At 40.2% G+C, this 72,089-nt stretch overlaps 1 long non-coding RNA gene and 1 pseudogene across 1 annotated transcript; one reads left to right on the forward strand and one right to left on the reverse strand.

The window, feature by feature from the left end:
- The first annotated feature begins 6,838 nt into the window (after positions 1-6,838).
- On the forward strand, positions 6,839-8,037 carry LOC131256374 (uncharacterized). Its single transcript, XR_009176779.1, has 4 exons — positions 6,839-6,912; positions 7,026-7,097; positions 7,180-7,251; positions 7,960-8,037. It is a non-coding gene; the product is annotated as an uncharacterized LOC131256374 (long non-coding RNA).
- Positions 8,038-9,687: 1,650 nt separating this feature from the next.
- LOC131255035 (DNA-directed RNA polymerase V subunit 1-like) lies at positions 9,688-16,622 on the reverse strand (annotated as a pseudogene).
- Positions 16,623-72,089: the final 55,467 nt, after the last annotated feature.

Below are 72,089 nucleotides of genomic sequence, written 5' to 3' on the forward strand. Positions count from 1 at the left end.
ATAGTTTTAGGTTATATGTTTAGGTTTAGGTTTAGGTGAAGGTTATTGGTTTAGGCTAGGTTAAGTTATAGGTTTTTGGTTAAGGTTTAGGTTATAGTTATAGGTTTTGGGATTTGAGGATAGGTTTAGGTTAGGTTATAGGTTATAGCTTTAGGGAATTGAGAATAGGTCAAGGTTTAGGTTTAGGAAATCGGATTTGAGAATAGGTTTGGGTTATAGGTTATAGGTTAAGGTTTTGGGTCATAGGTTTTGGTTTAGGTTAAGGTTATAGGTATAGGTTAAGGTTTAGGTTTAAGTTATAAGATATAGGTTTAGGGAATTGAGAATAAGTTAAGGTTTAGATTTAGGTTTTGGTTTTAGGTTTAGGTTTTAGGTTTTAAGTTAAGGTTTACATTTAGGTTAAGGTTGAGGTTTAGGTTATAGGTTAAGGTTTTAGGTCATAGGTTTTGGTTTAGTTTAAGGGTATGGTCCCTGCAAATACACATATAAACACGGCCATCCGACGCAAATGCCAGGCCCTTCCAATGCTGTCCATAAAAAATGGATAGCTTCATCATGATCATAATAGCGGTTCCCTCTTTCCAGGGAACCCGCTCTTCCGAATAGCTCCGACGCACATCCGGGTCTACTCCATTAATTTTGATCAAATATATAAACACGGCCTGTCCAAATGGCCAGGCCCCTCCAATGCTGTCCATAGGAAATGAACAGTTTCATCATGGTCATAGCAGCGGTTCCCACCTTCTAGGGAACCCGCTCATCCGGATAGCTCCAACGCACATCCGGGTCTGCTCCATTAATTTTGAGCAAATACATAAACACGGCCTGTCCAAATGGCCAGGCCACTCCAATAGTTTAGGCTTTCTTTACCTTCCATTGGATGCTTTCAAGGTGCAGATGGCCATTGAAACACACATACATCTTGGGAATTGCTTCTCAAAACCGCAGACTGGTTTTGTTTTGAAACTCGTTCATCTCACCTAAAAACCTGTCACATAATGAATCACTGTAACCACAATGATAACTATTGTCTATGCACTATAATGAACAAATTATTATTATTATTATAGATATCTCGTAATTACAACATGGATGTTGGAGTCACTTATGAATGGGTAGAATGGCATATAAAGATTATAATCGACCTTAGAAATATAAATGCCATTATAGATAATTGTAATTACAACATGGATGTTGTGTGTGTCTATTTCATATGCACCTCAACATATATGTCTGTGTGCATGTGCAGGTGTGTGTGTCCATATATATATATATATATATATATATATATATATATATATATATATATATATATATTGTATTAGAGAAGGGAAGGGATTATTTAAATCATTAACAAAAGAAATATATGAATATTAAAAGATGTTGACTTCTTCATAAAATGCTCAGGCCTATAAAGAAATGGAACCAATGTCACCCATGAACATCTACTATATAGAATTTCTTAAGGGCCATAGAAGTTTTGGATCAAGCTTATTTTAATGTTTCCCCTTTGCCCATGCCCGTATGATCTTATGAATAGGTTGCATGACAACTAACCATCTGCTAAAGGTTCATATAAAACCTCTATTTTAAGGAATGGCTAGAGGTTGGTGCTCTGTGGACCCCAACATGAAGTATATGTCCCATCCATGCTTTCCATACATTTTTTCAGATAATTTTATACTATGAACCCAAAACTGAGGTAGATCAAATTCTCAAGTTGGTCACACAGTGTTGATTGAAATCTCACCATTAAAAACTTCTTGCATTGATATTTTTACTTTTCTATAACCAGACCTTTTTTTCTGGTTATAGAAAAGTAAGTAGACCTTTCTTCTGACTATAGAAAGTTGACCTCTCTTAAGCCTTTGACTTATAAATGGTGAGGAAAGTCTGGGGGTTTCTTCTTTAAGTTACTCAACGTTCATGGTCATTACAAAGTAGATTGTGGATCTTTTAAATGGTGGATTGTAGGGTCCTTCCAATTGAGTCGGTGAGTTGTATGGAGGTTGCTCCCTTTAGCTTGTATGTGGGGAATATGGAAAGAAGAAAGTAGGTGAGCTTTCTTGTAATATCTTGTCATTGATATTTGTAGTGAAGGAAAGAATTGAACACTTCATCATAAGTTAAGACTGGTACTGAAGCTTTTAAGGCACCAATGCCTCAATATGGGGTGGTGGTTGGAACTTGGTCAGTTTTTAATTATGTCAAGCATTGGGAGAAGATTGACCTTTTGGTGCCTAGGCTTGTGAAAATTGAATATGGAAGTTCAAGGGGGAATCTTGGTGGCTTGGTAGTTGGCGGTGTCATTAGAGAAGAAGCTTGTTGGGTTGGTGCAGCTTCTTTCAATCTACTAAGCTACTCACGCAATCTTGCCTATGGGTAATTGTGCAAGCATCAATTGGAATATCTAGGTCGCCAAGCTTGATCCCTTTTTTTAGTTGAACGCAAACCATTGACGTATTTCATTTACTGACAATTAATTCTTAGTCAACATATTCAAAGGGTAGGATTGCTCCATCAAGGCAAATTTTGGGGTATAGTCCATACACGAGCATGCGCAACAACCCAACAGCCTAGATGGCTGAACTGTGGGTAATGGGTTCACCATTACAAACCAAAAACCCATATTGTGCATATCCTTGTACAGGGATCATACAATTAGTGAAAATCCACACCCTACAACACTTAAAGAGTAGATCCTAACATGTTGATTGAGCCGGCAGTGAACACCCCAGACTGGCAAAGACCAGGGTTCAAGTCACACTGATGTACCAGTTGCAGTCCTGCCCAAAATGACTATGTAATCCACCAAGAAAAAGCGTAGAGATTTGAAAATGAGCTTGATCAGGAATTCAGGTCTTGAAATCAAATAAAACAAGCTGCCTCAATGAAAATTAACACATTGAGCACAAAATGCATGGAGAAATGCAAGCCATTCCACCACACATGCCACCATAGAACACGTCTCAAAGACCCCATCAATTCATCAGGTGGAGTCAACTGTAAACATACCCTTGCCCAAAAGATCAGGTGGGCCACATACGTATGAGAAAAATGACAACGACCCGCCAAATGAGTGGAAATCTCGATTTTGTGGTCACGGAGCCGCAAACCCCCCGGTGGCACCCCAACCCCACTAGATGAGTGGCCCATATCAGGCAACAAGTGTGCCAAGATGGCACACGTGACAAGATCGCATCGGCATTTACGAAATGAAATTTCTATATTTTGACATGATTCAACTACCGCAAGAGAAAAACGAACTACATGGATTAAAATTCAAGAAATCAAGGGGAGAGAGAGAGAGAGAGAGAGAGAGAGAGAGATAGAGAGATAGAGATTTTCGAAGAGAAGCTTACGAGGTTTTGAAGGAGCCGGAAGCGGCTGCGGAGCTGGTAGTGGCTGCGGCATTTTCACAGCTTCCACCATCTGGAAATCTCTGTGAAAGAGAGAGAGAGAGAGACCGTATAGCCTAGGGTTTGGTTTGGAAGAAGGCCAGGAGTCGCATTGACTCAGGCAGCGCTAATATTGGATGGAAATTGGATTGCGTACTAAGTTACTCAGTACGCTCTTATCGTACAGAGTAAACTCGGTTGGGCTCACCGAGAATGCATGTGGTTTATCCATGCCGTCTATTCGTTTTTTCAGATCATTTTAGGGGTTCAACCCAAAATTGATACATATACAAAGCTCAAGTGGATCATACCACAGGAAAAAGTGAAAGTATTGATTTCCACCATTGAAAACTTTCTAAGGCCCCCAGTGATGTTTATTTGACATCCAACCTATTCATGATATCAGACAGACATGGATGAAGGGAAAAAACAAACATTAGCTTAATCTAAAACTTCGGTTGCCCCCAAGAATTTTCAACTGTAGATGTTCAATTCACACTGTTTTCGATGGTGTGATCCAATTGAGATTTTTATATACTCTATTTTTGGTAGAAAGCCCTAAAATAATGTGTTAAAATAGATGGATGGAGTGGATACAATGCATAAATGACAGTGGGGCGCACAGAGTTTACTCAGTAAGCTTGACGTACTGAGTTACTCAGTACGCAACCCGCTTCTTATTGGATGGAGGGCGATAAACCTAATCCTCGGGCCGAGGACAATACTATCACGTAAAACATTTGATCCTCTACCGGAGGAGGCAGGTTTAGGGCTGTCAATGGGCCGAGTTAGGGCTGGGTCGAGCTCTGTCCAAGCTTAAGCCCGGCCTGTAATTTTGAACCTAAGCCATGCTCGTGATAAGCCAAAATATTCTAGACCGAGTACAGCCCAGGACATATACACAAAGCTCAACCCAAGTCCGAGCAGGGTAAGTTACAAAAGCCTATCTTGTTATACAAAGCAGATGCAAATAATGGTGAAAACGTTGATGTACTTGTCTGCATGCTTCTACTGCTGCTACTGCACTCACTCCCTCCCTTCAGTCTTCCCTATTCAACCGTGGACGACAAATCACATACCCCATATGGAGCTGCTGTTGTTGCTTCTACAATATTAGAAACCCCATGTGTGGGGACTGTCATGGGATGGTTGATGTTGCAGGGAGAGGGAGATCGAGAGAGGGAGGGAGAGTGAGAGGGAGATCGAGAGAGAGGGTTGAGATCGGGAGAGGGAGATCGAGGGAGAGGGTTGAGATTGAAGGAGAGGGAGATTGAGAGAGGGAGAGGGAGATCGGGAGAGGGAGATCGAAAGAGAGGGAGATCGAGAGAGGGAGGGAGAGTGAGAGGGAGATCGAGAGAGAGGGTTGAGATCGGGAGAGGGAGATCGAGGGAGAGGGTTGAGATTGAAGGAGAGGGAGATTGAGAGAGGGAGAGGGAGATCGGGAGAGGGAGATCGAAAGAGAGGGAGATGGAGCTCGCGTTTGGGCATTTTGGGCATTTTGGAGGGATTAGGGCGTTTTGGCGACGGAAATAATCCAGTAGTCTGCAGGATATTTATATAAATGTGACTCTCAAGCCATGTGCGTGTATATGAGGCGCGCACCCATGGCGCTGGTACCACCGTAACTAACCTTGCAACTGTTTTGGGCCCCATGCCATGGATTGACTTGATTTTTAAGCCGCAGGCCCACCATGGAATGGTGCATCTGACTGATGGGGTACATGTTCGACACCCATCACGGTGGGGCCCACACAGCTTGACCGTATGGAACCTTTTCAAATAATATATATATATATATATATATATATATATATATATATATATGTATGCAGTGATCCCGACCTTATTTGAAACCATATAAAATACTACTAAAAAATAAGAAATGTCCAAATACATTTGTCAAGAAAATTTCCTTATGATTTAAACAAGGATTAGTGTAACCTTATAGAAACACAAACACAACTTTATCATGCTCTCTTATGCTCCTACAAACATCTATTGCACAAACTCGTCGATACAAATGAAATACAAATCATCATTTAAGCCATATCCCAACTAATTGGGGTGAGCTCGACCATGTAAATAATCTTATCTATCTCAAACCCGACTTAAAAGCTTAGATCCAATGATTCGATAAGTGCACAAAGCCAATTGGATTTAGGTCCAGGTCTTCAAAAATAAGATCCGGACCTAAAAGGACTTGGACCTGACAAGATCAGGTCTTCTCTCTGGTTTTGCATAGTAGAGATTTGGCATAAAATCTATTGGTGAAAAGCTTTTTATCTCTTAACATGCTCATCTATATATAAAAAAATTTTAAAATATTTTATAATAAAACATCATGGTGATCCCCGGGAAGATTGCAATGGTTAATGTATTTGTTCTCACTGTTTCCCCATAGTATGGCCCACTTAGACAATGGATCTATCTCATTTTTTAAATCTCATTCTATCATGGTTCAGAGAAAATGATGGACGAAGTAGATTTTACACTGTTATCGTAGTTAGCGCACAACAATTCATATCATATTGTGTTTTCTCTTCATTCATATCTTTTTGATATTATAAACATGAGGGATGTCAAATAAACATTATTATGCGCCCAAGGAAGGTATCAACGGTGGAAATCATTATTCCACACTATTTTGTGTCGCATGGTCCACTTGAGTTTTATATTTATCGAAAATTTGGGATTAACCCACACTGTTCCTCGATTTTTCAAGATCGTTTTAGAGAACTATTTAAAAAATGATTCATATCCAAATATTAATTAAATGAACAACACCACATAAAAGGGAACAAATTGGCCACTCCCCCTTACACCATCCACTGGCTTGTGGTTAGTACTCTGTGGGCCCCACCATGATGTATGTATTTAATCCATGCTGCATCTATTTTTATAGATCATTTTATGATATAAGAGAAAAAATGAAGTATATCTAAATCTCAAGTGGACCACATTACAAGAAAAAGTGTTGGATGAATGTTGACCATTAAAAACGTTATGGGACCATAAAAGTTTTAGATCAAGCTGATATTTATTGTTTCCCTTCATCGGGGTCTTTATGACCTAATCAACATATTAGATTTCAAATAAACAATACAGTGGGCCTTAGGAGGATTTTAATAGTGGATATCCAATCATTATTGATTTCCTGTGGTGTGGTCCACCTGAGACTTATATACCTATCAATTTTTTTATGAAGCCCTAAAATGATCTCTAAAAATAGATGAACAGAATGGATGACACACATACATCATGGTGGGGCCCACAGAGCACCCTCCACCAGTAGCCAATCCGTCTCCCAAATTTGGGCGCGCGCTCAAAACAGAGCCGCGCCCAAAGAGAGGTATTTCACTCTCTCTCTCTCTCTCTCTCTCGCTTTTATTTTGCCTCGTAGCAAATATCGGGGTCTTAGATCGTAATTTCTGCTCTTGTCCAATAGCGATCTTTCTCGCAACTATCTCAATGGATCGATCCCTGCAGCATGGGCTTCCCTTCCTCTCACCGATTTGTAAGTCCTCTTCCATAATTGCATCTGGAATCTTCTATAACTAATCTACAAAACCCTCTCTTCCTCTCTCACTCTCTGAGGGACATACCCGAAAAATTGTTTGAACATTGTAGGTCGCTTTTGGGAAATCACATTTCTAGAACAATTCCAAAGGAGCTAGGAAACATCATGACACTCAAGTCACTGTATGTGATTCACAACTTTCATTTGATTAGGCAGATGAATTGCGTTTAGCTACTATTATTCATGCAATTCGTGAGTTTGCAGAGTCATTGAAGTTAACGAGGTCGAAGGACCTCTTCCTCCAGAGCTTGGTAATTTGCGCAGCTTGGAGAGATTGTAAGATTCTCTGTTTTGCCACTGCAATTTTTATTTTTTTATTTTTCAAATAGTGACCTAATTCTCATTTCATAGTTATCTTTCAGGGAATTCATATCTTTACTCATCTTGATTGATATTTTCCATTAGCATCTTTTCTTTCTACTTTTGGTAATTCAGAAGTACAAATTTGTACTGTTGTATCACCAATGTTGAAAGAAGGTTGCCATTATCAATCAGGGCAGGTGCAAATAGTGTCACCCTTATCTTTATTACATTTGAGCAGCTGCTAAGATTTGTGACCTGAATTGAGAATCTCTAAAATTTAAATGTTATTTATTTATTTATTAGTTCTGGTTGCCTCCTATGTCCTAATTAAACAGAAAATGTGATTAATGTGTAAATATATGCTGGCCATTGTTAGGTTACATTGGTGAACAGAATGGCTGAGGGTCAACCAATTGCGAAGTGTTTATGCTATTCAACACTATCAGTTGACGGTCAATATGTGGTGTTGAGAGGACTCCACGACCATTTTAAGGAGTGGAATGCCCCGCTGGGTCCACACCGCGTAGCAGGTGTGGGCCTCACTTATCACCACCATCTGATCATGATCAGTTGGTAGTGATTGGCATACAGCCTATGGTGATAATAAACAATAGGTGTTTTTTTAAAAAAAAAAAAAAAAAAACTTTTTTCCTAACATAATCCAATATATTACTGGTGCAGCCTTGCTTGTTCGAATAACTTGACAGGAGAAATACCTATTACCTTCGGCAACTTGAGAAACTTGACGGACTTGTATATCAATTCTTCACTAGTCACTGGGGTTGTCTTTTCCATTTAGAAATTATAACTTATTAAACTCCATTCATATTATTTCTGTAAGATCCCTGATTTCATCGGGAACTGGACACGACTCAAGAGGCCGTAAGAACTTTATTTGATATGTTTTCAATGTAAATTGCTTCTTGCTTCTATATGAGAACATCTATATGAACCATGATTCTAAACCACTGCAGGCATATGCAAGGCACATCTATGACGGGACCTATTCCTTCCAACATCTCTTTCTTGGTGAATCTAACTGAACTGTGAGGGCACATTCCATGTTCTTTTCTTGCTGCTTTATTACTTAGAATTTTCTTGGATTCATACCCAGCCTTGGAAGTGGTATGAAATGAATTACTTTATTGAATCCAATATATTTTGATTTTCAGGAGGATATCTGATTTGAATGGATCGAGCATGCCTTTCCCTGCATTGGGGGATATGACCAAAATGCAGAAATTGTGAGTTGAATGGATATACCCCTGATGGCATAAATATATCATTGTTCGTTACTTCTTTTGTTTCTAGTCTATATCCATTATATTATGAACTTACGTTTTGTGTTTGCTCTAATATAATAAGATGTCAATTTTAGATTTCTTCTCTTCCTCTCTATGCTTGAAAGAATGGGATTTTGGTTCAAATGCATAAGATGGACATTGAAATCATTGGTCTTCTTTGATTTTTTTTCTTTACCATTTCTTCTGTAAAGTGCTTCTAAGTTGTTTTAACTGATGCAGGTAAGAAGTTCTGGAATGTGTTTCATCTGCAGCCTATGCGTGATCAGAAGGTACAATTCCAAAAAAATATCATCTAATTTCACATTATTTCCATTGCTTTATGATTATACAATTCCAAAAAATGAGAACCAGAGGTTAACAGTACACAGACTGTTGAAATTGATGTTTTACCAATAGATCACTACTATGATGCCTTAGGAGGGCCTGAATTGGATACTCTCAGGGTACATGGACTTTTGTTTTTTTGTTTTTTTGCTACTGTTGTTGTGCTCCATTTACTTCGTTCAGCTGACAGGATATCGTCTCTATAATTATAAATGTTGTTTCAAAGCAAGCGTGGAGTGCTACTAATTTGGAGAGATCCGACATAAATAAAGTCTTCTATTGATACGAGAGCATAATCAAGTTCTCAAATCTGCACTTGATTGAAAAAGATCTTAATGGCATTAGTGCTAACATGGAATGCATATGCAAAGTTAGTTATTTATGTGCAAAAAAAAAAGAAAAAAAAAGAAAAGAGAATGTGGTCCCGACCCAATTGAGGAAGTTATGCCCAAAGTGTAGTTAGCATAGTGTCCCAGTGGGAATCAGAAGTTTAACTGGTAATGGTATCATCTCTCCTTGATAAGGGCAATAGTAATGGATAGATGATTGAAAGGAGAAATGAAGTCAACCATATAGGGTACGTTCAATTTATTTGGGTGCATTTTCAGTTAAACTGATACCTTTTTATTATTATTATTTTTCATTTTCTTCAGATACTGAATCTGCTAAGGCATTTAGAAGACAACTGAAAGAGACAATCTACTCAGTGCTGTTTGATATGAATGTTCCTGCTGTTTGTAGAAGAAGTGCAAGCATGGCAGTGAGACCACTTCTCATCACATTATTGTTGAAGTGTGCAACATTCGCAGGAAGACAAATAAATCTTCTTAAAAAAGGTGAAAGAGCGTGCTTCTTTCTCCCAAAGCAATTTATAACCTCTTGACAAGAGTGCATGATCTCATCCATGCTCCGCTCGAGTACTTCAAGCGCATCTTATCAAGGTGAATGTGGCCAACAAGGCCTGTATCCGCTTCTGAACTTTCAGGTATTTGTCGATGCCTTTAAAGCGACTTTTTTCAAACGATTCTGAACTAAATATGCTGCATTCTCCTTGCAATGCATTTTCCCATAGAAGCACTCATTCAAATATAGAATAACTCTCCGATCTATAATATCATTCTTGAAGTTAACTTTGCACAAAAGTATTTCCTTCATCGACTCCCATGAAGAGTTGTTGCTCTGAGAAGAATCAAGAACTGCTTTATATGCAGGATTTGATACTGCAGTAGCAGCTAATACACCAACTGGTTCACCAGCAAGAGACCTGCCAGGACTATTTTTGTCCACTGTCCATACTCAAATTGAATTATAGAATTGTTGCAGAGGTTTCTCACTGTCCCATCATAACAGATAACGACATCTCTAAGTGTGGCCATTAGATTTTTAAACAAAGTTCTGGAAGAACGGATCAACACTTCCCTGGATGATATGGAATGGACCAACTCTTCATAGGGGGTTAGACCTTGAAAAAAGGAGCTCTTAACTAACCCAAATGCCTTAGAAGGATAGTCAACACCATTAATAGAATACTTATTTTGGAAGTGGAAACTCATATCACCATTAACAGAATACTTATTTTGGAAGTGGAAACTCATATCCTCAACCAAACGCCTTGAATAAAACTTCCCTTGGTCATAAAGTTGAAGCCCCAAAAAGCCAAGTTGTTAAACAACCTTACTGATATATTAATCATTTTTAGAATCTATCAAATTACCCAAAGCAGATAACTTTAGAATACGAGTCACGATTGGCAGTTTTATAGTTTTCAGGTAGCTTTCCACTAACAACTCTACAAGTTCATTGTAATTTGATCTCAAGTGAAGCAGCAAAGGTGATATGTCCTGAATTTTCTTCTTTATATCTTCAGTAACAGTCTTGGGAATGTCAAAATCATTCAGGCCAACATTATATCCTTCTAAAAAGAGAATGTCCTTCAGCAATGGCTGCAACATATTAAAGAACTTAACAGCCTCTTCTGTTCCCTTCTTGTCAAGAACAGAAGTAACAATCTCTGTGAATGATGACTGCAGTAAATCTCTATTGAAATCAATCCTCACCATTTCACTTTTACTAATCAAATGCCTCTCCCCAAAGTAGTAAAAAAATGCAGGTAAAGCACTCTGTACCATTTGCAAAACAGTCCACAGAGGACCTGTATGGTGAGCCTTAAGCAAAGCAGGTTCCAGTAAACTGGTGAAACACACAGCCAACTGTTGCGCAGTCGCTTTGTTCAAGAAAAAAGTCCTAAACATGAGTTTAAGTGACAATAAAGAATCATGCACCAGTTGTAAATTCAGACTACCACTATGAGAACTACAGATTTGCTTTTCAAGACTAAACAGCTCCAAAACTTCTGCCTTTGCTGCTAGAGACTGGATAAAATATATGAACACAATCCCCATCAAAATCTGCACCTAGGGGGAGCACAAATAAGGGGATTGATCTTAACAGTATGGTCGTCATGCACATAGACAGAAAATGCTTGTAATGAATGTTTATGAGTACTAGGTGGCCTATTAATGAAAACAATGTCTCCGTCCATAATCTGCCTATTTATGATTTGACCAACTTTCAAATCTGATTTAGTTTACTTTGATTCTCTTTTTTTCCAATTTGGTTTTGAAAAATTTGAATGTTGGAGAAGTGCTACCGTGATTTGTCTGGATGTATTTAAGTGACTATTTTGTGTGTTCTCTACACCATAATGAGTCTTTAGAAAGTTGTGAGGTGCATTGGACAAAGAATGCTGAAGGAGATCTAATAGTCCAATGCTCCTGAGCTTTCACAAAGACCATTTTTCAGTGAAGCTATCATCTAGAAATGCAATAATCATTTCAGTGAAGCTGAAATGACCAATTTGAAACTATCATAGTATTTGTATTGTGTGATCATTACTCCAAGTTCAACTAGAAAGGAATGTAATTGCAATTTGTACTCCATTATGAATAACACTAACCGTCAATACAGTTCAATCGTTGCCACCTAATTGAACTGAGCAATTGCAATCCAACTCAGGTGTGTTTCAAAATGCAGCGTAAAAGATGCATTTAGATCAATGGATTATTTCTAGCCTGGTGAACCTGTGATTAGCTCTGTTTTGAGCTTGTAGATTATCTTTGCATTAAGTCGATGAAACTCAATCAGGCCTTGAAAGATTTAAATTTTATTCTGTATTGTGACTTGAATAAAAGATATGATGTCATTGAGAAAACCCAAAAGCCACAACTCAGTTTTTCATTTTTTCTTTTTGCAGTGGCTATAAGTACATGCCTTATCAACTTTTGGCTTGCCATGTCACGATGGAGGTGAGTTTCTTGGCTGTTAACTGGTAGCTCTTTGTTGGAAAGTATTCTTCTTCATCATGGTTATCAAACAATTCTGTTACAACAAAAGTGGCTGATGTGCCAGTCCATGTTGGCATTGAGTTGTAGTTTGACCACCAAGTGTGTCAGTTTTTGGGTATCACTCTGTGATTAGAGTTCATAGAGAACCCACATACATGTTATGGAGTCACAAATCATATGCCTGTTTTCAGTGACTAGTAGAAATGATGTCACATGATTTTCAGTTCAATTGGCAGGTGTATTACAGTGTAGGGAAGTGTGAAGCTAGAAAGAAGCATGATCTTCCATCTCTGGATGACCCTGCAATCTTTGAGCATATCTTCTTTAGTGAATACATGTATGATCCTTCCAAATGTTGGGTGGTGTAGATAAAAGAGAAAGATGGCGATAATGTTAAGATGCAAGGACAAGGAAACAAGTGTGCATGGCTATGGAACTTGACTAGAAAGTAGGTGGTAAGGAAGTTGTCGAAATAGGAAGAAGACGACGATTTTTTGTATATTTGTTTATTATGTTAAACTTATATGTATTTATGCGTGAATAAGTGTGATGCGGATAAGATTGTTTGTGTTTGGATGAATGTACTTTTATGTTTGGATGGATTTTCTTGTTTGGGTTTAGATGGATGTGAATGTGAATATGATGAAATATATTATATAACAGGTGTATATCAGGATGAATATGATGAAATATATTGTTAACAGGTGTATATCAGGAATTTTGTGCGGAATTTTGAGCTAGAATAATTTTTTAAAAAGAGACTTTTAGCAACGAAAATTTTTGTAGCTAAAAGTTTTGTAATTTACTTTTAGCTGCGAAAATTTTCGCTGCTAAAAGTCTTGTACAATTTTTTAGCGACGAAAATTTTCGTCGCTAAAAGTAGAATAATTTTTTAGTACCGAAAATTTTCGCTGCTAAAAGTCTTGTACAGTTTTTTTAGCGACGAAAATTGTCGTTGATAAAAGTGGAACGATTTTTTAGGAGTCTTGCACAGTTTTTTCGCGACGAAAATTTTCGTCGCTAAAAATAGAACGATTTTTTTAGTAGCGAAAAGTTTCGCTGCTAAAAGTCTTGTACAGTTTTTTTAGCGACGAAACTTTTCGTCGCTAAAAGTTTTCTAATTTATTTTTAGCGACTACAATTTTCGTCGCTAAAAGTTTTGTAATTTTTTTTGGCAGCGAAAATTTTTGTAGCTAAAAGTTTTGTAATTTATTTTTGGCAACGAAAATTTTCGTTGCTAAAAGTCTTGTACAGTTTTTTTAGCGACGAAAAGTTTCGTCGCTAAAAAGCTTGCATTTAGCGACGATTCAAAATTTTCGCTGAGAAAACGCTTCGACATCGGTCTTATAGCGACGAATTTAGCGACGAAATCTTTCGTCGCTAAAACGTTTTAGCTACGAAAATTTGACTTATAGCAACGAAAATTTTCGTCGCTAAAAGTGAAATTTCTTGTAGTGGCCTTGCCCACGCTAAAAAAGGCTCCCGTCCATGTCACATTCTCGAGATTGAAATAACACATAACTTCTTCCACACTCTAAAACCATACAACTACTGATCCAAGGGCAAAGGCATTTTCATCTGAAACATTTTATAAAAGTTGTCAGAAGGCCACCCTTTAACATTTGGAAGGTAGTATTTCTTTAGGGAATTTGACTATACATCAAAGCTAGTACGGACAATTTTTCCCAATTTAAAAAGGTCCCATGCACTTTTTTATTTCAGCTATCGACTCTCATTTCCCCGTTTCTAACCATGTCCATGAATCATGGTCAACAAAGAGTAATGCTATAAGCTACATTGGCCGATTACCTTATGTCACACGGCAATGACTTTAAGACAGGTGGGTCCTGTCCTCTAGAATAACCAGGCTAATTAGCCGCCTTATTATTATTATTATTATTATAGCCAACACCATCTAGATGCCGTATCTCACGGCTCCGGCCCACAAGATAATTTTATGGGCTAGTGGTGTACTGGAAAAGGAATATTTCATAGACTTGCCTGACGATCACCACATTCTATCAGCGCCTTTGCCATTTGAATGTCGGATGGGCCTGTTTCAATTAGTCAAGGCATCTGCATGATCATGATTGACTGATGAGGCGCCCATTGACAGTTCGTAAACTCCACATGTATGATCATGTAGAGGCATATGTGGTGCACAACAGAGTGGGGCCCACTTCCTCTTTATCCATGATTATACTGTGGAAGTATATATAGCTTAGAAATTTTACATGGATGGGATGAACTTGGCCCTATTTCCAAATACTGATCATGATCAACTAATTGCATGAACAGGTCTCATTGGTAGTGATCACCAATGAAGAGAGGTGGCATCAAGTGGCCCACTTTCCATCTCTATGTTCAGGGGTGTACACGAACCGAGGTAGCTTGGTTAGCTCGCTCGACTTGACTCAAAAAAGCTCGATTCAACTCGGTTCGAAGCTGATTTTGAGCCGAGTCGAGCTGATTTTTTGAGCTCGAAAATGAGTTCGAGCAAGCCCCAGCTCAACTCGACTCGGATCAAATCCAGCTCGAATCGAACTAGTTCAGTGACTCGGTTGCTTTGCCATCGACGTTGCTCACCAACTGCTTGATAAAATGCTTCAACAAAATGTGGCTGGTGGCAAGGAAGGTTTGGTTGGTGGCAAGGTGGCAAGGAAGGTATGTACATGAAACAAATACCTTTTTTTTGTTTTTTTTTTTTTGTTTTTATGTTACTTAAAAGGTGTTTAAGAAAATACCTGTGAAACCATTGCCCCTGTTTGTAAAACAGGGATTTTGAAGTTGCAGTTCAGGTGTTCGTGGAAATACCTCAACAGCGAACTCGGCTCAAACTCGGCCCGAGTTGGCCTGAGCTGCTAACCAAACCAAGCTGAGCTGGCCAATCAGGCTCAAGGACCGAGCCAAGCCAAGTTCGAGTTGAGGTCAGCCACTGTTCGAGCCGAGTTGAGCTAAGGCCAGCTCAACTCGGTTCGACTGAATGTACACCCCTATCTATGTTACAAACACCATTAATCTATTTATTTATTTATTTTTATTTTATTTTAAAAGCAGCACTTCCCAGTCACAGCCCATTTGCATGACTTTGATGATGGGTATTAGATGTGGATCCAAAGCGCTCTAATTTCTCAATAAGTCATTGATAATTAAGTTATTTTCAATAAAATTGAAATTTTGAATATTGTTGCTTTACATATAAGACATTCATGATGAGCAAGCAACAACCATTGCCGGGTCAAGCAAGCAATAACTATCATTAGGTGAGGCATGTGACTCCATTTAGTCAATGCAAAAGGGTCCCATGCACTTGTTTTTTTCTTGCTAATAGATTTCCCTAGTTTCTCGGCTCCTCAGTTCATGAATTATAGTTAACAAACAGTACCTGCTGCGAGCTATAGCAAAGTTTCATGATTATCTTATACCATGCGGCAACAAATGGTAAGATAGTTGAGTCCTAATCCATGGTCTCCCCTGTTGAACCGGACCCAGGGATGATGAGTACTTGGAAGAGTTTGATTATACTGTGATATTGAGCTCTGGAACAAGGACGTTATATATATATATATATATGACAGTAATGCATTTCTCTTTTGAGCTGTTAAGTGGTGTTAGACACAAGATAAGGTGTTTTTTGTAGTGCCCACCTGAAAGAGTACAGTTTTTTTGTTTTTGTTATACCTGTGATCCCAATTTCCATATATATGTGTGTGTGTGTGTGTGTGGAAGAAGGTGGGCACTTGCCACTAGCATTGTATTGATGAGGATGAATCTACACCTTTCAGGCGGGGCCACGATGGACAAAAAAGAGATCGGGCCCTGACTATCATATACCCAAAGTAGAAAAAACAAACAAAAGAGAGGTTGGCAGCGCGTCGGTTGGGCATCAACAGCAAAGGGGGCAGCAGGTGAGGAAGAGCAGCAGGAGCTACCCGTGCAAGAGGAAGCAGGCTAGGGAGCTTGTAGGAAGGGAGGCAGACGAGGGCCAAACGGGGAGAGGAACGAGGTTGCGAGGTTACCCCATGCCTTTCCTAGCCTTGCGGTGTCTGATCTGGCCCAGCCCTACTCTGTCAAGAACCATATGCCCTATGATGTGATGAGGTAGGTCTGAGGGGGAGAGAAACCTCTTGTTTGGGGCGCTGCTGCTAGCCAGATTAGCAAGGGCATCAGTGATAGAGTTCCCTTTGGAGAAAACATGGGATAATCGAAGGTTGAGGGCCCATGAAAGTTGATGGATAGATTGCAAGTGGTACCAAAGTTTCCAGCCACTAAAAGTAGGGCTGGATGCCGCGTCGAAGAGAGCCTGGGAGTCCGTCTCAACAATAATTGATGATAGGCCCATGTCTTTGCAAATGAGGAGTCCATCAACCATAGCCCGAGCTTCCGCAACCAAATTGGAAACCACCCTGTACTAGTTGTGGAAAGCGAAAAGCGTGTTCCCGAAGTTATCCCAGCATATGCCACACCCACCACTGGCACCTGGGTTTCCCTTAGCAGAACCATCGACGTTCAACTTGACCCACTTATTTGGAGGTCTTGTCCATTTGACAAAAATGGCCTTGACAGGATGTGAGGGGTCAAAAGGAGTAGTGCCAAATCCCCAAAGAACTAGATCATGCCACAACGATTGATCCATGTCAGGGAGGAGGGAACCAATCTCGATAAGCCAGGTGGAAATTCTCTGGATGGTGACTGCTATCCTAAAGTTTCGGTTCTTAAATCTAGTCCCATTTCTACCAATCCAGATTTTCCATATTAAAATGGGAGGGATCAAGCCCCTAAGGAGAAGGTGAAGGGAAGAAGAGGAGGCGGCTAGCATCCATTGCTGGATTCTGGCTTAAATAGATTGATCTTGGCTGAGGGGCATCTGAAAAAGACGAGCGAAGTGGCTCTAAACTGAGAAGGCGATTTTTTCGTGGCAGAAAAGATGATCTAGATCTTCGACTTGAGGATCTGGATGAAGGGAGGCCTGATGATAGGCTACAGTAGGGGACGTGTGAGTAAGGAGATTGGGCGAGGGGGTGGGAATAGTCCCAAGAGATGGCCTGCTGCAGCTGGCAGTGTAGGTGAATTGAGAGGTAGCGTCAGGGTCTGTTAGTAGGGGGATTGGCTAGGAGAGTAGATCCCTAAACGGTGGCTGAGGAAAGAGCCAGGTCCAGCTAGCAGAGAAGGATGAAGGTAAGCTTGGCGATGGCCTGACGCAGGAAACTGATTAGGTGGCTCATTAGTCAAAGCATTAGGGAGGGAGTCCAGCAGCAGGTTGGCTGAGAGAGGGACTATCTCGGCTTGTAGAGGAGGCTGAGAAGGAGGTTGATATTGGATTGTCGTAGGAGGCTGAATATTAGACTGATATTGGACTGTCGTAGGAGGCTGAATAGCTGACAAAAGAGGCTGAATGTTGGAAGGAGAGGCCTGTAAAAGGATGGCTCAGAGGTGTAGATTGACAGAGGGAGAGTCATGCTACTCACAGCAAACACATTTGGATGCTAGGAAGATCCCAATGCATTGAATGGCGGCGTCAACCGGCATAGGGAAGTGCATAACTTTCCAGCAGAAGACTGCAATCTTAGGAGGAATGAATCTATTCCAGGCCTAGGAAGCCCATTGCTGCTTGGTTCTTGATCCACAAAGATTGGTCCAGGCATATTTGGTAGAAAATTTGCCATCTGGGGACAAATTCTAGCTGAGTTTGTTAGTTCTCTTGGATTTGAAAATATCGTTGTCATAGATGGTTTGAATGGCAAGAGGGGACAGGAGGGTTGCTGCTTGGGATATGTTCTAGTCACTAGACGAATTCCAAAAATCCGAGACAAGCAAATCTCTGATTAAGAGATGAGGGAGCGAAGACGCTATGCCAATAAGAAGGTCATTGCCCATCCGGTTTTGAAGCTAAAATTTAACGTTCCCTTTGTCGATCAGCCATTTGGAGTTGAGGATGCAAAAGTGCAGATTTTTCCACGGATCTTTCCATAAACTAGAGCCACTGATCCTAGAAGGACTGGAGAAGAGCAGGAAGGATCGTAGGTATTTTGCCGAGATAAGGCTGGCCCACAAAGAGCTTCCCTCAAGAAGACACGAAGCCATCTTACAACGAAAGGCTTGCATAGCGTCGTTTAACGAGCGAATCCCGAGACCTTCCTCAGCAGTCGGGTACCATATCGAGTTCCAGCTGATCCAATGTGGTGATTGCTATCTTCGGAAGATCCCCAAAAAAGGGTTCTAAGAGATTTCTCAATGTGCAAGCAAGCCTTCTTCGAGATGTTGACTACTGAAAGAGTGTGCATTGGGAAGTTAGTAAGAACATGTTGAATCAGGACCAATTTGGTAGCCTCGTTGAGAAGCTTCGCCTTCCATCCGACCATCTTTTGATCGATCTTGTGAATGAGTGGCAGCATATGAATGAACTGGATTCTCCCTTTGAGCATTGACACGCCAAGGTATGTGATAGGGAGGGAGGATAGCTAGAAGCTTGAAATCTTCGCTATTCGCCTGACTCTAGTAGTGGAAGCATTCTTAGGAAGAATGAAGTTGCTTTTAGCCAAGTTGACTTTCTGCCCGAAACATTATCGTAGGATCGGATGAAGTGAAGCAGAGATCGATTTGAGGAGAGCCTGCCATTTAAGAAAATAATGGTATCGTCAGCAAAAAGTGAAATGGCCAAGCTATATGTCTTAGAGGATGGGTGAATAGGACTATGCCAAATTAAAAGTAAATACTGTCAAATTTGTGGTGACAAAATCTCTGTTATGTTTTATATAACCTGCTTAAGTGAAGCTCTCTCAAGGATCAACATACATGTACAAGCTAAGCTCACATCAAGCAACGCTCTCAAGTACAAGACTCAAGATCTTGAATGAAAGAACTGATCACAAGACAAGACTCTTGAATGCAAGAACTGCTCACAAGACTCAAGCTGAAAAGAAAAAGAAAGTACAAGGCAAGACTCAAGCTGAACTCAAGACTCAAGCTGAAACTCCAGCCACTTTCATGATTGAGCTACTTCAAGGTTTAGTCTACATCAAGACTTCAAGGCTCATTCTTCATGGTCTCTTGTTTCAATGTCCATACTTCATGATTGAGGTTTGTTTGACCATAGGATGACCTTAGAAGTAGGTCATTTCGGATACATAAGTCGAATGTTATTTTACATGTGATTGGTCTGTTCTTCGACCATTCTGCCCTCTTCGACTAGTCCTAGACTTGCTTCAACCAGTCTAAGATCCTCGATCAGTTGTAAGTTTGTTACAAATTCCGGATAAAATCATAGCCTTCGACTAGTCACGAATAAATCGACCAAATTCCGTAGGACCAAGTGTTTCGCATCTTGGCGATTTGAATCTACGACTCAAGTCCAAAGATATTCAGGACTACGACGTTTCGAAGGAAACCTACGATCAACGGAAGGTGACCTACGACTGCAGGAGAGCTTCGACACCATCCTAGACAACCGGAAGGAGCTTATTCGCCGGATTTTTCAAATATCTATTAGAGCTTCGACTAGTCGAGAGCACTCTAGACCGAAGACAAGATCTTTCACCTATAAATAGTGCACGAATCTCAAGAAATCATCGATTTAATTATAGTATTCAAGCCAATCTTCGTCGAACTTCGAGAGATAATTTGCGCTCCATCCAAGCTAAGTGTGCTTATTTAATATCTTCTTTCCTTAGCTTTATTTTAATTGATTTTGTTTGCTATTCCAATCCGATTTGAAAAGAGGAATTGTTATTCCCTTTCTTTTGAATCAAAATCAATTAAGGCAAGCCCTATTTTGTTTAATTTAAAATCTATTAGAACTAGAACCATTGTAATCAAGTACTGGACATTGAACTTGGACATTCAATCATCTCTTTGATTTGGTTCTACCGGGCTGCTACAACGAAGGAGATATTCACGTATTTTACATATTGTAAATTCCTTTCTATTATTTTGGTTTCTTTCAAGATTTGCCAAAAAAATCTTGTTATATTGGTTATCTGAGGAAAGCCAGGAAAACTCAGAAGTGGTATGAGTTATGTATCTAAGATGGCCTACTCTAAAGGTCAACCTAAGGTCAGTCATACCTCAATAGTGAAGTAAGGACATTGAACATAGGAGACAAGTGACCTTTGAAAGTAGTGAAGCTTGAAGTCTTGATGGAGCTCAAACTTGAAAGCTTCTTGAGATCTTGAGGTTGAACTTGAAAGCTTCTTGAGATTCTTGACTTGTGAACAGTGCTTGTCAAACAAAGTTGATCTTGAGTAGAGCATAGTTCTTCACAGATGCAAGCTTCATAACAGAGTCTTTGGCATCACCAATTTGACAACAAAAAGGGCTATAAGCTATAGCACTTACAAAAAGGAGATGAGAAATAGTGGGGCAGTTCCTTGGGAGCTTATAGGGGATGGATCTCCCCGAATGGAAGAGGAGTTTAAGGCCTCTACTGAAGACCTCAACCACAATAATGAAGATGGCCGGGGAGAGGGGGATGTGAACACATGAAAACAACAACTCATATAACATGACAACCACTACCCATATAACATGACAACTATGACCCATACAAACCACGACCCATAATGGCCCACATTGATGTACATGTATAATCCATGCCACCCATCCTTTTTTCCATGTCATTTTAAAGCTAGGGACCAAATATCAACCTAATACAGTGCTCATGTGGGCACAAAATAGAAAATATTGGTGACTGTTGAAACTTTCAAAGCTCACTATGATGTTTGTTAGAAGTAGACACTGCTCAAGTCAAGACTTTTTGGGCCCATAGTGAGCTGGCAGATACGGTGAATGGATCAGATCACTCCATTGTGGGCCTTAGGCTATGCTACCAATGGCTAGGTAGTAAAGGAAGTAAAAATGTGAAATCCACAACCATATAACATGACACCACGGCCCAAATAACATGACAACTATGACCCATGCAAGCCATGACTTATATGGGCCCACATTGATGTATGTGTATAATCCATACCGCCCATCCTTTTTGTCGTGTCATTTTAGGGCTAGAGACCAAATATCAGCCTGATCAAGTGCTCATGTAGGCCACAAAATAGAAAATAGTGGTGCCTATTGAAACTTTTCAAGCTCATTGTGATGTTTGTTAGAAGTGGACACTGCCCAATTTTAACGCCCCGAGTGTTCGAAACCCGAGTATATAACTTGATTTCCAAAATATTAAGTCTTAACCTTTCAAGATAACCAAATTCCATATATATATATATATATATTCTTATTTTCTTTTTTAGAGTGAGCATTTAGGCGGAATAGGAGCAAATCAAACATAAAGGAAATTGCATATACATTCAAATTATACAAGCGGTTGCCTAAATGACTTATAGAAATCAATGTCTCTATGCTTAACAAATACAAGAATTACACAATTTAACACATGAGAAATAATAAAATGCATATAAACTCGAGTCGCAAGATTGTGGGGCTTCTCTTGGCAGATACAGTCATGCATCCCTGATAATTGTACCCTGCTCTTTATCAATCTAGACATGAATATCTTTTAAGCCACCTGTAATTCCTGTATAGTTACATATTTGATGAATGAGTGGCCAGATCAGTGTGAATTCTCCTTAAGATTACACACTTTCGCATTAGGTAAGCATAGTTATAAACAAAAATGCATTCAAAACAATACATAATGCAGTCTTATTAAATGCATGAATGCATGAGTGCACATCAACTGGAGATGCTCATCCAGTTGGCTCTTAGGCAAAACCAATGCATGTGGCCGGTCACTAGCGTAATTACATCGTACATGTGTAGTGCCCACTAAAAGTGGGCCGATAGTCGGTGGTCTAGGAGCAAGCAAAATGATACCACAACTAAATCCTATAGGCCCATGCTACAACATGCAGAATTAGTCACCTGTCATCGCCTATATGCTATGAATGCATGATTAGATCATCCGTTATTATTCCATTTACAACTAGTTAATTTAATAAAGCTTAAAGGTCACTATTAGCGTGGGGTGAGGGGGGGGTGTTTATCACCCAGTGTAGGCCGACAGCTCGAGCATAGGTCCCATACCACCATCCCCGACTCATGAGACTCCAACATTGAGATGTTTAATGGAAGCCCATCAAATAGTGGCCAATCATAATTCACTATATGGACGTACCATCACGTGGTTGCACAAAATAATACATTGAACCCTCAAAGGGTAAATACTAAAACTAAGCCACATAGGGCAAATATCAAAACTAAGCCACATAGGACAGATATCAAAACTATGCGATAAAAGACCATCCTTAAAAATTACTTAAACACAATATCCCATAAATGGTAGGCCCACATTAATCTTCCATTTAACCTATCATTCAAGTAACCACTAAGTCGATGGTCCATTATAATCACGATCAATCAAGTTACATCCCTAGTTTAGATGTACATATATAAGTGGGGTTTCCCTATGATATACTAATTCAAGTTTCACAAGCAATCCACAAGGATGAAAAAATATACAAGTGCAACATATAGATGTTCATACAAGATAAATATTGAGCACAAAATCTAGAATTTAATTGCAACAACTGGTACAAATAATTATGAGATAGAGATATCAATTATTAACCAAAATTAAAGAATAAACTATCACTTAAGCTAATGTAAAAATGGAGAGCTCAAGGGGAAAAAATCATCGCCTTATAGGTCGGATTGCCAACTAATGTTGTTAGGAAGTACATGTGCCCTTATAATCAAATCCTACCATGAATTGTAAAATTGTACGGTCAAGTTCAAGTTTTATACGCTTTCTACAATTGGGATCATAACATAGGGCTTTGATTACTTAGATTTAGGGTTTCATCCTATAGTTAGTTCTAGGCTTAGATTTTAGGATTCAAATGCTAATCAATGTACAATTGATCATAATGCTAATCATATTAATAATTTCAAGGTAACCATTGAAATCAACAATATAATTAATATTAGTTAACGTGACACTAATAATCATTGTGATGAAATCAATAGTATGCTTCACTATCAATGATAGTAGTGAAAAATAAAATGTTGATATTTAATAATTGTAATTTTGTCTACAATAACTAATATTAGTATAAATAATTTACTAATGATTAATCATATCTAATCTTAATAATCCTAATAATGATAATAATGATAACAATGATAATTGTAATCAAAATAATTTCAATCTGAAAAGAAACTGTGGACTCACCTTAGTCGACTCGGTAGTTCAACTCAATCTCACTTCGAACCGACAACCCGCTCCACAACTCAACCTGACTTAACTTAACTGAGTCGACCCAACTCTGTACAACTCGACCTCAACAAAGCCTGGACCAGGCCCAAGCATGACCCGACCCAACTGGATTCGGTTCCAGCTGAGATGACTCAGTCTCCTCTCTCTAGTTTCTAGTAATGCCCAGAAATTCGGGGGTCGAGCATAACTCAGCTCCCGAGTTCCAAAACATTACTTATGTAACATATTTAATGATGGATGTATGTTGTCTGTATTAGTGCATAAACATGGAATAGATTAAGCCAAAGCACAAATATAATTCAGGGATAAGTGAAGAAAGCAAGCGGAAGACTTATAGAATCATATGTGTACATGTGCAAATCCCTGAAGTATATAAACATACGAGGTCGTAATGTAAGTGTTGCTATCAAAATTACATGTATTAAATTACATCATTTAATTTCCAAAAGAAATCCCAGCATCCTGCGCATCAGAACAAGGCTCACTAGAACCCGTCCGAAAACTGCATAAAAGAGAAAGCAGCCTCATCATCATCCATCTCCCGCTCTGCCTCAGAAGTCGCATCAACATCTGTAACATCAGCAACTAAGACAAAGTCTGGTGGGTGTTTAACACCGCCCCAGAACGTGGGAGTGAGTGATCAACTCAATGGAACAATAAAACACAGGTTAACATGTTATCAGTTCAATCAAGCAGTAATGATAAAGCAGAACAATTAAACATGTCCTAAGTACTCTTGTTGGATGTATGCAGAATGATGCGTGCCCTCACGCGTACACCCTCAACGTCTTCATCTTACGTTACGCATGACATCGCCTCAAAGTGCGCCACGTCTACAAATCACATGCAAATGCGGTGCATGAATATGATTACCAAGTTGTTATTAGTCCTTTTCATACAGCAGGATTGGGAAGCTAAGATACCTTCCTCATATCACCATCCAAACAGTGATCCATTCTAGGGTCGTCAGTCGTAGGCAATCTCATACGATCATATGTTTTCAGCTCGTTGCAAAGGGCTCGTCACCAATCAGTGCACGCCTATCATACCTTCGTTACTACACTAAGGCTCGTCACCTCAATGCGGTATCCAGGCATGCTCGAGGTCACTACAAAGGGCTCGTCACTAATCAATGTAGGCCGACAGTGCAAATATAGTGTCCCATACCACCATAATCGGCTCACGAGTTTGGTTGCTCACTGGTCACTACGGAGAGGCTCGTCACCCCAGCGTAGGCCGACAGCTCGACCATGGTGTCCCATACCACCATGTCCGGCTCATGAGTCTTAGCGGATCAAGGTACCATGGTTAATAGGATTTCATTGGTAAGTTTGGTACCCTAGATTCAAACAGTAGCATCCATACATGGTGAACATACATTGGACAATCGGGTTACTTGACGAACTTGACTAGCATGAGCGCACGTTGCGTTGAACGACATAGAGTGTGCAAACACTCCGCGTGGCCAAACCACTGCCGACAACTCTAATACGGCTCGAGTTCGTCTAATACGTCTTACGTGGCGAAAGCAACCTCAGCCACGATGTTAAGGTCGATTACCGATTTCCTGGACTAATGCATAGTCCCATACACATTACACTACAGCAAATATTCATATTGAATGTCGAACAGTAAAGGAACAACAACTCAAATCATGTGGTACACAAGCTTTTGAAGAATATCAACTTAACATGAATGTAAGCATAAGTAATACTTGAATTTAAACAACAAAGAATGTAACTTGCATGAAGGAAATCATACACACTAGTGGGAGTTGAGAATCGCTTCTCAATGCCCATACTAGGCGGATATATAGCATATTAGATCATTCAGACATTTCTACAAACACTTAGAATACATAATACAACATACATGACGTATGTTGAAATACACACATTTGGACAATTCCTTTTACCAGGGAGTTGTTGCACATACATCTACCATACATACATGACAAATAATCATGGCAAACACATGTGCATATTTTATACGCATACGGTACTTTATACATACACATAGAATACACAAATCTCAATATAACACATGCATATCAGGAACGCAAAATAAACATAACATTTGGCATGTGAAATCTCATCCATAGCAAGAATAAACCATTAACTGGCATTGAAAGCCTTGAAAACCATAACCTATACGATTAAAGTCCGCACCTTAAGCCAGAAAAGAACACCGAACTAATTTCAGATGATATGTCTTCATCAACAGCGACAGAATAACCTAAGGCAAGAATAGGAATGAGATACAACATCACAAAGACTATTCTAAGCTCTAACACAGATTAGGGTTAGGTTAACTTACCCAAAGATGAACTCAGAATCGCCGGAATAACGATTCAAAAGTGAAGGTTTAAGGAAGAAGAAAAACAGGAAAGAATCTAAGATGATTCACCAACTTCTCTCTCACTTTCTCTCTCTTTTCCTTTCTCTTTCTTAGCTAGGGTTAGGAAATTCGTATGGAAAAGAGAGCTAGGGTTTTAAGGACTATAAATAGGCCTAATATTGATTAAAATAATCCCAGGGCCAAGGTATACTTAGGGTATAACCATAACCGGCATCTCACGATCCAACGAAGCACTTCCGGTGGGCCTATTACCACGAAAGGTCGGACTTAAGCTCTCTGACTATGGATCTAGGTCAAGTTGAGTTTTCATACCGACCGAATCTTCAGATCAGCTGTGGCGGACCACACTCAATTCAACGGTCACCGAATCTCGATCAGGTCCACAAGCACAAGGACATGCCTGGGCCACCTTCCCTGATCAGAGGGTGAAATTGGGTCAGAATCCAACGGTCAGATTGCTTAAAATCGTCGCGCAAGCGACACGACTCAGATTTCCTAGAATCTTATTAAATTTCCAACCGTTCTCACACTCTTCACTCCAGACTCAATCAAATCGACCTAGAACATCATCTGGACTTTATTTTTGAGGTGATGGTCAAGCCCAACATGGTGACTGCAACAGCCTAAGATCATCGCTATCGGACTTTCGACGCGCGGTCCAGGTCCGATCCAGAACTTTTAAAAAATTTCAAGAGCAACTGGCTTTAGCGATGAATCCCAGATTTCAGAGTAACATAGTGCTAACTAATCTACAAGTTTTGAGTCATGCAGATCCAATTTAAAGTGATTGATGCAAATTTCACAAGCAATCGAGTATAGCGCTAATTACCCCAAAAAGAACTAATAAGGAAAGATTAGCACAAATTTTTCAGGGTCATTACAATCTACCCCCCTTAAAGAAAATTTCGTCCTCGAAATTCATACCTTCTCATATTCCTCAAGGATCTGAGGGTAGCTCTTCCTGACCTCAGCTTCAGATTCTCAAGTAGCTTCCTCCTCACTATGATGCGTCCATAGCACCTTCACAAGAGGAATAACCTTGTTACGCAATACCTGCTCCTTCCTATCAAGAATACTCGTCGGTCGCAGTACATAAGTGGCATCCTCACTCAACTGCACTTGCTCCCAACTGATAATATGCGAAGGATCAGGAACGTACTTCTTCAGCATAGAAACATGAAATATGTTATGCACGCTCGCAAGAGGTGTGGGCAAAGCAAGGCGGTATGCTACCACTCTCACTCGATCCAGAACTTGAAATGGACCAATAAATCTCGGCATCAGCTTCCCCTTCTTACCGAACCGCAGAACTCCCTTCAAATGAGAGACCTTCAGAAATACATGGTTTCCAACCTCAAACTCAAGCGGTCGACGCCTCGTATCAGTATAACTCTTCTGCATACTCTGGGCTGTCAGGAGTCGACATCGAATGATGTCAACTTTCTCTGAAGTCACCTGCACCAACTCCGGGCCAAGCAAACTACGCTCGCCAACTTCTGCCCAGCAATGCGGTGCTCTACACGGGCGACCATACAACGCTTTATAGGAAGCCATGCCAATACTCGCTTGGAAATTGTTATTATACGTGAACTCTGCATACTGAAGATAATCATCCCAACTGTCCTTGAAATCCAAAACACAAGCTCGCAACATGTCTTCCAAGACCTGATTCACGCGTTCCGTCTGCCCATCTATTTGCGGATGAAACACGGTGCTGAACTTCAGTTTCACACCCATCGCTTCCTGAATACGAGTCTAGAAGATAGATGTGAAACACGTGTCTCTATCAGACACAATCTCCAGGGAAACTCCATGCAGACGTACTATCTCCTTGATATACAACCTAGCAAACTCGTCTGCAGAGTTTGTGACTCTGATCGGTAAGAAATGCGCCGACTTCGTCTATCGATCGACGATCACCCAAATAGAGTCATATCCCTTCCTCGTTCTCGGCAACCTAGACATAAATTTTATAGAGATGAAGTCCCACTTTCATTCTGCTATGGGCATGGACTGCAGCAACCCAGGAGGTCGGCGATGCTCTGCCTTGACCTGCTGGCACGTGAGACAATGAGAAACAAACTCAGCAATCTGGACCTTCATATTGTCCCACTAATATGATCTCCTCATATCCTGATACATCTTTGTGCTACCTGGATGCATCGCAAGCTTAGAACTATGGGCTAACTCGAGAACCTCCCGTCTCAAGTTAGGGATGTCAGGAATACATAATCGGCCACGAAATCGTAGGCCCCCATCAGAACTAATACTCCAGTCGGAGTTCTCATCTGTACCAACCTGCTTCCTCATCTTCACTAAAAGCTCATCATCTGCCTGAGCTGCAACGATCTTCTCGTCGATAAGGGGCTGTACACGAATATGTGCGATAACCTCATACGGCTCAACCACCATAAGCTTCTGCTCAAAATCTCGCACGAACTCCAACATATCCCACTCTGCTATCATCAGTGGAGCCGTAAACTCAATAGCCTTCTTGCGACTCAATGCATCTGCCACAAGGTTTGCCTTGCCCGGATGGTAAGAAACATCAAACTTAAAGTCCTTCAATGTTTTCATCCATCGGCGCTGCCTCATATTTAAATCACGCTGCGTGAAAATATACTTAAGGCTCTTGTGGTCACAAAAGAGCTCGAACTCCTCACCATAGAGGTAATGTCTCCAGAGCTTTAATACGAAAATGACAGCTGCTAACTCCAGGTCATGCGTAGGGTAATTCTCTTCGTGTTTCCTCAACTGACGCGAAGCATAAGCAATCACCCTGTCCTTCTGCATAAGGACACAACCCAGGCCAACGCGAGAGGCGTCAGTATATATAATATACTTAACCCTTTGCTCTAGCAATACTAGCACAGGGGCGGACGTCAACTTGTCCTTCAGCTCCTGAAAAGTTAACTCCGCCTTCTCATTCCAAGCAAACTTCAAATCCTTCCGTGTCAGCTGCGACAACGGTCTGAAAATCTTCGAGAAGTCTTGAATGAAGCGTCGATAATAACCTGTAAGACCCAGAAAACTCCTTACCTCAGTAATTGAATCAGGCTGCTTCTAGTCCTGCACTACAGCTACCTTGGAAAGATCGATATCTATCCCTTCCTTGGACACCACATGTCCTAGGAACTTGACTTCCTCTTTCCAGAAATCACACTTCTTGAACTGCGCAAAAAGTTGATTCTCCCTAAGAGTATCCAAAACCACTCTTAAGTGCTCCTCGTGTTCTTCCCGACTCGCAGAATATATCAAGATGTCATCGATAAAAACAATGACGAATCAGAACAAGAATGACCGAAACACCCTGTTCATCAGATCCATGAATACGGCCGGTGCGTTCGTAAGACCGAACGACATCACAAGGAACTTATAGTGACCGAAGCTAGTCCTGAAAGTTGTCTTCTGCACGTCCCCATCCTTGACGCGCAACTGATGATACCCAGACTGCAAATCAACCTTTGAAAAGTACCGTGCCCCCTTCAATTGATCAAAAAGATCATCAATCCTGGGCAAATGGTACTTATTCTTCACAATTACCAAATTCAGCCTGTGATAATCAATACATAATCGCAAGGAACCATCCTTCTTCTTCACAAACAAAACAGGTGCTCCCCAAGGAGACACACTAGGCCGAATAAAACCCAAATTCAGCAAACCATCTATCTGCTTCCTCAACTCCTCTATTTCACTCAGAAGCATACGATAGGTGGGTAAAGAAATGGGCGCCGCACCAGGCATAAGGTCGATAGAAAAATCAATCTCACGCTGAGGAGGTAATTCAGGAATTAACTCAAACACATCTTCAAACTCCCGAACTACCGGCGTGCTTACCAACGCCGATTCAGCCATCACAACACAACTTCAAAGATAAACAACATGCATTCCATTACACAAAATCATCACAATACAAGTAGTGCAGCATTACATGAATCACGATAGGAAAAACATATGAACTACAACATCTAACACTTCAAAAACCCACAAACAACTACAAACAACCTCTAACTACAAAGCCAACAACGGTTACACACAAAAAGAAACAACAAACAAAGCAAAGGACGACTACAACGACAACTACTCATCGGAATCAGGAGATGGAGGCGGGGCACCCTTATCCTGCAAGCAACACAGGATAGACTTCAGAGTTCGAGTCACCTTCTTAAACTTATGCTTCATAAGGCCTCGAAGATCCATAATATCCTGGCGTAGAATAGCCTGCCCTTCTTTAGGCCGAACAATACGGGTATCTCTGGCAGCCTGATCTGTGCTCTGCTCTGGTGCCACAGGAGGAGAGCTCTCACTCGTATCCTATGCCTCTACCTCCTCCACGTCCTGCTCTGTTTCTTCCTCAATCTCAGCACCACCTTCAGCATAACTCTCTTCATCATCGCTCTCTGACTCATCCTCACTCTCTGAGGCTTGTCGACCAGAACCAATCTCTATCTGCTTAAGGGTCATTAGGCTAATATGACGAACAGGAACCGGCTTCTCTGCTCCAAGCCTATAGCCAAACTCATGTGCAAGCTTACAAATGAGGCGGCCAAAAGGAAGCGATTCAGTCCACCTAGTCGAACGAGCGATGAGAATAATCTTGCGCAGGATGTACGTCGGCACACACAACTTCGTTTCTTGTCCCACTTGATACAGGAAATCTACCAGCAGGCGCGTACACTCACTTCGGTTGCTCCACCTTGGGTATACATTGAACGTACACATGTGGTGAAGTAAACGGAAGTCGTCCGTGATGTTGGTAGCCAGAAGGCTCCTATTAGGCTGCCATTCGACCAGACAACCACACAAGGATCGGGTGCGACGATCCCTCTCGCGCATACTGTTCAAATTCTTCTCGCTGGCATGCACCTCACCAAGTGGCACATTCAGGAGTCGGGATATTAAAGCGACGTTGATCGTAGCTTCCTGACCATTACCACAAGAAATCTTGAACTGCAGAGGCTCTAGCGAAGGATCACGAATATTGACATAAAAAGCTCGAACAGTACTTGCATTCACGCGATACTCGCCCTCAAACAAGGGACACCAACCAGCCCCTTCCAGGCGCTCCAACAACAGAAACTCACCATACAGCCGCAGATCAACATGAGCCTCAAAAAGGACTCTACGACCTTCATAGACTCCATGCGATATCTATGCCAACAAGGTCCTACCAATGGGAGCTCGAGGATTGAGGTCCCGCTTGGTCTGGAATTCACGAGTGGCGGACGTGCTCCCGGCGGCACCTCTCGGCCTCCGTGCACGAGTTGGGCGGCTAGGCCCGGCTTCATCCACGGGCGCTCTCTTCTTCCCCATCAAAGAAAGAAGGGAGGAAATGAAAAAGATGGCCGTGATAAACTCAAAGAGGGCCATGAGAAATGAGAGAAAGAGAGAAATAGGAAGATGGTGAAGCTTTCACACACTTGAGATCCCAAAAGAGGATTTGAGAGCCCAAATGAGAAGAAAAGGAAGTGTAGACAGTAATGGGGGTGAGGGTTTTGAGAAGGGTAGGTTGGGTTTAAACAAAAATGGAGGAAGAAGAAGATTTGGAAGGGATTTGAAAGAGTTTGGAGAAGAACTTGAAGGAAAAGAGAGCTAGGGAGGGAGAGTTATGAAGGAAGTAGGGCTTAGAAGGTGTTTTAATCACCGAACCATGGAAGGGTGGGGCATACTAGGCCAAACATATGTCGGCCCAAGCCGGCCCGCTGATCGGCGAGGCCTCGCCGAGCTGGCGATGGCATCGCCGGTCTCTGGACCATCCGGCAATGCCTCACCATTTGGGCGAGGTCCTCCTGGTCTCCCATGCTCAAAATGATGTGGGTCCCCCCTGGGCCTCACTGGAAATGCCCCGATCGGCCCCTTTGCTAGATTCGACACCTATCGGGCCATTCGGGCAGAAATCTGATTCAAACAGAGATTTTTTGAAGCTTTAAGGGTTGAAATAGGATGATAAACCATCTAAACTCATTAATAGATGGTCTAGGAAAGATTTCGGGTCACTGTGTGTGATCAGGAGAGAGCATAGACTCGATCTCGGTGATCGTTTTCAGTAAACTTTTGTCGATAAATGCTACGGAACACAAACACATAATCTACAATAGACTCGCACCTAAATACACTAAAGTGGCGATAGCGTGCAGTGTGTGACCATAATCCAGGTCCGGTTTAATCTAAAACATGCTCTAATACCAACTTGTAATGCCCTGAAATTCGGGAGTCGAGCATAACTCAGCTCCCGAGTTCCAAAACATTACTTATGCAACATATTTAATGATGGATGTATGTTGTCTGTATTAGTGCATAAACATGGAATAGATTAAGCCAAAGCACAAATATAATTCAGGGATAAGTGAAGAAAGCAAGCGGAAGACTTATAGAATCATATGTGTACATGTGTAAATCCCTGAAGTATATAAACATACGAGGTCGTAATGTAAGTGTTGCTATCAAAATTACAAGTATTAAATTACATCATTTAATTTCCAAAAGAAATCCCAGCATCCCGCACCCAAAGATGAACTCAGAATCGCCGGAATAACGATTCAAAAGTGAAGGTTCAAGGAAGAAGAAAAATAGGAAAGAATCTAAGATGATTCACCAACTTCTCTCTCACTTTCTCTCTCTTTTCCTTTCTCTTTCTCAGCTAGGGTTAGGAAATTCGTATGGAAAAGAGAGCTAGAGTGTTAAGGACTATAAATAGGCCTAATATTGATGAAAATAACCCAGGACCAAGGTATACTTAGGGTATAACCAAAACCGGCCTCTCATGATCCAACGAAGCACTTCCGGTGGGCCTATTACCACGAAAGGTCAGACTTAAGCTCTCTGACCATGGATCTAGGTCAAGCTGAGTTTTTGTACCGATCGGATCTTCAGATCAGCTGTGGCAGACCACACTCAATTCAACGGTCACCGAATCTCGATCAAGTCCACAAGCACAAGGACATGCCTAGGCCACCTTCCCTGATCAGAGGGTAAAATTGGGTCAAAATCCAATGGTCAGATTACTTAAAATCGTCGTGCAAGCGACACGACTCAAATTTCATAAAATCTTATTAAATTTCCAATCGTTCTCACACTCTTCACTTCGGACTCAATCAAATCGACCCAGAACATCATCTGGACTTTATTTTTGAGGTGATGGTCAAGCCCAACATGGTGACCGCAACAGCCTAAGATCATCGCTATCGAACTTTCGACGAGCGGTCCAGGTCTGATCCAGAACTTCTAAAAAATCCCAAGAGCAACTGGCTTTAGTGATGATTCCCAGATTTCACAGTAACATAGCGCTAACTAATCTACAAGTTTTGAGTCATGCAGATCCAATTTAAAGTGATTGATGCAAATTTCACAAGCAATCGAGTATAGTGCTAATTACCCCAAAAAGAACTACTAAGGAAAGATTAGCAGAAAATTTTTAGGGTCATTACATTTCTTTTCTTGTCTCTCTTCTTACTGTCTCTCTTTTCTCTCACTCTTTTTCTTCTTCTCTTCTTCCTTTCTTTCTTACTAGAATGTCTAGCAGACCTCTAACTCAAACCAGTTGACTCGATAGCAAGTCAGCTCATACTCCAACCCAAACTCTCCCTCTTTCTCTCTTGTTTCTCTTTTCCTTTCTTCCTTCCTCTCTCTTCCTCATTTTCCTTGTCATTTCTCCATCAAACTCGAGTAGAGGTGATCAAATAACAAGTAATAAGTGCTGCATTATGGTGATAAACGAGTCAGCACCCTGACTCGGTGCCTGACTGAGTTAAGCGTCTAAACTCGCCACATGATTGTTCGAGTCAGACTTAGAACCTACTTCATTCCCTTCTTCTACTTCTCTCTTTTTCAGTCCCTACATGACCAAGCGAGTCTACACTCAACTCAGAACACTGCCCAAACTCAGTAGACTCAATCGGTGTAGTGCAATGACCGCCGCATTGTCTCGAGCTCTCTCTCTCTCTCACCCCCCATTTCTTTCTTTTCTTCTCCTTCCACTTTCTTTTCTTTTCTTTTTTCTATTGAACGTCCAGTGAGAATAATCGGATGTCTAGCAAGGTTTGCTTTAAACTCAGACAAGACCTGACTCGGTGCGATTGGAGCAGTCGACTTGCACCACTGTTGCCTCCTCTCTCATCTCGCCATCTTCTTCTTCTTCTCCACTTCATTTCTCTCTTTACATTCTCTTTCTTCTTTTCTGAGTATGCTCCACAAGGTCTGGACAAGGCCTGACATGATGCAGTCCAACCACACTCGAACCATTTCTTGGTGGAGAAGAAGACATCCCTTAATGGTATCTTCGACCTTCCTACTCCTTCCTCCAATATGGTCCGTGAGGACAGTCCGTTTGGACCTTATGAAGCTTATAGATAAGCTTTTTCGAAGCTTGGAGATGGTTACATTGGTGGGTTCGAATAGAGGAGAATTCAGTTGATTTTCAAGTGCGGTTGCGAGAAACGGATGAGAAGACTCTTTTGCTAAATTCTCTCGTGCTTATAACAAACCCTAGCTCTCCCTAGAGCCATTGGATGAAGAATGGGTGGCCCAAATTGCACTAGCTTGAAACTGCTTCAGGATATGGCAAGCAGGACTGAAACTGGCTACGCTTTCTTTCTCCAATATTGAGGGAGCCCTAAACCAAGGATTTGGGTAGCTGAGATCTCATCAAATGGATGGCTCAGATTCAAATATGAGTGTTCATGCAGATTGCTAGCCTGTCACTTATAAATGGAAATTTCTATTTTCAGTAAAATATCGCACGCATAGCTCTACACATGCCTGTCTTTGTGCATACACAAGCACGTTTCACTGAGCAAGGTAAGTTGGGCTTTTGTCAGCTCCACCTGCTAGATCAATTGGATGGTTCGGATCACACATGCGATTACTTTTGGTGGGCCATGATCGATGCAAATGGACGATGTCCGTTTGCTGGCCGAAAACAAGCAAGAGAGGAATCCTTCCTTTGCAGGAAAGCACGGGTTAGACCTAGTTTGACCAGGACCGTGGTCCAGTGCACCTCGAGTGAACTCCCTCTGGTACACAAGCAAAATGGTTGTAGGCCCCACTGTGATGCCTTGAGAAATCCACTCCATTTATAAGACTCCATAGGCTTACCTGGCTCATCTGACCGAAGCTGTGGCAAACCCAAAGCTTAGGTGAGCCATACTAATTGAATTAAAGTCTTTTAGGTGTCGATTACATCGATCTAACAATCGGATCATTTTGAAATTGGACATCAATGGTCAAAAGGTTTCTAGGGTCCTTAAATGGAAATCAATTGTTTGATTAGCGATTGGAGGACCTACTATGTGTTTATAATATTGATTATTATGATAATATTTTAACAACATTGTTATTATTATTATTCAATTTACTGTTATCATATTTTTCTCATCGAATATCTAAGCTTAAGCCTAATGGATGGTTTCAATCATCAGACATTGGATGACATGAGGTCTTAATATAATGGCTGATCTCGACTCCAAGGATTGATTTTTCAACTTCAATAGTCGGATTAGTCCCAAACCCGAACATCAGAGTTTCTAAGGGTCCCTGATTCACTCTAGAGGAATTTTCGTGATTGTTTTCAAACTATAATGGCTCGATTATTGTCAACGGCTAATTGATAGCTAAATTAAGTATTACAGGTCCGATGGTCGGTGGATAGCTTGATATATAGATCAGGATTACTTTCAACGGTCGGATTTAGACTGAAATGCATGTGAATGTTTACTTAAACTAGGTTTGTATTTATACTAAGTTAGGTTACATGGTAACACTCGAGTACTGAAAGGTACTGGCTGTTACATGAAATTAAGACTTTTCGGGCCTATGGCGAGCTGGCAGACACGGTGAATGGATAAGATCACCCCACTGTGGGCCTTATGCTATGATACCAATGGCTATGTAGTAAAGGAAGTGAACACGTGAAATCCACGATTCATATAACATGACAATCATGACTCAAATAAATTGACAACTACGACCCATGCAAACCATGACCCACATGAGCCCACAATGATGTATGTGTATAATTCATATCACCCATCCTTTTTACTGTGTCATTTTAGGGCTAGGGCTTAGATATCAGCCTGATCCAGTGCTCGTTTGCCCCACATAATTGAAAATAATGGTGACTTTTGAAGCTTTCCAAGCTCACTATAGTGTTTATAAGAAGTGAAAACTACCCAGGTTAGGACATTTTGGGCCCACGGTGAGCTGGTTGACAAGGTGGATGGATCGGATCACCCCATCGTGGGCCTTAAGCTATGATACTAATGGTTTGGTCGAAAAGGAAGTGAACACATTGAAAACCATGATCCATACAATATGACAACCACGACTCATATAACATGGCAACTACGACCCATGCAAACCACGACCCAAATAGGCCCACATTAATGTATGTGTATAATCCATGCTGCCCATCCTTTTTTGCCGTGTTATTTTAGGGGTAGGACCCAAATATCAGCCTAATCTAGCGCTCATGTGGCCGACAAAATAGAAAATAATGGTGACCATTGAAACTTTTCAGCCTCACTGTGCTGTTTGTTAGAAGTGGACGCTATGTAAGTCAGGACTTGTTGGGCTCACGGCAAGCTGGCTGACAAGTGGATGGATCGGATCACCCCATTGTAGGCATTAAGCTATGGTACCAATGGTTAGGTAGTACAGGAAGTAAACATGTGTAAACTACGATCCATATAACATGACAACCACGACCCATGCAAACCACAATCCATATAACATGACAACCACGACCCATATAACATAACCACTATGACCCATGTAAACTACGACCCATACACAATAGTAAGCCTTAGAAAGTTCTAATAGTGGGACTTTGTTTCCCTCGGTGCGGTCCACTCTGGACTCGAATCTGTCTCATTTTTTGACTCATAGCCTAACATAATATGGAGAATGTGGTGGACGGCATGGATTAAACATATACATCAAGGTGGGGTCTACGTCACGCGGCAACCTTGACCCTTATGAACTCCACACGACACATTACAACCACGACCCATATAACATGATAACCACGTCACATGGCAACCACGACTCATATAACAGGATAACTGCAACCTATATAATTTGATAATAGCGACCCATATAACATAACAACTATGACTCATATAATAGGACAATTGTGACCCATATAACATGACAACTACAATCCATACAACTGCGACCCATATAACAGGACAACTGCAACCCATATAACATGACAACTGCGACATGGGACCCATATAAGAAGACAACTGTGACCCATATAACATGACAACTACAACCCATATAACTGCAACCCATATAACAAGATAACTGTGACCCATATAACAAGACAACTGTGATCCATACAACTATAACCCATATAACAGGACAACTGTGACCCATATAACAGGACAACTGTGATCCATACAACTACAACCCATATAACAGGACAACTGTGACCCATATAACATGATAATTGCGATCCATACAATTGCAGCCCATTTAGTTCGTGGTTTGCATGGGTCGTAGTTGTCATGTTATATAGGTCATGGTTGTCATGTTGTATAGATCGTGGTTTTCAACGTATTCACTTCCATTTCTACTAAATCATTGGTACCATAGCTTAAGGCCCAAAATGAGGTGATCCGATCCATCCACCTTAATGGTTAGCTCGCCGTGGGCCCAAAAAGTCCTAACTTGAGCAGTGTCCACTTCTAACAAAAATCATAGTGAGCTTGGAAAGTTTCAACTGTCACTATTATTTTCTACTTCATGGGCCACACAAGCACTGGATTGGGCTGATATTTAGGCCCTAGTCCTAAAATGACAGGGTAAAAAGGATGAGCAACATGGATTATACACATACATTATTTTAGCCCATTTGGGTCATGGTTTGCATGGGTCGTAGTTGCCATGCTATATGGGTCATGGTTATCATGCTGTATGTATCGTGGTTTTTAACATGTTCACTTCCTTTTCTACCAGACCATTAGTACCATAGCTTAAGCCCCACAATGAAGTGATCCAATCCATCCACCTTGTCGGCCAGCTTGTTGTGGGCTCAAAAAGTCCTGACTTAGGCAGTGTCCACTTCTAACAAACTTCACAGTGCGCTTGAAAAGTTTTCACAGTCACCATTATTTTTTATTTTGTGGCCCACATGAGTGCTGAATCGGGCTGATATTTGGGTCGTACCCTTAAAATGACATGGCAAAAAGGATGGGCGGCATGGATTATACACATACATCAACGTGGGCCCATATGGGTCATGGTTTGTATGCGTCGTAGTTGCCATCTTATATGGGTCGTGGTTGTCATCTTGTATATATCATGGTTTTCAACGTGTTCACTTCCTTTTCTACCAAACCATTGTACCGTATCTTAAGGCCCACAACGGGGTGATTCGATCCATCCACCTTGTCAGCTAGCTTGCCTTAGGCCCAAAAAGTCCTAACTTGAGCAATGTTCACTTCTAACAAACATCACAGTGAGCCTGGAAAGTTTTAATAGTCACCATTATTTTCTATTTTAAGGCCCACACGAGCACCGGATCAGGCTGATATTTGGGTCATACCCCTAAAATGACACGACAAAATGGATAGGCGGCATGGATTATACACATACATCAATGTGGGCCCATATGGGCCGTGGTTTGCATGGGCCGTAGTTGCCATGTTATATGGGTCATGATTGTCATGTTATCTAGATCGTGGTTTTCAATGTATTCACTTCCTTTACTACCTAACCATTGGTATCATAGCGTAAGGCCCATAGTGAGGTGATTAGATCCATCCACCTTGTCGGTCACCTCGTCGTGGGCCCAAAAAGTCCTAACTTGGACAGTATCCACTTCTGACAAACATCACAATGAGCCTGAAAAGTTTCAACATACACCATTATTTTCTATTTTGTGGCCCACACGAATGCTAGATTAGGTTGATATTTGGGCCCTAGCCCTTAAATGACACAACAAAAAGAATGGGAGTATGGATTATACACATACATCAATGTGTACCCATATGGGTCATGATTTGCATGGGCAGTAGTTGCCATGTTATATGGGTCGTGGTTGTCATATTGTATGGATCATGGTTTTCAACATGTTCATTTCCATTTTTTACCAATCCATTAATACCATATCTTAAGGCCCACAATGGGGTGATCCGATCCATCCACCTCGTCGGCTAGCTTACTGTGGGCCCAAAAAGTCCTAACTTGGGCAACGTCCACTTCTAACAAACATCACACTGATCCTGGAAAGTTTCAACAGTCAGCATTATTTTCTATTTTGTGGCCCACACGAGCGTTGGATCAGGCTGATATTTGTCCCCTACCCCTAAAATGACAAGACAAAAAGGATCAGCAGCATGGATTATACACATACATCAATATGGGCCCATTTGTGTCTTGGTTTGCATGGGTCGTAGTTGCCATGTTATATGGGTCATGGTTGTCATGTTGTATGGATCGTGGTTTTTAACGTATTCACTTCCTTTACTACCTAGCCATTTGTACCATATCCTAAGGCACACAATCGGGTGATCTGATCCATCCACCTTGTTGGCGAACTTGTCGTGGGCCCAAAAAGTCATATCTTGGGCAGTGTCCACTTCTAACAAACATCATAATGAGCTTGAAAAGTTTCAACAGTCACCATTATTTTCTATTTTGTGGCCCACACGAGCCTAGATCAAGCTGATATTTAGGCCCTAACCCTAAAACGACATAGTAAAAAGGATGGGTGGCTTGGATTATACACATACATCAATGTGGGCCCATTTATGTCATGGTTTGCATGGGTCGTAGTTGCCATTTTATATGGGTCATGGTTGTCATGTTATATGGATCATGGTTTTTAATGTGTTCACTTCCTTTTCTACCAAACCATTAGTACCATAGCTTAAGGCCCACAATGAGGTGATCTAATCCATCCAGCTTGTCGGACAGCTTGTCGTGGGCTTTAGAAGTCCTGACTTGGGTAGTCTCCACTTGTAACAAACTCCAAAATGAGCTTGGAAAGTTTCAACAGTCACAATTATTTTCTATTTTGTAGCCCACACGAGCGCTGGATCAGGCTGATATTTGGGCCTTACCCCTCAAATGGCACAACAAAAAGGATAGGCGGCATGGATTATACACATACATCAATGGGGGTCCATATGGGTCGTAGTTGTCATATTATGTGAGTTGAGGTTGTCATGTTATATGGATCATGGTTTTTATTATGTTCACTTCCTTTTCTACCTAGCCATTGGTACCGTATCCTAAGGCCCACAATGGCGTGAACCGATCCATCCACCTTATCGGTCAGCTTGTCGTGGGCCCAAAAAGTCCTAACTTTGGCAGTGTCCACTTCTAACAAACATCACAGTGAGCATAGAAAGTTTCAACGATCACCATTAGTTTCTATTATGTGGGCCACACGAGCACTGGATCAGGCTGATATTTGGGCCCTAGCCCTAAAATGACATGGCAAGAAGGATTGACAACATTGATTATACACATACATTAGTGTGGGCCCCATGAGTTGGGCCTTGCCCACCCCCAAAAAAGGGTTCCGTACATGTCATTAAATATGATGTAACTTCTTATTCATTGAAAATCTGTACAACTACTAAACGAAGGCCAAAGGGCATTTTAGTCCAAGTAATTTTCGGAGGCTCGTCAGAAGGCTAGCCTTGAAATATTTGAAAGGTTGAATCTCTTTAGGGAATTTGACCATATATCGAGGCCAGTACAGTCAATTTCCCTTTTAAATTATAAAAGGCATCACGTGCTTGATCCGCTGACGATCATCACTTACTTGATCCAATGAGATAAGTGATTCTAAATCATGAAACTAATGAACATGGATTATTGACCATTCCTAATTTTCTCATGATATTTTTTTAACTGTAACCAACCGACTTTATTAATAGAGAATCAACATAATCAGTGAGTTGACTTGGATTTCAGTAAGGCATGTACTTATATATAGAGTTGTATTTGACCTAAATTAAATTAAATGCCTTGTGATCCCTGTGGAGATAGACCTATTAAGATGGGATTAGAGAATATCAGCCATCTATTCAATGACTGATTGACAATATGATCAAGTTATTTGCAAATGGGAGGGTTAATACTTTGTATGGATTATTTTTGCCTTAGAATAAAGGAATTTTCTCTTTTAACAATAATAGCATGGTCACATCCCAACAAAAGTAACATGAGATAGAGAGTTAATAAATGGAAACAAATTGCGTCATAACCCACCCATCTCTAGCTGAGAATGAGCAAATATGTGTTTAGGTCCACCGTGATGTATTTGTTTATCCACGCCGTCCATCCCCTTTCTTAGATTCTTTTAAGGTATGATCCAAAAAGTGAGGCAGATCCAATACTCAAGTGGACCACCCCAAACACATTTAATGTAACCAAAGTTTACTGTTTGGTGTGGTCCACGTCTAAGAAAAGGGATGGATTGCCTAGATTAACAAATACATCATGGTGGACCCAACACAGATATGCGCTCAATCCTGGATAGATATGAGCGTCGGTAGGATGCAATCTGCTTCTCTAATAAGAAGGCAATGCATGAATTTTATTAATTTGAGTATAAATGAAATACAATCAGTAGAAAAGAAAATAAAGCAAAAAAAAAAAAAATTACCAATGACAGCGGTTACCTATATTGTAGTAGGTAGGGAGGAATGCACTGCTTCTATGATTGACCAAAAGCTCATGGTGGAAGGCTTGGAACAGACGGCCGAGTGCAGGGAAGACAAGAGTAGATCTTCTCTTTCTGAAGCTACTTTCGTCTCCGGGTTGATAAATAAGGAATTGTCTAGTGGGCCTGTTTTGACAAGAAACAAATGCATTTGGTTTGGGAAATTATCTTATTTAATCATAACAAAGAGAAAATAGAAAGTGAACAATCATGATATCTATTCATTCTAAGTTCATGTACATCCTTTGATTTCCCTTGATTCTAAGATAGATTATCCAGAATATAAGAATTGAAAGAGTTTAAATATCAAATCTAGATATCAAATCCAGCAGCATTTCGGCTTGTGATTTGGTCATCTCATTAAGAGGAATATTGTGCAGATATGGCCATCATAAATCCCTTCTTGAACTCGTATTCTTATACACAAGAAAGATCTGATTCCATTTGATAATTTCAACACCATTTTCCCCCATTAATATTCACTGTCGTGTAATAACAAGGTGTTACACGGGCCCGAGCAATAGCATGGTGTTGCGCAGGCCAGCACATTGTCTCCTATTTCTTCTTCTTTCCTTCTCTTCTTGATACCTTTAGATTTCTCTTCTCTTCTGGAGATCTGATCTTCTTCCGAATCTTCAATGTGTCCAAATGAGAGGAGGAGTGGGGTATTTATAGGCCTCCACACGTGCGAACCCTTGATATCCGTGCCGAGGGGCCCACTTTCCACCAGATCTCCACCATCCAATTTGATCTGCACAAAATAGCATTGCGCTGGTATGCGCAACTGGTATAACCCTTTGTACGGTACTGCGCAACTAACATGGTTTGCGCGGGTTCACACAAACACTATGAGTTTCCCTATTTCTTCATTTTCTTTGCATTTTTATGCCTCAACAGATGCCCCATTGATCCTTTTTGTTTATCCCTTCTTGGATAAAGAAATAGGATCAACTCTTTCTTTCATCCTTCTCGCAATCATCATTGCGCGTACCTGCGCAAAGGCTGATCGGCTCCAATTTCTCCTATAAGTACTGAAGTCAACTCTTCATTTTCATTCCCTCATTTTCTTGTAGAAGCCCTGTCTCTTTGCCACTTACTCATGCAATGGCTCGTCTTTGCGCGTGATCCTTACGCAACACATATCTTGCACTTTTAACAAACTTTGCTTCTGTGCGCTTTCACACAACGAATACCCTTTGCATAGTCCCACACAATCATCTTCATCTTGTGCAAAGCCACTCTTCAGAATCTTCTCAAGTCTCGAGTCCCTGCTCTTCTAGTGCAATGTCGTGCCACTAACCCATGTTGCACACCTGCGCACAAATAATCTCAGAAAATTCCTTCAAAGTATGAAAATTTTCAGATCTTCAAAACACTTCTTCAGCCCTTATATCCTCACTCTTTAAAACTTCATCTTTGACCTAATAACTCTTGGCCCATAAATATGCATCATTCGCAGGCTTCCTCTTCAAGAAGAAAGAATCATTCATCTTCTTTAAGATTTAAACAGTTTTTCTAACATTCGACATTCTTGGAATTATGTAGAGATAAATGAAGAAACTTTAGAACTTCATAACTCCTTTGTCAACGAAACAACTGTCATTCCCATCCATCTACGATGTCACTCATCAATTTTACAAACCGAACCATTTAATCGACGACATATCCTTGTTTCCATAGATAATTGGATCATGAAGGAACCAAGAATTTTGACAGGATATTTTGAAGAAAATAAACCTCGCTAAAGAGCTGGTAGGATTCATAAAAGTAGATTTTTACATCCATGCCATGATCCTCAACAACCTTTTCCGACCCATTATTTTGAAATTGCTAAGAAACTCTTCTTTTCTGAAAGATTACCTTGGAATACAGAAAAATTCTCAGTAATAGGTCTTATGGTGCTTGGACTCGAACCTTCACTTGAAAACACACCGTCATTCTGGAGTAGATTAACCTTTTTGATGAAATCATAGCTACGTCCGAACATTTTCATGCAGATGCAACTATCTTCAGAGGCTTCCTCAATCATTGGTCCCCAATTACCGACTTATTCCATCTCGATTCAGGCGAAATGAATATTACCTTATGGGATCTTCTTTGCATAGTGAGTCTTCCCATCATGGGTAATATTTTTGATGCATATATACCTTCTAATGGAGAACTTACTCTAGCTTCCGTGGGGGATAAAAATCTGAGATTTCAAAGACCATGCTTGAACTTTTCAGCACACTGGCTAATTTCCCTCAGTCTGATCGTTTTTCTTCTCTTGAATGGCTAGCTCATTTTTCTCAAAAATTGAAGTACACTTTCTCCCTTCTACTTTATTTCTAAAATTTTGATTTTGTATTGCCTTGCTTCAATAACCATATCTTTACCTTGACAGCTTTATATGCCATAACCATCAAGAACTCAAGACCATTCACAAGAACCTTAAGAACACGACTAAATACAGTTCTTCCTGTGAATTAGCCGCTTTTCTAGCTTATTGGTTAAGCTCAGTAAAATTTCTGGATTCTGAATAGATATATATCATGAGGTCATCCTTCTTTATAGTCTCAGGTGCAATGGCAGAAGGCCAAAAATATTCGCTAGTTCCTCTGGTTCTGTGCTCCCTTTATCACGCTTTTGGGAACATCGTTTCTGGTTTTAAAGATCCCACCTCTAAATCTTTTCTTGTTTGCGCTCCATAGCATTTCTTTATAAGCTAGCTAGGAGTGTACTTCCCTTGGACATTAGCTGACTCTGAAAGGGCGTATTCAAACCCTGATCGTCTTCCTCTTCAACATTATTAACTAAGGAAGATGATTGAGAAATCAAATGGCTGGGTCATTAGAAATATAGAGAGCAATGGTCCTATTAATTTTCATCAATTTTCATTTACTAGTTCTCTTAGAGATGTAGCAGTTGTTGATGATGATTCCATCTCATTTGGTGAGCATTCATTTCTTGTCTCCATCAGATCCAATACTCTTCCTTTGAGAGAAGTTAGTATATTCTAGCGTGAACCATACCATCCATGTAGGTTTGCTCACCTGTTTGGATTCGATCAAACTGTACCAGAGACTTGTGATATTGTCACCAGAGCAATGAGAAGTTATGGCGTCAGGTTGTATAAATGGGCTTTGTTATGGAAGCAGCTCTTGAACGTTCATATCGGATCGCATTTCATAATTCCTAGCTATAATTATACATTTAGTGCTTCTTATTGTTGGATGCACTGGTGGGTTCATCAGTATTACTTGGTGGATAATTATTACCTAGTAGATCATGCCATATGGATTCTTCCTCCTCACCAAAAAGATTATCAAAAAGACCAAGGCATCGACTACTTTGAAGAAACAGATCATGCCCCCTCTCCAGGCCAATTTTGTATAAAGATTTCTTCAGAAGATAATATTTCTAAAGTGAAGGCTGCCAATACTCTTGAAGGATGGATGACCTTTGGCACTCTTTTGAAGAATACACCTGAATCTTCAGATTTTTCAGAAGAAAATGATGGTTCCTTGCAATTCTGTTCTCCCCCACCCTCACAAATTTTACGAGATAACTCTCCTTTATCATCAAAAAGGAGAGAGATGAAAAGACATCGTTGTTATCTTCAGAAAGATTAACATATCATAATTAAAGACTCGTCTTCCTTGAAAAGATAAACATATCCTCAGTGAAGATTAGTATTTGATCGTGAAGTATTTTGGCTTTGGAATAGAAAGAAGAAAACATTTTGATCAAACTTGATATTGTTGTAACCAAACTCATTTTAAAAGAAATGCATTTTGTATGTTTGTTTAATCTAAACGTGAGATTTTCATGTCAGGCAATTTGCATGTTTGAGTATATCTTAAGCAAAACAGGTGAACATATGCATTCACAATATCATCAATGTATTTGTAGCATTTTGATGCTACATGTAGTTTAAGCTCTTGAATAATGGAGCTAGTATGCTTTAACTGACCATACCTTGACTGGACATGACTTGACTGGACTAAACTTGACATGACTGGACTTAACATGACTTGACTAGACATGACCTGACTAAACACTTTCACACACAGTTTAAGCTCATGAATAGTGGAGCAATCCTAATCTTGGACTCTTAAATAATCAGAGTTAGGGTCTTACGTGAACAGTCTTTGTAACTCTTATGAGTTCACTGGACTTATCACAGCCAGGGAGTGCACAAACCACGATCCATCAGAGGGGCCCAGTGAAGCTACCAGGGTAGTGAACTCGGTGAGATTTACACAAAGGGTTGGCGTGGTAACTCTCTAGAGTTCACAGGGCGCACAAGGCTACCTTAGGGTACCAAATACAAGGTCGTTAGTCCATCAATGAGGAGGGACCCATCCTCATGCGTTTCTACTGGAATCAAACTAGGAATCTGGGGGGCCTTATGCAAGGTTGACCTATCAATGGACAAAGCCAAAGAGTACACACTATAGCCCGCTTTTTTCTTCATCTGCAAGGTCGAACCCATTCACGAGAGGGCATTTTCTCTCACCATCCCTTGTGACACTGTTGAAAGCTATACAAACGACATTAGTCTCCCACGTGATTAGCCTCCTTCTACTTTTGGCCGCTTATGGCTTTTGGTAGTGATTACTTCATCCGCTGCCCACATGGGTCTAAGTAAGTGATTGCCTTCGTGGGCTTTTTAGGGCCACTACCTTTTCACTGTTGCCCGCATATATATATATGTGTGTGTGTGTGTGTGTGTGTGTGTGTGTGTGTGTGTGTGTGTGTGTGTTTCCGATGATAGTAGGTCTTATGCGTAGTTGGCCACGTGGGCTTGCCTATGCTGCCATAAATGATGAATTGCCATTGCTATCATAGGATTTATGTGTGGTGGTTGGCTAGATAGGCTTGTTCCACCGCCATGATTATGAATCAACAATTGATATATCACCAGTGTTGATGATGTTTTGATAATATTCATGATTAAATTAGTGTATCGCCTTGACGATGATAACAATTTTGATAGGATGACTTTTGTATCTAGGATCAATGATGACAGCGATGATTGTGAATTTGGAGATAATCATTGGCACTTGGCAATAATTGATGATAAATCTTTTTTGATGTACTTGATCTCGATCTGCTTGAGAATTTGCCTTTGCTTAAGAATTCTCTTTTATTCATATATACAGAGATGAGTATATGGCTTTGCCTTTTGAGGTTGTTTCATCATTGTACTTATCGTGCCCCCTTTTGATTAGGAAGTATTGTACCAATAATTATTGTAATCAAAATCATAGTGATTTTCAGAAATAATATACCTTGATGCAGCAAATTCTGACAAATATATTGATGCCTCATCATCGTATACGGATTATTTGAGATTAGAATTGCCCCCAGTTTCGAATCAATCAGGCTTGTGCACTCTTATCTCCTTTCTTATGTCGTATACTTTCCTTATGACTATCTCACCGCTATTAATCATCTCTTGCAGTATCTTCTTTAGATTGAAGCAATTCTCAGTCCAATGTCTAAAGAAACGATGATAATAATAATAATAGTCACTTTCACTTATTTTCTTCTTCTCTTTTTGATGTTTTAGCGACGATAACTTGATCTTTTCTGCCGCCAATAATTTGTTCAGCATAGGAAGTATATCATCTTCTTCAAACGAATACCTCTTGTAATCCTTAGACTGTCCGAATTCCTTCTTTATTTCCTTAGTCGCAGGCTTGTTCATGTCTCCTTTATCAGGTTTTCTTTACTCATCTCATCGATTCCTCACTTTTCTTTCTTCTTCGATTGTATTGGTCAAATTTCTCTTAAAGTTTTAGGACAGTTAACTTGTATATAAATCAGACACTCTCGTGCTGATCTTTTCTAAACTACAAGCCTTCTCGATCAGATCTTAAAACGTCTATATATTCAGACTGACCAGACTTAATGCAATATTTGGCCTTATGCATTCTGTGCATAATTTAATTTGTTCTCTTTCTTCTTTTACCAACTGTAAACACGATGCTCCTAATATTCTTTATTGCTTAATAAATTCTACTACCAACTCGTCCTCTTTCTAGCGAACGGAAACTAAATCACTTAAACTGACTTCTTTAAAGGATGATTCAACAAACCGTGAACAATAACGAGAATCTTTAACAAAATTTATCATAACCGGACATTCTCTTGTCACAACAATTTTCCCTTTATCTTTCTGGGTTTTCAGTAGATTTCTTACAGATGTCGTGTTCACGGTGACTTTCTTGTCTCGCTTCTCATTCCTCTTTCTAGCGAACGGAAACTAAATCACTTAAACTGACTTCTTTAAATGATGATTCAACAACCCGTGAACAATAACGAGAATCTTTAACAAAATTTATCATAACCGGACATTCTCTTGTCGCAACAATTTTCCCTTTATCTTTCTGGGTTTTCAATAGATTTCTTACAGATATCGTGTTCACGGTGACTTTCTTGTCTCGCTTCTCATTCTTTTTTATAACTATTTCACCTTGCTTTATCATCCTTTGCAACAAGTCCTTTAGTGTAAAGCAATTTTCTGTTGGATGTCTAATGTAACGATGATATTGGCAATATTTCTTTTCCTTAGTCATTTCAACTTCTTCTGGACGCCTGGGCTGAGCCAATTGAATGGTCCCGGAGGCTAATAATTGTTTTATCATTAGTATAACATCTTCTTTCTCAAAATCATATTCTTTATTATAGTCGTATGATTGAGTTCGCTTATCATTTAGTCGATCTTTATAACAATCTGAATCTTCTCTCTTCCTTGTTTCTCGCTTATTGTAGAAGGTATTTCTTTTCTTTTCTTGATCAACGGTATTCACCATTGATCTATTTGATTGTCTTCTTTTCGTTCTGATCTGAAATGCTGGCATTTTCCTAGCCATCAGTTCTAATGCATGTGCTTTTGTTGCAAGATCTTGAAAAGTCTTTATATTAGCAATTGTGAGCCCGAAGGAAATTCCTAGCTCCATAGAATTTAAACACATGTTTACTTGTTCTGTCTCCTCTGACAACTGCCTGCATGAAGCCCCCCAAGTCTTCTTCCTATCGATAATTTTTTCCACAGGTTCATTTTCTGTCTAATAGAGGCCAATTCTGCAATACTAACGTCACAATCTAATGAGAAAAAATTGGATATAAATGCGTCTTGCATTTGTTCCTAAATTCTTATCGACTCCGATGTCAGATTAGAATACTATCGGAATGTTTTGCCCATCAAAGAAGAACCAAACAACCCTAAACAATATTGTGAAATGGTAGAGAAATTCGCCATGGTGGTGATGAAGTATACAAGATGTTCTTCTGGAGACCCATTTCCATTAAACTTTTGAAACTATGGTTGTTTGAAGTTTACTGGGAATGGAACATCTTCCACCTCTCTTGGATACAGTGTTCTATACCAAAATTTCCTAGTATGTTCACACTCTCTTTTTATTCTGACAGCCTTTATAGCCATTCGTCGTACTTCTTCTTGAGTTATGACTCTTGCCAGAGGAGTGGATCCATGCGATCCCACCCTCGGTAGTTGAGAGCCTTCAGGTTGTTGTTCCAGTTCATTCATGACGACCATCATTGGAGGGACTACGATAGGAGCCACTTGTGTGCTAAAGTAGCAAAAGCTTCTCAAAGATTTCCACATTCTTCCATCAATGTTCGTTGTGTCTGTGCCATGTCAACTATACGATCTTCAGTGGCTGACTGTGGACTTTGAATGGTTCTTGCCATGCACATAGTGGCTTCTGCACTGTCTGAAGAGGCAATCATAGGATTAGAATATTCAGGTATGATGGGACTTATTGAGAGAGAGGTTCCATTCAGACTTTCCATACTCCCGCAAAATTTGGTCGACTATGAGATTTCTTGCCGAGGCATATCTTGGGGTGAAACAGGAACTATACTATTCATTGGTGATTTACCCTTCTCTTTTCTCGTCCACCGAGCCTTTGCAATAGGCAATGCTAGAAAATCTCGTGATGTCAAAGAAGAAAGAAATTTCCCCGGGTACAGAGCTGGAGGGGCGAGTTTAGGATATTTTTAGCTATATTCCATGTTATTGGTCCCCTGACTTTTTGTGGAGATGAATTCACCCTGGCACTTATTGCATTTCGGACCCTTGTTCTTCGAGATGCTACGACAATCCAATCATTATTAGTTTCTTGCACCAGTGGCGAAATGAATATGACTTCGGCCATAACTTGGAGTTTGTCATTCTTGCTTGTGGTGGGATGAACTTTGTGATTTGTAAACTGATTTGTCGCATACTCTATTACAAACCCGGTTGTCGTGAAGTAGAAGTTCGTCTTCTTTGTTGTGCTTGCCATTGATCGAAATTTGAAGTTTTGTCTGGTAACCTTTAGGTGAGAATATGAAATAACAATTAGTATTTGAATAATAAAATATTCTATCTTAGAGATGAAGGGGATGATGTTTCTGTTGAGAGTCGCCATTTTGGCGTCGGTAAGATGCCAAACTACAATAAAGTTCTTGAAAATCTCTCTATGTTAATCTTAAATAAGACAATAATCCCCAGTGGAGTCGTCATTTTGTTTTAACAAGAAACAAATGCATTTGGTTTGGAAAATTATCTTATTTAATCATAATAAAGAGAACAATCATCATATCTATTCATTCTAAGTTCATGTATGTCCTTTGATTTCCCTTGATTCTAAGATAAATTATCCAGAATGCAAGAATTGAAAGAGTTTGAATATCAAATATGTATATCAAATTCAGCAGCATTTCGGTTTCTGATTTGGTAATCTCAACGAGAGGAATATTGTGCGGATATGACCATTATAAATCCCTTCTTGAACTCATATTCCTTTACAGAAGAAAGATTTGATTCCATCTGACAATTTCAACAACATTTCCCCCCCTTGATATTCACTGTTGCACAACAACAAGGTGTTGTGCAGGCCCATGCAACACCATGCTATTGTGCGGTCCAGCACAATGTCTCCTATTTCTTCTTCTTTCCTTCTTTTCTTGATACCTTCAAATTCCTCTTCTCTTTTGGAGCTTTAATCTTCTTCTGAATCTTCAATGTGTCTAAATAAGAGGGGGAGTGGGGTATTTATAGGTCTCCACATGTGCGAAGCCTTGATATCCATTCTGAGGGGCCCATTTTCCACCAAATCTCCACCATCCAATCTGATCTGCACAGAATAGCATTGCGCCAGTATGCACAACCGATATAACCCTTTGCATGGTCTCGTGAAACCAACATGGTTTGCATAGGTTCACACAAACACTATGAGTTTCCTTCTTTCTTCATTTTCTTTACATTTTTATGCCTCAACAAGCCTTAATAGAAACTAGGGATGACTTCTCGTTCTAGGGAATTGAGCTCAATCAATCGTTTCAATTATTTACTTCTATCTCAGAACCACCTAAGAGATGTCGACTGACGACTGTGATTATTTTGACTTGTTGTTGGGGTTAGTTGTTGTTGGGATTGTTGCTGAGAAGCTCATCTTCACAGGTGCAACCTAATTAACTTCAGCATCGCAACGACTAACATTGTTGTTATTGTTATTACGATTATAACTCGTGTTGTTGTTCCATTTCTTCTTTTCGGAAGAAGGACGACAATCTTGATCAAGTCATTAATAGGGAGGGGCGAACGAGCGAAGCCTTCAATGCATGTTAGAGACTTTGCTTCCCCCCCAGCGTCCCCTATAGTCGGCATTCTGGTAGGAATGCCAATTGACCAAGTAATAATTATATTAAATATATATATATATGCTTCCTCGATCAGGTGGCTCTTGGTTTCAAAGGAATAGCCTAGCTTCAAAACTACTGAGCTCGCTAGCATGCACAATAACAACGAAGACTCGCTCATCTCTTTGCGTCTGAATGAACACAGTCATTTCTAGCAGCTTGTTTCTACAACGGCTCCAAGTTGTTCAGGAATAGTTGAATAGTGGGTGGTGATGACTTTCTCTTCCCTTTACCATTAAGGATTCCCCCAGTGGGGTTAGGGAGGCAACAGGGGTGCGAATAGACTAGTTGCATTGTTGTATCTCCCTTTCCCTGGGTCAACTAGCTTTGAAGGTAGGGCACGACAACATGGAATTGCTCGGCTCTCTCTGACGGCTCTTTAAGGGGAGTGTAACAAAGTGAGTCTCCTTGTGGGGAAGCTGGACCCTCGAGCGACTCGGTACTAGCTGTGTGTTCACCAGAACAGTTAGGGTTTAAGGATGAGGGCACTAGAATAGCATTTTCAATTTCGAGGTCTTTGTGATACCTTTCGCGCTTAAGTAGGCTCTTCTTTTACCCGCCCATGATTGTGTGCTTCGGTCTTACGTACAATCAAAACTGTTGATACATTCGAAGAAAATCCCCATAGCCATCTAGTCTCCTCTTGCAACAATTGTCCAGAAACAGGACAAGACATGGTCTTAATGATCTTAAAAAGCTAAATGATCGTGGGGAAGTCCATACGATTGTGATGTCGTCTAACCATCTTTGTTATAGTGATGTGTTGGAAAAATGTTGAAACCAATCTAAAATAAATGTTCAGAGCTTGTAGTAGCATGGTGTTGAATAAAAGTGGAAGGATATGAAAATAAGCTAATCGAGATAGGTGTTTATAGGAAACAAAAGATAGGCATAGTTGAGCTAAAATGGGTTTGTGTGGTTGTGTTAGTGAGAGCCTGAAGCTCTTTAATATGTTATGCTTTTATAGGTTCGGAGAGGCGCCTAATCTAGCGCTCGTGTGGCCGACAAAATAGAAAATAATGGTGACCATTGAAACTTTTCAGCCTTACTGTGCTGTTTGTTAGAAGTGGACACTACGTAAGTCAGGACTTGTTGGGCTCATGACAAGCTGGCTGACAAGTGGATGGATCGGATCACCCCATTGTGGGCATTAAGCTATGGTACCATTGGTTAGGTAGTAAAGGAAGTAAACACGTGTAAACTACGATCCATATAACATGACAACCACGACCCATGCAAACCACGATCCATACAACATGACAACCACGACCCATATAACATAACAACTACAACCCATGTAAACCACGACCCATACACAATAGTAAGCCTTAGAAAGTTCTAATAGTGGGACTTTGTTTCCCTCGGTGCGGTCCACTCTAGACTCGAATCTATCTCATTTTTTGACTCATAGCCTAACATAATATGGAGAATGTGGTGGACGGCGTGGATTAAACATATACATCAAGGTGGGGTCCACATCACGTAGCAACCTCGACCCTTATGAACTCCACACGGCACATTACAACCACGACCCATATAACATGATAACCACGTCACATGGCAACCATGACCCATATAACTGGATAACTGCAACCCATATAATAGGACAATAGCGACCCATATAACATGACAACTACGACCCATATAATAGGACAATTGTGACCCATATAACATGACAACTACAATCCATACAACTGCGACCCATATAACAGGACAACTGCAACCCATATAACATGACAACTGCGACATGAGACCCATATAAGAAGACAACTGTGACCTATATAACATGACAACTACGACCCATATAACTGCAACCCATATAACAAGATAACTGTGACCCATATAACAAGACAACTGTGATCCATACAACTACAACCCATATAACAGGACAACTGTGACCCATATAACATGTCAGCTGTGACCCATATAACAGGACAACTGTGACCCATATAATATGACAATTGCGATCCATACAATTGCAGCCCATTTAGTTCGTGGTTTGCATGGGTCGTAGTTGTCATGTTATATAGGTCGTGGTTGTCATGTTGTATGGATCGTGGTTTTCAACGTATTCACTTCCATTTCTACTAAATCATTGGTACCATAGCTTAAGGCCCAAAATGAGGTGATCCGATCCATCCACCTTAACGGCCAGCTCGTCGTGGGCCCAAAAAGTCCTAACTTGAGCAGTGTCCACTTCTAACAAAAATCATAGTGAGCTTGGAAAGTTTCAACTGTCACTATTATTTTTTATTTCATAGGCCACACAAGCACTGGATCGGGCTGATATTTAGGCCCTAGTCCTAAAATGACAGGGTAAAAAGGATGGGTGGCATGGATTATACACATACATTATTGTGGCCCATTTGGGTCATGGTTTGCATGGGTCGTAGTTGCCATGCTATATGGGTCATGGTTATCATGATATATGTATCGTGGTTTGTAATGTGTTCACTTCCTTTTCTACCAGACCATTAGTACAATAGCTTAAGCCCCACAATGAAGTGATTCAATCCATCCACCTTGTCGGCCAGCTTGTTGTGGGCTCAAACAGTCCTGACTTGGGCAGTGTCCACTTCTAACAAACTTCACAATGAGCTTGGAAATTTTCCTCAGTCACCATTATTTTCTATTTTGTGGCCCACATGAGTGCTGAATCAGGCTGATATTTGGGTCATACCCTTAAAATGACATGGTAAAAAGGATGGGCGGCATGGATTATACACATACATCAACGTGGGCCCATATGGGTCATGGTTTGTATGCGTCGTAGTTGCCATGTTATATGGGTCGTGGTTGTCATGTTATATAGATCATGGTTTTCAGCGTGTTCACTTCCTTTTCTACCAAACCATTGGTACCATATCTTAAGGCCCACAACAGGGTGATTCGATCCATCCACCTTGTCAGTTAGCTTGCCTTGGGCCTAAAAAGTCCTAACTTGGGCAGTGTCCACTTCTAACAAACATCACAGTGAGCCTGGAAAGTTTTAATAGTCACCATTATTTTCTATTTTAAGGCCCACACGAGCACTGGATCAGGCTGATATTTGGGTCATACCCCTAAAATGACAGGACAAAATGGATAGGCGGCATGGATTATACACATACATCAATGTGGGCCCATATGGGTCCTGGTTTGCATGGGTCGTAGTTGCCATGTTATATGGGTCGTGATTGTCATGTTATCTGGATCGTGGTTTTCAATGTATTCACTTCCTTTACTACTTAACCATTGGTACCATAGCGTAAGGCCTGTAGTGAGGTGATTAGATCCATCCACCTTGTCGGCCACCTCGTCGTGGGCCCAAAAAGTCCTAACTTAGATAATATCCACTTCTAACAAACATCACAGTGAGCCTGAAAAGTTTCAACATACACCATTATTTTCTATTTTGTGGCCCACACGAACGCTAGATTAGGTTGATATTTGGGCCCTAGCCCTAAAATGACACAACAAAAAGAATGGGAGTATGGATTATACACATACATCAATGTGTACCCATATGGGTCATGGTTTGCATGGGTAGTAGTTGCCATGTTATATGCGTCGTGGTTGTGATGTTGTATGGATCGTGGTTTTCAACATGTTCATTTCATTTTTTACCAATCCATTAGTACCATATCTTAAGGCCCACAATGGGGTGATCCGATCCATCCACCTCGTCGGCTAGCTTACTGTGGGCCCAAAAAGTCCTAACTTGGGCAACGTCCACTTCTAACAAACTCCACACTGATCCTGGAAAGTTTCAACAGTCGGCATTATTTTCTATTTTGTGGCCCACACAAGCGTTGGATCAGGCTGATATTTGTCCCCTACCCCTAAAATGACACGACAAAAAGGATGAGCGGCATGGATTATACACATACATCAATATGGGCCCATTTGTATCTTGGTTTGCATGGGCCGTAGTTGCCATGTTATATGAGTCATGGTTGTCATGTTGTATAGATCGTGGTTTTTAACGTATTCACTTCCTTTACTACCTAACCATTTGTACTATATCCTAAGGCACACAATCGGGTGATCTGATCCATTCACCTTGTTGGCGAACATGTCGTGGGCCCAAAAAGTCATGTCTTGGGCAGTGTCCACCTCTAACAAACATCATAATAAGCTTGAAAAGTTTCAACAGTCACCATTATTTTCTATTTTGTGGCCCACACGAGCCTAGATCAAGCTGATATTTAGGCCCTAACCCTAAAACGACATAGTAAAAAGGATGGGTGGCTTGGATTATACACATACATCAATGTGGGCCCATTTATGTCGTGGTTTGCATGGGTCGTAGTTGCCATTTTATATGGGTCATGGTTGTCATGTTGTATGGATCATGGTTTTTAATGTGTTCACTTCCTTTTCTTACCATTAGTACCATAGCTTAAGGCCCACAATGAGGTGATCTAATCCATCCAACTTGTCGTGGGCTTAAGAAGTCCTAACTTGGGTAGTCTCCACTTGTAACAAACTCCAAAATGAGCTTGGAAAGTTTCAACAGTCACAATTATTTTCTATTTTGTAGCCCACACGAGCGCTAGATCAGGCTGATATTTGGGCCTTACCCCTCAAATGACACAGTAAAAAGGATAGGCGGCATGGATTATACACATACATCAATGGGGGCCCATATGGGTCGTAGTTGCCATATTATGTGAGTTGTGGTTGTCATGTTATATGGATCATGGTTTTTATTATGTTCACTTCCTTTTCTACCTAGCCATTGGTACCATATCCTAATGCCCACAATGGGGTGAACCAATCCATCCACCTTATCGGTCAGCTTGTTGTGGGCCCAAAAGGTCCTAACTTTGGCAGTGTCCACTTCTAACAAACATCACAGTGAGCATAGAAAGTTTCAACAATCACCATTAGTTTCTATTATGTGGGCCACACGAGCATTGGATCAGGCTGATATTTGGGCCCTAACCCTAAAATGACATGGCAAGAAGGATGGACGACATTGATTATACACATACATTAGTGTGGGCCCCATGAGTTGGGCCTTGCCCACCCCCAAAAAAGGGTTCCGTACATGTCATTAAATATGACGTAACTTCTTATTCACTGAAAATCTGTACAACTACTAAACGAAGGCCAAAGGGCATTTTGGTCCAAGTAATTTTTGGAGGCTCGTCAGAAGGTCAGCCTCGAAATATTTGAAAGGTTGAATCTCTTTAGGGAATTTGACCATATATCGAGGCCAGTACAGTCAATTTCCCTTTTAAATTATAAAAGGCATCATGTGCTTGATCCGCTGACGATCATCACTTACTTGATCCAATGAGATAAGTGATTCTAAATCATGAAACTAATGAACATGGATTATTGACCATTCTTAATTTTCTCATGATATTTTTTTTAACTGTAACCAACCGACTTTATTAATAGAGAATCAACATAATCAGTGAGTTGACTCGGATTTCAGTAAGGCATGTACTTATATATAGAGTTGTATTTGACCTAAATTAAATTAAATGCCTTGTGATCCCTGTGGAGATAGACCTATTAAGATGGGATTAGAGAATATCAACCATCTATTCAATGACTGATTGACAATATGATCAAGTTATTTGCAAATGGGAGGGTTAATACTTTGTATGGATTATTTTTGCCTTAGAATAAAGGAATTTTCTCTTTTAATAATAATAGCATGGTCACATCTCAACAAAAGTAACATGAGATAGAGAGTTAATAAATGGAAACAGATTGTGTCATAACCCACCCATCTCTAGCTGAGAATGAGCAAATATGTGTTCAGGTCCACCGTGATGTATTTGTTTATCCACGCCGTCCATCCCCTTTCTTAGATTCTTTTAAGGTATGATCCAAAAAGTGAGGCAGATCCAATGCTCAAGTGGACCACCCCAAACATTTAATGCATTGCAAGATTACTTGCATTTAATGTAACCCAAGTTTACTGTTTGGTGTGGTCCACGTCTAAGAAAAGGGATGGATTGCCTAGATTAACAAATACGTCATGGTGGACCCCACACAGATATGCACTCATTCCTGGATAGATATGAGCGTCGGTAGGATGTAATCTGCTTCTTTAATAAGAAGGCAATGCGCGAATTTTATTAATTTGAGTATAAATGAAATACAATCAGCAGAAAAGAAAATAAAGCAAAAAAAAAAAAAAATTACCAATGACAGCGGTTACCTATATTATAGTAGGTAAGGAGGAATGCACTGCTTCTATGATTGACCAAAAGCTCATGGTGGAAGGCTTGGAACAGACGGCCGAGTGCAGGGAAGATAGGAATAGATCTTCTCTTTCTGAAGCTACTTTCGTCTCCGGGTTGATAAATAAGGAATTGTCTGGTGGGCCTGTTTCGACAAGAAACAAATGCATTTGGTTTGAGAAATTATCTTATTTAATCATAACAAAGAGAAAATAGAAAGTGAACAATCATGATATCTATTCATTCTGAGTTCATGCACATCCTTTGATTTTCCTTGATTCTAAGATAGATTATCCAGAATACAAGAATTGAAAGAGTTTAAATATCAAATCTAGATATCAAATCCGGCAGTATTTCGGCTTGTGATTTGGTCATCTCATTGAGAGGAATATTGTGCGGATATGGCCATCATAAATCCCTTCTTGAACTCGTATTCTTAAACACAAGAAAGATCTGATTCCATTTGACAATTTCAACACCATTTTCCCCCATTAATATTCACTGTCGTGTAATAACAAGGTGTTGCACGGGCCCGAGCAATAGCATGGTGTTGCGCAGGCCAGCACATTGTCTCCTATTTCTTCTTCTTTCCTTCTCTTCTTGATACCTTTAGATTTCTCTTCTCTTCTGAAGATCTGATCTTATTCCGAATCTTCAATGTGTCCAAATGAGAGGAGGAGTGGGGTATTTATAGGCCTCCACACGTGCAAACCCTTGATATCCATGCCGAGGGGCCCACTTTCCACCAGATCTCCACCATCCAATCTGATCTGCACAAAATAGCATTGCGCCAGTATGCGCAACTGGTATAACCCTTTGTACGGTACCACGCAACTAACATGGTTTGCGCGGGTTCACACAAACACTATGAGTTTCCTTATTTCTTCATTTTCTTTGCATTTTTATGCCTCAACAGATGCCCCATTGATCCTTTTTGTTTATCCCTTCTTGGATAAAGAAATAGGATCAACTCTTTCTTTCATCCTTCTCGCAATCATCATTGCGCGTACCTGCACAAAGGCTGATCGGCTCCAATTTCTCCTATAAGTACTGAAGTCAACTCTTCATTTTCATTCCCTCATTTTCTTGTAGAAGCCCTATCTCTTTGCCACTTACTCATGCAATGGCTCGTCTTTGCGCGTGATCCTTACGCAACAAATATCTTGCACTTTTAACAAACTTTGCTTCTACGCGCTTTCACACAACGAATACCCTTTGCATAGTCCCGCGCAATCATCTTCATCTTGTGCAAAGCCACTCTTCAGAATCTTCTTAAGTCTCGAGTCCCTGCTCTTCTAGTGCAATGTCGTGCAACTAACCCATGTTGCACACCTGCGCACAAATAATCTCAGAAAATTCCTTCAAAGTATGAAAATTTTCAGATCTTCAAAACACTTCTTCAGCCCCTGTATCCTCACTCTTTAAAACTTCATCTTTGACCTAATAACTCTTGGCCCATAAATATGCATCATTCGCAGGCTTCCTTTTCAAGAAGAAAGAATCATTCATCTTCTTTAAGATTTAAACAGTTTTTCTAACATTCAACATTCTTGGAATTATGTAGAGATAAATGAAGAAACTTTAAAACTTCATAACTCCTTTGTCAACGAAACAACTGTCATTCCCATCCATCTACGACGTCACTCATTAATTTTACAAACCGAACCATTTAATCGACGACATATCCTTGTTTCCATAGATAATTGGATCATGAAGGAACTAAGAATTTTGATAGGATATTTGGAAGAAAATAAACCTCGCTAAAGAGCTGGTAGGATTCATAAAATGAGATTTTTACATCCATGCCATGATCCTGAATAACCTTTTCCTACCCATTATTTTGAAATTGCTAAGAAACTCTTCTTTTCTGAAAGATTACCTTGGAATACAGAAAAATTCTCAGTAATAGGTCTTATGGTGCTTGGACTCGAACCTTCACTTAAAAACACACCGTCATTCTGGAGTAGATTAACCTTTCTGATGAAATCATAGCTACGTCCGAACATTTTCATGCAGATGCAACTATCTTCAAAGGCTTCCTCAATCATTGGTCCCCAATTACGGACTTATTCCATCTCGATTCAAGCAAAATGAATATTACCTTATGGGATCTTCTTTGCATAGTGAGTCTTCCCATCATGGGTAATATTTTTGATGCATATATACCTGCTAATGGAGAACTTACTCTAGCTTCCGTGGGGGATAAAAATCTGAGATTTCAAAGACCACGCTTGAACTTTTCAGCGCACTGGCTAATTTCCCTCAGTCTGATCGTATTTCTTCTCTTGAATGGCTAGCTCATTTTTCTCAAAAATTGAAGTACACTTTCTCCCTTCTACTTTATTTCTAAAATTTCGATTTTGTATTGTCTTGCTTTAATAACCATATCTTTACCTTGACAGCTTTGTATGCCATAACCATCAAGAACTCAAGACCATTCACAAGAACCTTAAGAACACCGCTAAATACAGTTCTTCCTGTGAATTAGCCGCTTTTCTAACTTATTGGTTAAGCTCAGTAATATTTCTAGATTCTGAATAGATATATATCATCAGGTCATCCTTCTTCATAGTCTCAGGTGCAATGGCAGAAGGCCAAAAATATTCGCTAGTTCCTCTGGTTCTGTGCTCCCTTTATCACGCTTTTGGGAACATCATTTCTGGTTCTAAAGATCCCACCTCTAAATCTTTTCTTGTTTGTGCTCCATGGCATTTCTTTATAAGCTAGCTAGGAGTGTACTTCCCTTGGACATTAGCTGACTCTGAAAGGGTGTATTCAAACCCTGATCGTCTTCCTCTTCAACATTATCAACTAAGGAAGATGATTGAGAAATCAAATGGCTGGGTCACTAGAAAGATAGAGAGCAGTGGTCCTATTAATTTTCATCAATTTTTATTTACTAGTTCTCTTAAAGATGTAGCAGTTGTTGATGATGATTCCATCTCATTTGGTGAGCATTCATTTCTTGTCTCCATCAGATCTAGTACTCTTCCTTTGAGAGAAGTTAGTATATTCTAGTGTGAACCATACCATCCATGTAGGTTTGCTCACCTGTTTGGATTTGATCAAACTGTACTAGAGATTTGTGATATTGTCACCAGAGCAATGAGAAGTTATGGCATCGGGTTGTATAATTGGGCTTTGTTATGGAAGTAGCTCTTGAACGTTCATATCGGATCGCATTTCATAATTCTTAGCTATAATTATCCATTTAGTGCTTCTTATTGTTGGATGCGCTGGTGGGTTCATCAGTATTACTTAGTGGATAATTATTACCTAGTAGATCATGCCATATGGATTCTTCCTCCTCACCAAAAAAATTATCAAAAAGACCAAGGCATCGACTACTTTGAAGAAACAGATCATGCCCCCTCTCCAGGCCAATTTTGTATAAAGATTTCTTCAGAAGATAATATTTATAAAGTGAAGCCTGCCAATACTCTTGAAGGATGGATGACATTTGGCACTCTTTTGAAGAATACACCTGAATCTTCAGATTTTTCAGAAGAAAATGATGGTTCCTTGCAATTCTGTTCTCCCTCGCCCTCACAAATTTTACGAGATAACTCTCCTTTATCATAAAAAAGGAGAGAGATGAAAAAACATCGTTGTCATCTTCAGAAAGATAAACATATCATAATTAAAGACTTGTCTTCCTTGAAAAGATAAACATATCCTCAGTGAAGATTAGTACTTGATCGTAAAGTATTTTGGCTTTGGAATAGAAAGAACAAAACATTTTGATCAAACTTGATATTGTTGTAACCAAACTGATTTCAAAAGAAATGCATTTTGTATGTTTGTTTAATCTAAACGTGAGATTTTCATGTCAGGCAATTTGCATGTTTGAGTATATCTTAAGCAAAACAGGTGAACATATGCATTCACAATATCATCAATGTATTTGTCGCATTTTGATGCTACATGTAGTTTAAGCTCTTGAATAATGGAGCTAGTCTGCTTTAACTGACCATACCTTGACTGGACATGACTTGACTGGACTAAATTTGACATGACCGGACTTAACATGACTTGACTAGACATGACCTGACTAAACACTTTCACACACAGTTTAAGCTCATGAATAGTGGAGCAATCCTAATCTTGGACTCTTAAATAATCAGAGTTAGGGTCTTACATGAACAGTCTTTGTAACTCTTATGAGTTCACTGGACTTATCACAGCTGGGGAGTTCACAAACCACGATCCATCAAAGGGGCCCAGTGAAGCTACCAGGGTAGTGAACTTGGTGAGATTTACACAAAGGGTTGGCCGTGGTAACTCTCTAGAGTTCACAAGGCGCACAAGGCTACCTTAGGGTACCAAATATAAGGTCGTCAGTCCATCAATGAGGAGGGACCCATCCTCATGCGTTTCTACTGAAATCAAACTAGGAATCTGGGGGGCCTTATGCAAGGTTGACCTATCAATGGACAAAGCCAAAGAGTACACACTACAGCCCACTTTTTTCTTCGTCTGCAAGGTCGAACCCATTCATGAGAGGGCATTTTCTCTCACCATCCCTCGTGACACTGTTGAAAGCTATACAAATGACATTGGTCTTCCGCGTGATTAGCCTCCTACTTTTGACCACTTATGGCTTTTGGTAGTGATTACTTCATCCGCTGCCCACATGGGTCTAAGTAAGTGATTGCCATCGTGGGCTTTTTAGGGCCACTACCTTTTCACTGTTGCCCGCATATATATATATATATATATATGTGTGTGTGTGTGTGTGTGTGTGTGTGTGTGTTTCCGATGATAGTAGGTCTTATCCGTAGTTGGCCACATGGGCTTGCCTATGCTGCCATAAATGATGAATTGCCATTACTATCATAGGATTTCTGTGTGGTGGTTAGCTAGATAGGATTGTTCCACCGCCATGATTATGAATCGACAATTGATATATCACCAGTGCTGATGATGTTTGGATAATGTTCATGATTAAATTAGTGTATCGCCTTGACGATGATAACAATTTTGATAGGATGACTTTTGTATCTAGGATCAATGATGACAGCGATGATTGTGAATTTGGAGATAATCATTGGCACTTGGCAATAATTGATGATAAATCTTTTTTGATGTACTTGATCTTGATCTGCTTGAGAATTTGCCTTTGCTTAAGAATTCGCTTTTATTCATATATACAGAGAAGAGTATATGGCTTTGCCTTTTGAGGTTGTTTCATCATTGTACTTGTCGTGCCCCCTTTTGATTAGGAAGTATTGTACCAATAATCTTTGTAATCAAAATCATAGTGGTTTTCAGAAATAATATACCTTGATGCAGCAAATTCTGACAAATATATTGATGCCTCATCATCGTATACAGATTATTTGAGATTAGAATTGCCCCCAGTTTCGAATCAATCAGGCTTGTGCACTCTTATCTCCTTTCTTATGTCGTATACTTTCCCTATGACTATCTCACCGCTATCAATCATCTCTTGCAGTATCTTCTTTAGATTGAAGCAATTCTCAGTCCAATGTCCAAAGAAACGATGATAATAATAATAGTCACTTTCACTTATTTTCTTCTTCTCTTTTTGATGTTTTGACGACGATAACTTGATCTTTTCTACCGCCAATAATTTGTTCAGCATAGGAAGTATATCATCTTCTTCAAACGAATACCTCCTGTAATCCTTGGACTGTCCGAATTCCTTCTTTATTTCCTTAGTCGCAGGCTTGTTCATGTCTCCTTTATCAGGTTTTCTTTACTCATCTCATCGATTCCTCACTTTTCTTTCTTCTTCGATTGTATTGGTCAAATTTCTCTTAAAGTTTTGGGACAGTTAACTTGTATATAAATCAGACACTCTCGTGCTGATCTTTTCTAAACTGCAAGCTTTCTCGATTAGATCTTGAAACGTCTGTATATTTAGACCGACCAGACTTAATGCAATATTTGGCCTTATGCATTCTGTACATAATTTAATTTGTTCTCTTTCTTCTTTTACCAACTCTAAACACGATGCTCCTAATATTCTTTATTGCTTAATAAATTCTACCACCAACTCGTCCTCTTTCTAGCGAACGGAAATTAAATCACTTAAACTGACTTCTTTAGAGGATGATTCAACAAACCGTGAACAATAACAAGAATCTTTAACAAAATTTATCATAACCGGACGTTCTCTTGTCGCAACAATTTTCCCTTTATCTTTCTAGGTTTTCAGCAGATTTCTTACAGATGTCGTGTTCATGGTGACTTTCTTGTCTCGCTTCTCATTCCTCTTTCTAGCGAACGGAAACTAAATCACTTAAACTGACTTCTTTAAATGATGATTCAACAACCCGTGAACAATAACGAGAATCTTTAACAAAATTTATCATAACCGGACGTTCTCTTGTCGCAACAATTTTCCCTTTATCTTTCTAGGTTTTCAGCAGATTTCTTACAGATGTCGTGTTCATGGTGACTTTCTTGTCTCGCTTCTCATTCTTTTTTATAACTATTTCACCTTGCTTTATCATCCTTTGCAACAGGTCCTTTAGTGTAAAGCAATTTTCTGTTAGATGTCTGATGTAACGATGATATTGGCAATATTTCTTTTCCTTAGTCATTTCAACTTCTTCTGGATGCCTGGGATGAGCCAATTGAATGGTCCCGAAGGCCAATAATTGCTCTATCATTGATATAACATCTTCTTTCTCAAAATCATATTCTTTATTATAGTCATATAATTGAGTTCGCTTATCATTTAGTCGATCTTTATAACGATCTGAATCTTCTCTCTTCCTTGTTTCCTGCTTATTGTAGAAGGTATTTCTTTTCTTTTCTTGATCAACGGTATTCACCATTGATCTATTTGATCTTCTTCATTCCGTTCTGATCTGAAATGCTGGCATTTTCCTAGCCATCAGTTCTAATGCATGTGCTTTTGTTGCATGATCTTGAAAAGTCTTTATATTAGCACTTGTGAGCCCGAAGGAAATTCCTGGCTCCATAGAATTTAAACACATGTTTACTTGTTCTGTCTCCTCTGACAACTGCCTGCATGAAGCCCCCAAAGTCTTCTACCTATCGATAAATTTTTCCACAGGTTCATTTTCTGTCTGATAGAGGCCAATTCTGTAATACTGACGTTGCAATCTGATGAGAAGAAATTGGATATAAATGCGTCTTACATCTGTTCCCAAGTTCTTATCGACTCCGGTGTCAGATTAGAATACCATCGGAATGTTTTGCCCGTCAAAGAAGAACCAAACAACCATAAACAATATTGTGAAATGGTAGAGAAATTCGCCATGGTGGTGATGAAGTATACAAGATGTTCTTCTGAAGACCCATTTCCATTAAACTTTTGAAACTATGGTTGTTTGAAGTTTATTGGGAATGGAACATCTTCCAACTCTCTTAGATACAGTGTTCTATACCGAAATTTCCTAGTATATTCACACTTTCTTTCTATTCTGACAGCCTTTATAGCCATTCACCGTACTTCTTCTTGAGTTAAGACTCTTGCCAGAGGAGCGGAACCGTGCGATCCCACCCTCGGTAGTTAAGAGCCTTCAGGTTGTTGTTCCAGTTCATTCATGACGGCCATCATTGGAGGGACTACGATAGGAGCCACTTGTGTGCTAAAGTAGCAAAAGCTTCTCAAAGATTTCCACATTCTTCCATCAATGTTCATTGTGTCTGTGCCATGTCAACTATACGATCTTCAGTGGCTGGCTGTGGACTTTGAATGGTTCTTGCCATGCACATAGTGGCTTCTGCACTGTCTGAAGAGGCAATCATAGGAGTAGAATATTCAGGTATGATGGGACTTATTGAGAGAGGGGTTCCATTCAGACTTTCCATACTCCCGCAAAATTTGGCCGACTATGAGATTTCTTGCTGAGGCATATCTTGGGGTAAAACAGGAACTATACTATTCATCGGTGATTTGCCCTTCTCTTTTCTCGTCCACTGAGCCTTTGCAATAGGCAATGCTAGAAAATCTCGTGATGTCAAAGACGAAAGAAATTTCCCCGGGTACAGAGCTGGAGGGGCGAGTTTAGGATATTTTTAGCTATATTCCATGTAATTGGTCCCCTAACTTTTTGTGGAGATGAATTCACCCTGGCACTTATTGCATTTCGGACCCCTGTTCTTCGAGATTCTACGACAACCCAGTCATTATCAGTTTCTTACACCAGTGGCGAAATGGATATGACTTCGGCCATAACTTGGAGTTTGTCATTCTTGCTTGTGGTGGGATGAACTTTGTGATTTGTAAACTGATTTGTCACATACTCTATTACAAACCCGATCGTCGTGAAGTAGAAGTTCGTCTTCTTTGTTGTGCTTGCCATTGATCGAAATTTGAAGTTTTGTCTAGTAACCTTCAGGTGAGAATATGAAATCACAATTAGTATTTGAATGATAAAATATTTTATCTTAGAGATGAAGGGGATGATGTTTCTGTTGAGCGTCGCCATTTCGGTGTCAGTAAGATGCCAAACTACAATGAAGTTCTTGAAAATCTCTCTATGTTAATCTTAAATAAGACAATAATCCCCAGTGGAGTCGTCATTTTGTTTTGACAAGAAACAAATGCATTTGGTTTGGGAAATTATCTTATTTAATCATAATAAAGAGAACAATCATCATATCTATACATTCTGAGTTCATGTATGTCCTTTGATTTCCCTTGATTCTAAGATAAATTATCCATAATGCAAGAATTGAAAGAGTTTGAATATCAAATATGTATATCAAATTCGGCAGCATTTCGGTTTTTGATTTGGTAATCTCAACGAGAGGAATATTGTGCGGATATGACCATTATAAATCCCTTCTTGAACTCATATTCCTTTACAGAAGAAAGATCTGATTCCATCTGACAATTTCAACAACATTTTCCCCCCTTGATATTCACTGTTGCATAACAACAAGGTGTTGTGCGGGCCCATGCAACACCATGCTATTGTGCGTCCAGCACAATGTCTCCTATTTCTTCTTCTTTCCTTCTCTTCTTGATACCTTCAAATTCTTCTTCTCTTTTGGAGCTCTAATCTTCTTCTGAATCTTCAATGTGTCCAAATAAGAGGGGGAGTGGGGTATTTATAGGTCTTCACATGTGCGAAGCCTTGATATCCGTTCTGAGGGGCCCATTTTCCACCAAATCTCCACCATCCAATCTGATCTGCACAGAATAGCATTGCACCAGTATGCATAACCGATATAACCCTTTGCATGGTACCGTGAAACCAACATGGTTTGCACAGGTTCACACAAACACTATGAGTTTCCTTCTTTCTTCATTTTCTTTACATTTTTATGCCTCAATAAGCCCTAATAGAAATTAGGGATGACTTCTCGTTCTAGGGAATCGAGCTCAATCAATCGTTTCGGTTATTTACTTCTATCTCAGAACCAACTAAGAGATGTCGACTGACGACTGTGATTATTTTGTCTTGCTGTTGGGGTTGGTTGTTGTTGGGATTGTTGCTGAGAAGCTCATCTTCACGGGTGCAACGTAATTAACTTCAGCATCGCAATGACTAACATTGTTGTTATTGTTACTACGGTTATAACTCATGTTGTTGTTCCATTTCTTCTTTTCAGAAGAAGGACGACAATCTTGATCAAGTCATTAATAGGGAGGGGCGAACGAGCGAAGCCTTCAATGCATGTTAGAGACTTTGCTTCCCCCCCAGCGCCCCCTATAGTCGGCATTCTGGTAAGAATGCCGAATGACCAAGTAATAATTATATTAAAAATATATATATGCTTCCTCGATCGGGTGGCTCTTGGTTTCAAAGGAATAGCCTAGCTTTAAAACTACTAAGCCCGCTAGCATGCACAATAGCAACGAAGACTCGCTCATCTCTTTACGTCTGAATGAAAACTTTCTTAGCAGCTTGTTTCTACAACGGCTCCAAGTTGTTCAGGAATAGTTGAATAGTGGGTGGTGATGACTTTCTCTTCCCTTTACCATTAAGGATTCCCCCAGTGGGGTTAGGGAGGCAACAGGGGTGCGAATAGACTAGTTGCATTGTTGTATCTCCCTTTCCCTGGGTCAACTAGCTTTGAAGGTAGGGCACGACAACATGGAATTGCTCGGCTCTCTCTGACGGCTCTTTAAGGGGAGTGTAACAAAGTGAGTCTCCTTGTGGGGAAGCTGGACCCTCGAGCGACTCGGTACTAGCTGTGTGTTCACCAGAACAGTTAGGGTTTAAGGATGAGGGCACTAGAATAGCATTTTCAATTTCGAGGTCTTTGTGATACCTTTCGCGCTTAAGTAGGCTCTTCTTTTACCCGCCCATGATTGTGTGCTTCGGTCTTACGTACAATCAAAACTGTTGATACATTCGAAGAAAATCCCCATAGCCATCTAGTCTCCTCTTGCAACAATTGTCCAGAAACAGGACAAGACATGGTCTTAATGATCTTAAAAAGCTAAATGATCGTGGGGAAGTCCATACGATTGTGATGTCGTCTAACCATCTTTGTTATAGTGATGTGTTGGAAAAATGTTGAAACCAATCTAAAATAAATGTTCAGAGCTTGTAGTAGCATGGTGTTGAATAAAAGTGGAAGGATATGAAAATAAGCTAATCGAGATAGGTGTTTATAGGAAACAAAAGATAGGCATAGTTGAGCTAAAATGGGTTTGTGTGGTTGTGTTAGTGAGAGCCTGAAGCTCTTTAATATGTTATGCTTTTATAGGTTCGGAGAGGCAGTGACCGTGCATAAGACTACAACTTTCATGAGTGGTCTTTCAATTAGATAGTGGCCTTATCGTGGAATCTTTTGTTATAATCAGGAGTCTTTTAGGCAATACATTATCATAAGCGAGGATGTTTCTATCTTTGGACAGCTTCTTGCTTTTCAAGTTTAGTTTTGTAGCTCTTTAGGAAGGTCAGATATGCCTTCTAGATGCAACTCTTCACAAGTCATAGGGCGACTAGTACTTAACTAAAAATCTTTTGTGGAGAATATTAGAATTTTTTATTGTTAGTATGTGTAACACTGATAGGTATTAAAAACCAAGTCTGGAGAACTTGATCCACTTCAAAAGATGAAAAGAGCTAGTTTAAAAAATAGTTAGTCGACAAAAAGGCAATGATCCAAAGGAATTTTACTGGAAAAGAAAGAAAATTTTAAAAATAACGTGAAAAAGGCCGTCGATTTAAAATCTAAAGCTGGAAAAAGAGGAAAAAGGAGATCAGCTTGGAATCAGTACTTGTGTTAATCCATCCGCCTTGAAGTGATGAGTATAGCTAACATTATGAAACAATAGTTATTTTCTATGGAAAGTGAGTTGGAATTCACTGAGCACATTAGAAATTAGATATATGAACTTATGCTCTTAGTTAGTTGATGTAGGAAGACTTGATTTAATTGATTGCTCATGAGATTCGGCTTTAGGTTTTTGAATTTTCACTCTCTCATCCTTAATTTCTACTCATTCATACTTGATAGCATAAAAGATTATTTTATGAAAGAGATTTGAAGATTGCCTCACGCATGTTTTGCTCGGCACTAGCAAAATGCTGGTTAGGTGGTGTGTTGAGTGCCAAATATAACATATTTCCCCCTATTTATATTTAGCACCTCAGTTCTTGGAACCTAAGTACACTACTCGTTTTCCAAAAAGCCGAGTGTTAACCTTTAATGGTGGCTCAAATATCACATACATTTTTTTATCCTTTTATCAAAGTTAGTAATTTTAGCAAAATATAAGCAAATCAAGTACAAGAGGGAGTCTAAATATACAAAACCAAATATTTCAAGTGGTTACCTGAAAACTTATACAAACCAATGTCTTAACTCTTACAAAACATGGCAATACAAATTAAACAGGACTAAAATCAGGAATAGAGAATCGCAAGATCATCTGGTTCCTCCTATTCCATAAACCCTAATATGTACATCATCTATGTTTCCTGCACACTGAATATGGTTTGATAGCATCAATGGCAATCCCAGTGAGGTATAACGCTCAAGATTTATCGTATCATCAATATAATTAAGCATAGTTATCAGGAACAGTCTAACATAAACATTTCACAATGACCATCATATTAATAAGACAGATTTTATCAGATATGCATACATTGAATAAATTCCATAAAGTTGTTCTTGTTTAAATGCATGAATGCATGCACATGCTCACAGACCTAGGGATGCACATCCAGCTAGAAAAAGGTCACCTAAGGAGAACTAGCCCCCGAAAAAGTACTCAAAGGTACGCTCTAAGGAGGACTAGCCACCCGAAAAAGGCCATGTAACGAGGATACCCAAAGTGGCCTAGCTTCTTGGAAAAGTACTCTATGTATGTCCAAGGAAAACTAGACACCCGAAAAAGCCCATGTGAAAAGGATAGCCCATGGTAGTCGAATGCACGCAACAAAAAATTAGGATCATTAGATAAAATACTCTACGGTATAGCCCGTAGTGACCGAAGAAAACCTCGTGTCTTGTATCGACCACCCGGTAAAGTCCATATGCCATGAAATTTATGATTAGCCTAGCCATTATTATTCCAATTGCAACCAGCCAACTTATGTAAACTTAAGGCCACTATAAAAGTTTAACATCCCATATACGCTAACAACTCAGTGGGATCTATCAAGTGTGATATTTCTAAGGGAATCTGTCACGTCCCAAACTGGAAACCGGGCTCAAAAAATTCCTGATCGCCGAATCTAGTTCCGACAGCCTCCATAGTACCCCATTCTCTGTTCCCAGCGTGCATACGTCAGATTCCGATCCTAGGATCCTACAAGGAGGATTTTTCAACGTACATTTATCTCGTAAGAAGCATAACCCCAAGTTTAGCCAAATCACAAAGGCAACATCATCATCATCACATATCCACTAATATAAACAGTTGAATACAGTGTTGAAAGGGACATACATATATTGATAATCAAGCTCCAAAAGTCCGCTGCATGCTCCAAGCTCCACGCTACTGTAACCTAACCCCATCTGCACGTATCTATCGTGCATAAGCTTATAGAAAGCTTAGAGGGTGGTGAAAGTGTGTGTGCAAAATAAGGGCTAAGCACACAAATACAACGCCATAATTATACAATGTCGAAAATACTGACAAGATCATGAATCATGCGATATCAGAGTAAGTGGAAACGTACTGGTAAGTCCACGAGCTATATAATATCAGAGTACGCGATGCATATCATAATGAGTCAAATATCATATACTGCAGATGCAATGCAATATGCATTGCGAATGAAATGACCAAGCTGGAGTGAAGTCGGGATGATAGTACATAGTATTGCAGGCTAAGGGATCCACCACAAAGGAATTCTATCTAAACCAGTCTCATACGTAAATTTGGATAGTTAAAATCATTATGGTAAACTCCTGATCTCAGGTTGGTCGCGTGCCACAATCTAAATCCTGGCCATTGCGAAGGTACACAGCAAATTTATTACGTACCACCAGCCTGAGTGGATAGTGAATGAATGAATGAATGAGTAAAATGCTGAGTATACAACTCTTGCTCGATAAGTCCACATATCATACCGTACATCTCTGGGATCATCACCGAGGTCTAGTACACTCCAAACTAGATTGTCGCTACATCGTATGCAACAAGGTGAGTGGAAGAGACCTCAGTATCCGCTTACCAATATCGGGCCCGGCTCGTCGATAGCTGACCCATTCTCGAGCTGGTCGAACTCAGCCTAGCTTTGCCCCCTCCTCCCGGGCAAGTAAGGCTGCACCACCTTCCAACCGATCACGACATAGTGGGAGATGCAACCTAATGGTATATGGCCCTCATGCGCTCATGCATCCACTTGGTCTAGACGTTGGAGCAACCTTTGGAACCGAGAGGGTTTAGGAAATTTCACCCAGGGATATCTATAGCACCCCATGTAGTACAGATTTTCGGTGTCCTATTTGGTCATCCATGATATGCCTGTGGAGGCTACGACCCTGATGTCGCTAGGGCGTACAGTGGTCATATCACAAAATGCGAGATGCATGAGTCATACCATCCAGTCATGCATCAAACCTGCGCGTACCACGCGCTCATATGGACAATTCCTCCTATCGGGGAGTCCCATAATAATCTACCCAATGGCATGTGTTATAATCAATCACTCCTCATATTAAGCATACATATGATGTGCACAAGCATGGATCGTGAAGCTATACTAAGCATGTTATAAGATGATAGTGTACTCTCCTCTTATCAAGGATGGGCCTAAAAAGCCTACTCATAACAAGAATGGGCCTCACAATGGGCCCAAGGGAAGGTCATAATGTGGATATCTAACCATCATTGCCCATCAATGTAAACATTTAACTAACATCGCTCCCAAGCAATGGCCCACATAAAGTTGGACATATAGTGGGCCCATAGCTTCTTGCAAGGGATTCATATACAACGTAACGGGCCTCATGTACATCGTATTGGGCCTCACTCATGGGCCACATATACACCACATCGGACCTTGCCATACGAGCCACAAATACATCACAGTGGGCCTTATCAAATGGGCCACAAATACATCACAAAAGGCCATATACCCATGGGCCTCAAATACATCATAATGGGCCGCATTACATGGGCTTATATACACATCAAGTAGTCCACATCACATGGGCCTAATACAATCAAGTGGTCCTCATACCTGGGCCTCATGTACATCAAGGCAGGTCACATCCCATGGGCCATACATATATCACGTCAGGCCTCACATATAGACCACACATACATCACACTGGGCCTCA

The sequence above is a fragment of the Magnolia sinica genome, chromosome 9 (genome assembly GCF_029962835.1).
Source record: "Magnolia sinica isolate HGM2019 chromosome 9, MsV1, whole genome shotgun sequence".
Lineage (NCBI taxonomy): Eukaryota > Viridiplantae > Streptophyta > Magnoliopsida > Magnoliales > Magnoliaceae > Magnolia > Magnolia sinica.